The 71,333-nt window shown below is 39.9% G+C and overlaps 7 protein-coding genes across 8 annotated transcripts in view; 4 read left to right on the top strand and 3 right to left on the bottom strand.

Annotated features, from left to right (window-relative positions):
* Positions 1-2,338, bottom strand: part of p3h2 (prolyl 3-hydroxylase 2) — a 64,043-nt gene extending 61,705 nt beyond the window's left edge. Inside the window, exon 1 of the mRNA XM_046050786.1 lies at positions 1,653-2,338. Coding sequence (XP_045906742.1) covers positions 1,653-2,060 — 408 coding nt within the window. The 5' untranslated portion in view covers positions 2,061-2,338. The remainder of the gene's footprint in view (positions 1-1,652) is intronic.
* A 3,154-nt stretch (positions 2,339-5,492) lies between these two features.
* LOC123971760 (claudin-19-like) lies at positions 5,493-8,933 on the bottom strand. The gene is made up of 4 exons (XM_046050785.1): positions 8,626-8,933; positions 8,079-8,243; positions 7,238-7,316; positions 5,493-7,063 (listed from the first exon to the last, which is right to left on the bottom strand). Exons 1-4 carry the CDS (start codon positions 8,822-8,824, stop codon positions 6,898-6,900), a joined length of 609 nt encoding a protein of 202 aa, XP_045906741.1. The 5' UTR covers positions 8,825-8,933; the 3' UTR covers positions 5,493-6,897.
* An 11,431-nt stretch (positions 8,934-20,364) lies between these two features.
* Positions 20,365-41,827, bottom strand: ccdc50a (coiled-coil domain containing 50a). Of its 2 annotated transcripts, none has more exons than XM_046049678.1 (12): positions 41,528-41,827; positions 37,834-37,896; positions 34,256-34,385; positions 32,200-32,290; positions 31,461-31,563; positions 26,938-27,792; positions 26,026-26,204; positions 25,720-25,764; positions 25,148-25,294; positions 24,920-25,002; positions 24,709-24,818; positions 20,365-22,554 (listed from the first exon to the last, which is right to left on the bottom strand). In XM_046049678.1, exons 1-12 carry the CDS (start codon positions 41,580-41,582, stop codon positions 22,535-22,537), a joined length of 1,881 nt encoding a protein of 626 aa, XP_045905634.1. In that variant the 5' UTR covers positions 41,583-41,827; the 3' UTR covers positions 20,365-22,534. The 2 variants fall into 2 exon arrangements, with proteins under 2 accessions (XP_045905634.1, XP_045905636.1); XM_046049680.1 differs by having other exon boundaries at positions 26,047-26,204.
* A 3,683-nt stretch (positions 41,828-45,510) lies between these two features.
* uts2d (urotensin 2 domain containing) lies at positions 45,511-47,016 on the top strand. Its single transcript, XM_046049681.1, has 5 exons — positions 45,511-45,734; positions 45,962-46,066; positions 46,147-46,184; positions 46,428-46,518; positions 46,658-47,016. Exons 1-5 carry the CDS (start codon positions 45,626-45,628, stop codon positions 46,681-46,683), a joined length of 369 nt encoding a protein of 122 aa, XP_045905637.1. The 5' UTR covers positions 45,511-45,625; the 3' UTR covers positions 46,684-47,016.
* A 3,884-nt stretch (positions 47,017-50,900) lies between these two features.
* On the top strand, positions 50,901-53,693 carry LOC123971289 (platelet glycoprotein V). The gene is made up of 2 exons (XM_046050007.1): positions 50,901-52,855; positions 53,582-53,693. The coding sequence occupies exon 1, from the start codon at positions 50,901-50,903 to the stop codon at positions 52,815-52,817; it is 1,917 nt and encodes a 638-aa protein (XP_045905963.1). The 3' UTR covers positions 52,818-52,855; positions 53,582-53,693.
* Positions 53,694-57,397: 3,704 nt separating this feature from the next.
* Positions 57,398-62,014, top strand: lrrc15 (leucine rich repeat containing 15). Its single transcript, XM_046050793.1, has 2 exons — positions 57,398-57,532; positions 59,705-62,014. Exon 2 carries the CDS (start codon positions 59,712-59,714, stop codon positions 61,413-61,415), a length of 1,704 nt encoding a protein of 567 aa, XP_045906749.1. The 5' UTR covers positions 57,398-57,532; positions 59,705-59,711; the 3' UTR covers positions 61,416-62,014.
* Positions 62,015-63,269: 1,255 nt separating this feature from the next.
* LOC123971288 (carboxypeptidase N subunit 2) lies at positions 63,270-65,829 on the top strand. The gene is made up of 2 exons (XM_046050006.1): positions 63,270-63,299; positions 63,523-65,829. Exon 2 carries the CDS (start codon positions 63,532-63,534, stop codon positions 65,827-65,829), a length of 2,298 nt encoding a protein of 765 aa, XP_045905962.1. The 5' UTR covers positions 63,270-63,299; positions 63,523-63,531.
* Positions 65,830-71,333: the final 5,504 nt, after the last annotated feature.

The following is a 71,333-nucleotide window of genomic DNA, read 5'->3' as shown; positions in this document are numbered from 1 at the left end:
CCTGCATGTTGACTGAAGTGTTTGTAAAGCTCAAGTTCCACTCTTTTCATCTGTTGAAAGTCCAAAATAACAGTGAGCAGAAAAGGAGGTTCATTTAGGATTTTCCTGTTACAGTTTTTCTTTCAAACAAAACATGCAAACAAAAACCTGCAGTAATACTATTGAATAGATCAGTGCATGACAAGAAGGGTCTAAACAAGGAAGCTTGAATAAAAATATCCATCAAAAAGGATTGGTTGTGATACTGCACATAAAAAACTGATGGCAAACATTATATAAATATATCAAACTTATTTTTTCCTGGGGGAAAAACGCTGCACACAGAGTCACGCAGAGTCTGAATAAGCACTTTGTTCCCAGCTCTCCTGTTTTATCTGTCTCTTGGATTGTTCCCACGCCAAGTGATCAACATCATACCAGCCAAAAGATGGAACTCATGGGAAATGCATGTTCTGGAACTTTCTATTTGCGCTCTACTCTAGCACATGTATCACTGCCGCTGTGGATGTGGAATATAGCAGTAGAAGAGAAAGCAAACGTTGGAGCCGCCAAAACAGAAGAACCCCCCCCCCCCCCCCCCCCCCCCCCGAAACATTTGTTCAAAAATAACTCAGCACACAGAGGAGCCATAAAAACAATGTGTGGTTGTAAACAAAGGAGTGAAGCAAGTGCAGAGACATCTGTAGAGTCAACCCGCTGTGATTGGGCTGCTGAGTCTTGATTAAACTGTAAATCTAACATCATCAACCTAGTAGTCTTTGTCAACCTAGTAGTCTTTGACATGTGTGTGGACACAGACCCATGTAGCGCATGTTAAATCACAGTTGCATAATTCTGCTGTCGGGACTAAAAACTTCACAGTTCCATATTATTAACTTTCAAAGAACTAAGATTTACAGTGTTAGCTTGACAACAGTGTCTTATTTAGTTTTCTGCATAGAGTTCGACCAATGTTATCAGCAGGTCTGTATTATCATCCAGTATTGGCCTATCACACATATCAGTATCAGCACATTTTGATTATTTATTGTACACTTATTTATGTTCTATATATGGTTTTATGTATTCTTTACAGAACATGTAATTCCAGTTAGGTTTACAGGTCAACATGTTTAACTATTATTCTCAAAACTTTGCTAATAGAATTTATTGTTCAATTGTAAAACATCCTGCTAAACAACTGCCGAACTAGAGTTTGCTTTACATTATGCTATTGCAAAAAGCAAATACAATACTGTATATGCATTTAGCAATATCAAGATCTAAAAAAATCTGTTAGCCTCTACTTCTGTAGTGAAGTTATATTTTCATGAATATGTTCACACAGCAAGTCAACTGCTGATTGCTGTATAATTGGTGCACTTTTCAGAGGTCTATCAACATGTTTTAATGTGGTTATACTGCACAGGAGTGAGGTACTGGTACATGTGTAGGCTACATGCCCATGTTGGTAACTACTTAAGTTTACTACTAAAGTGGAAATTGAATCCCCAGACCTGTCCAGCCTACACAGCACTCCTCTTATCACTCTGCATCACGTTGTGCAGCAGCAACAGCTGCTGAAGACTGTGGTAGGTAATGTGGAGCAAAGCAGCCACATAAACCAGCAATAGTTTACCCTGATCCACATGCAGACCCCCTCCCCCCCGTACCTTCTGATAAGCCAGCTGAAGATAGTTGTAGGGGATCCTCCGGTGGAAGTCCTGCACTACATCCTCGCTGACTTTATGCACCGACTGCGAGCCAAGTATCTCCTCGATGCATTTGTTCATACACGCTGCTCTCCGGAAGACTGCGTCGAAGAAGCGCAGGTCTGAGAAGGCTTCATCAAACGGATGCTGGTCCTGGCACCTCAGTCGGCACCGGACTCTGGTGCGACGGACTTCTGCGTAGCAGCTGAGCGCTCCCTCCATGTAGCGCACCACATTTATATAGTCGCTGCTGTAAAACGCTTGCACCGCATTGTCATATAAAAAGTCGTAAGGCTCCAGAAAGGCTGTTGAGGATGACAAAACGACGGTTAGCAGTAAGATAGCAGCCGGGGGAAAGCTTGCATCCATCCTCTGCGTCGGTTCAGACAGTGAAGAGCGGCAGGCGGTGAGCAGAGGGTGCTGCGCTCGGTCACAACAACAACCAGTTCGGACTCGTTTCAGAGTCCATTTAAATGCTCCTCGCAGGGATTCTCAGGACGGCACCGGATCAGGGCGGAAATAATGTTGCTTTTAGTCGGGGACACACATTTTGTTATGACCCCTCTGGCTCCGCTAACTCCTCCCCTCCAACAAATGAATGGGCTGAATACAATCACAGGTCGCGCTCCTTAGCGAGCGGGGAGCCACAGGGGTCCTTCAGGGAGTCCAGTGGGTCGCCACAAACACGAACAACAATACTTTAGTGATTTCACCACGCGAACATACTCGTTTGAACCGTCGACAACAGTTGTCCTTTTTCTGAAAGAGCAACTTGAGTTGAGTTGTTAAATCTTCAAAAGATCCGCTGTAGATCTGAAAAAACTTTCAAAAGAAAAAGTGGGGGTTTCTTCCAGATGGATACCGTGACTGCAAAAATGCCTGAAAAAGGAACACGTCTCTGTTTTTTTTTTTTGTCCAAGACAATGGCACAAGGATATTAAGTCAATAAGTTTGTCATTTTAATCATTTATACTTTCATTCTTTCTGTCTATTCTTCCTTTTTAGGATTACTTTGTAACATCTGTCCAGAGACTTCAGATGAATAGCCTCTTGGTTTTTTATGTGCAATGTCCCTGCTAAATAAACCAATAAATAAGTGAACAGATATTTGAATTTTTGAGTTGCCTCATATACATTAAATGATTTAGTACACTTACAAACTGTTGTCTTTTTCTCCCATAATCCATTATGGTTGATAGGCAGGCCTATCTATACCTGCTGCTCGAAGTTTCTTTGGTTAGTGGGACGACACAGCCAGCCACTGAAACTTAAAGGAGTCTGTCTCCCTCTGTAGGCATTTTCTCTTCTAAGCAGTTTATTCACTGGACTGTGGTAAAACTACCTATTGGATCTCTCAGCTTTTTAATCACGACAAAAACAAACGTGTGACTCTTATTGCACTTACATACACTGTAGATAGTGTACTTAATCTTCTGTTTTACCTGAGCTGTAAGTGTAGACACGTTATGTGGCTACAATCCACGTTTGTTATCTTTTTATTATCTTTGTAAAGTTTAGTCTGAGGCCAAGGTTTTATTATCTTGACTGAAATGTGTTTGTGTGGTTGTTTTAATTATTATTTCAAGCAAACATTTTTTCAAATGTAATCTAAAGACAAAACGTAAAAGCCACGTTTAAAATATACCACTGGGGGGCTGTAATTACAGTGTCTGTGAAGCAAGTAAATACAGCATCCTTATTTGAAATTTCAGTAACATACAATTGCTGGGAAACCCTTACAATACACTTTACTGGTATCCTGAATAGGCAGTTAACATTTTAACCAATTGTGCAATCTAAAGAATAAACTGAGTGAGTAGGCAAGTGAATGTGTGGGAGAATGTTGCAGAATCAACAAAATACTCCCTGTTGAAAAAAGGTTTTTGATACTTCTCATATGCTGAGATGTTTCTCTGTTACAGATGTGCCAAACTCTTAATGGTAAGGGTGAATGTATTAACTTCTAGGTAAAGACAGTACTTATGTCTGTATGTGGATGTAGTAAATGTTTTAAGTATGAAAAAGTATTCTGGTAGCAAAGTACAATACTGACCAGAAACATGATGCTACTTCAGAATAAAATATGGACAATGTGTTTGTTAGGAGGCAGCTGTATTTGTCCTGGTATGATCCAGGGGGGAAAGTATAAACACTTATAACACTATTGTGCTGTTGTACTTGATTTTTATTAGCTTCTGTTTATTTTTCTGTTCAGGTGTTTCGCATGTAGGAATAGCGAATAAACTGTTGCTGTACAAGAAAGATAGACCCACCCATGTTTGTTCAGTCTACTGTCTGTTTGCCTAGAATGTTTCAATATTGCTCGGACTTTGTTTTTATATATGATAGGCCAAAATTATCTGTATGTACCATAAATAATATTGTGAAAAGATGTAGGTCCATCACTTTCACGCTCTGTTTAATTTTGTGGTTGCAATCAGTGGTGCATGGTGAAAGCTGACTGGGGAACTTGTAAGTGCTCTTTAATTTTTGTTGTGTTTTTTTTGTTAAGATTAATGAATCCCGGTGTAATAAACTTCTGACAAGTACAAAAACTATAATGCAGGGCACTTTTGTCGGGGAGGCACTTGAAAGATAAATGCGTAGAGCAGTATGTCAAAACTCAGTCATCAAAAGAAAATTTAAGGATATGTTATCTTGATGCCAAACAACAAAAAGAAGAACAAATGTCATTTAGCATTCACTATAAAAAAGACAAACGAAGAGGAATTAGCATGTCAAGGGGGTAAATATCAACGTGTTCTTCCATTGTTGCAAAACATCCATCTTGCAGGTTGTATTTTGTTTTCACTTCTTCTCATTGAGTTCAGGAAGTGTTGGCAGCAGTCTGGGCAGCAGTGTGTCAGTCCCATGTGAGATTCCTAAGTTAGTATACATCCGCTGAGGACACAACACAGTGTCCTGCTATTTATTGTGTTTCAACTGAAGAATGAGGTAATTTCTTCCAACAGTTTAACTCTGTCAGGTATAAATTAATTTTTGTCTGGCTGCTATGGTGGTCACAAAAACACGACCATAGCAGCCACATATATATTAAAATCTTCTGCAATTAATACCTTTAAAGAATCAAGTAATTCTGTCAAACATGGTGTTAATTCCCTTCCACACACTTTTAAGACTTAGTTTCATGGTATGAGATAGGAGCAAACTGTAGTTGTAATGTGTTCAAAGCTTAAGACTCTGGTGATGGGATTTTTATTGGCACAGTCTTTTTTTGGGGAGTCGAGTCAGGAAACACAGAGAGGCTAATTTTATTTATTGATGCTTATACGTGTTCAGGCTTGATATATTTATTTTAAATGCATCTTTCCATTTGTATAGTGATCTCCTGTCTTTGTATCCTTCTTGACAAAATGTGAAAAGTTTATCAGTCGAGTTCTAGGAACTGGTGTCGCTTATCCAAAATGGTTTTAATACACTTATAATTTTTCAGCAGAATTTCTCTCCCTTATCTACCCAGTGTGATGTAATACCCTGTTTCCCTACGGCAGAGCTCATTAACACTGACTCTTAGCTGTGTTTATACAGTTATACAACTCTTTCACCACTCTGAGTTCACCATGGTAGCAGCTGTAGATGCCAGTGAACAGTCTTTAGAGGGTAAACTGACAGTTGGTATGAAAGGCAGGAAACTCTTTCCGTGTCAGGAAATTACTGGAGCGCTGTCGCTGGAGCTTTTCAAGGTAACAGGATCTGCTTTGTCACGTCAAAGGCAACAATCAAATTCAATGTGGGTTGAATGTAATATATATGATAATGTGTTGATGAAATTGAATCAAACCATTTATTATTATTTATTTATATTAGTTACAGAATTCAGAGAAGTTAATATTACACTGCCTGCTTCATTACATCACACAGACTATTTCACTGAAGTTGCTTCTTGTCATATGGATTTACCTTTGATTCTGCACTTGAAACAGAGACTGAGGCCTCAGGGGTGCCATACACAGTCTCTACCATGGCCAGTGGTGGAGAATAACAAAGTCCATTAAGTCAAGTACTGTACTTTAGTACATATTTCAGATAATTTTACTGTACTTGAGTAATTCCAAGTATATAAGTATATTCTGATACTAATATTTATGTAGTTTTACTTCCGGTGGCACATGCAGAAGTTAACAGAGAAAATGTCACGTATTTTGGCTAAAACCTTCACTTGATAGGTGCCTTCCTGAAAGGAAGCAACCTTCAGTGGAGTGAAGCCCAAATATTCATGCCTTGCGTGTTTCAAATAGGGACTGATTAAACTGATATGACTGAAATTAATATTACAGTATTTTTAACATTTTCTTCTCTTATGTGTTTTTTTAAATCACAATATGCAACTGTATGCTAAATCCCATGCAGTAATAAATAACCAAAATCATTTCAAATGCAATGAACATTTTTCTACTGTTTCACTGTTTCTACTGTAACCTCAAAATTTCAGTCAATCAAACAATTATGCTATGATTATATCAACACAAGCTATAAGAATTTACCACATCAGCATGTTTAATACTGTATGTAATATGACAAAATGTAAACCAGAGTGAAATAAACCAAATACTTTTTAAAATTTGTTCTTTCAAACTGCCATATAACAATATCACACAAGTACATGAAAATATGAGAATAAAATATAACACTTAATCATACAATTATCAACTTTCATCTATAACACCAGCGTGAAATTGAAGAGGTGAAGGGAATGATGTGAATGGCAAAGTACACCATTAAAGTACAGAAGCGTCAAAACTATGTCTACGCTTTAAACTGCTGAGGGTTCTTCATTGCTAGTTGTGAAGAGTTACTTCATGTCATCAGACAAAGGCTGACAAAGTTCATTGTGTGTAAAAATTGAGGTAATAATTGAATGCTTATATTTCACTCTGAATGGGGGAAAAACAGCTGACAACAGCAGAACTACTGCAGTGACTGATGGCACCAAAGTAACAAAGTGTTGTATTGAAACAGAAACAAACAAACAAGCTTAAAAAATGGGACATTGGGTCATTACACGCAGCCTGATCTCGTGTGTAATCCCAATCCTGGCTGCTGCCTTGATGTTCTATAGGTAGTATTTATAATCCTGCAGAGGGACATTTCTTCATGGTAGGAACACAACCGACTCCAGTTTAGAAATTCTCCTCTGGACTGACTGTTTCAAGGCCTCTCCTGGCCCCTCCCTCAAACTCCTCTACTAGACGTAGTTGGACTTCGAGTGGGTGGTAGGGAGGTGTGGGTTTGCGTGTACTGACTCGGTCGATTGGGACCGCGAGCATCTCCGGCAGCTCAGGAAAGCTCCACCAGCCATAGTGAGGAAGCCACCAGCCCAGCTGACAAACACTGCGTGGCCAAACTCAAAGCTGCAGAGGAAAACACAAACATTTAGATGCACGTGTGTACAGAACCCCACTGTATTTGTATATATACAGTATGTGTGTGTGTGTGTGTGTGTGTGTGTGTGTGTGTGTATGTGTGCGTGCGTGTGAGTGTGTGACTGTGTGTGTGTGTGTGTGTGTGTGTGTGTGTGTGTGTACCTTAGCAGTCGATGGGATTGACCGAAGATCTGAACAATCATTTTGACGTACACGGAAGTTATGATGATGGTCAATAACCCTGAACAAAGGAAAAACATCATATTGTTCATCACAGAAATACTCATTTAAATTCTGCTAATCTTTATCACTACCACTTTACAACTGTACCACTATGTTTTACTATGTTATTGTGCTGTTTGCTTAGTGTTTTAGGGATTTGTTTAATGACCGCGGAGAGTTCAGATGGAGGATGAACAGAGGTTAAATGAATGACGATGAATTTTTGCTTTATAGAATAGGAGGTTTAAATTATGGAAAGATTAAGGCAATATATTTAGACTAACCTAATATAGGAACAATTTCTTTCCTCCACTAATGTTAATATTTCTGCTCATATTGCTGTGGGAACTGTGTGCTGACTCTTCTGGCTGATGATGTCTTGCCATATTTTGACATTTTGATGTGTTCGTCTCATTAAGTTCTTGTTTTGAATTGATCCTAGTGATTTTTATGGTTTCAGGCAGCTTGGTTTTAGGATGACATCTTTTACATGATTGTATTAGACATGTTAGTCATGATTTTAGAATTTTGTTTCCGTTCAATTCTGGTTTTGTGTGTCATTCTAATGTTGTTTGTCTGTATTCATTGTTACTGCTGTCCTGTCTTTGCCAGGGGAAAGAAAAGAAAAAGAGATTTCAAATCTCAATAAGACTTTAAATAAAGGTTCAATTGAAAAAAAATCAAAGATGACAAATGGGAACATTGTTAGCATATATAATAACATATAATCCAGTCTGAGTGCCTGTGAAAGCCTTTCAGGTTCTGCGGCCAAAGAACACACCTGCAACCATGAACATAAGTCCTCCAATCATAGCTGCTGTGGATTTAGTCTGAGTCTTGCTGTCCATGAAGTGGGTGCACTTCATTCCTACCGTGGAGACAAGTAGTGCCACAGTGGAGATGAAGATGCTGAGCAGCAACACGGCCCTGGTTGCCTGGACCTCAGCTAGAAGAGCAGAAGTGGTAATGTTTGTTACACATATACAGTCAGCCTTTATAAAAACTGTGATTGTTGGACATGTCTCTCTGTCTAAGAGATTGTATATTACTCATGCTTTGTCTTAACTTTGTCAACATCACAAAATAATAACAAATAAACCTAAAGTAAAAACTATTATTCTACAAAATAGAACATTGGCTAAATTCCACAAGATTAAAACAAATCCCTATATGGCTCAATATGAATATCAGACAATGCCATAAAGTCAGATGAGGTCAATGCAAAGAAACACACTTCTGGCTAATTATAGTAACTTATTGTGAGTGGAAGATATCTCAACAAGCAGTGTCTGGTTTTTAGAGCAGGTGCAGGTGTGATAAAAACTTACTTGGCAGCTTCAACATGGTCTGGTGAATTTCACAGATTGTTCTCTCAGTGCCACTGCAGGTCATCCACAATCCCTCATAGATGCGGTGCTTGCCCTGGGACTGCTTCTTCCATTCAACCATGAAAGTAGCGGCAACAGTGGCAGCGAGACCGAGCAGTGAGAGGAAGAAACCGAGGAGCTGCTGTGCCGAGCTGGCCATCGTATCCAGATAGCGGTAGAGTTCAATGAATTAAAAAAAAGTCCGAGAAGAAATCAAAACGCGATCAGAAGTCGTTGAAGCCAACAGTCAGTGATGTAAAGTGATCTTCCTTTAAGTTCCTCTTCGCAGACCGTTATTCCCGCAACTTCGCTGCAGCCTCTATATATATAGTCCAATGCGCATGACGCATGCGAGGTCTCTACTCCACCTGCGGTTGACGGGAAGATTTTCTTAGGAAGTCTTATCAGAAGCAAGTACTAAATTGCGGTAAAGACAGACCATTCTAAAGAAAGAAATGTAGGGGAGAACATGTATGGTTGTAACGCGAGGAGAGCCGTAACAACAGAGATAAGATATGAGTTAGGTTATAATTTCCCTATATACCTTCTTCGTCCCGATCAGGCATGGTGGTTATCAAGTTTGGAAATAGGCACCTTCAGAATATACAGAGAAAATAATGATTTTAAGATGAGAAAGTCTTTGTCATATTACCATCAATACAATGTGTATAATGTATAAAAATAATTACACACAAATTTACACTTCCAGTTTTCTCATAATCCATAATTTAAGATATAAAGAAATATTGGGCTTACTGCAGCCTATAAGCAACTACTGCAAGGAAAAGAAATGTTAATCCTCACAATTGTATTACAACTGAAGAAAGGAGCTTCCCCACAATCACAAATGCTCTTATTGTTAGATCAGCAGTTCTCAACAGCCCCAGTTAAGAAAGCAACATTACAAATACCACAGAACTAAATATTTTGTCAGGTATGAAAAAGTGAAAATTACCTGTCTGTTACCACATGGAGTGAGCATGAATTGCAAGGCAAATTTAAGTAGAAAATTAAAGATCACTGCTGACATGGGCCCCATTTGCAGCTTCCCCAGCCACTACTAGTTTGTTTCATTACATGCTGCCCACATACACCTGGGGCATATGTAGCTGACACATTGTATAAAAAGAGACCCAGCTGCCAATCACGATCACATATAGAAACAGCATGCTGACAATACATATTTGCCTGAATAGTTCCAGTACAGCTTCAGGGACCTTCATAGTTCCCCAACAAAATCATAAATCGTTCATTTGCATTTTATAGTACTACAAAAATTTACATTATAAATATTCCATCCACATTGTTCTTAATGATAAAATGTACTATGGTAAGTCATCTGCAATGTGACTTTGCAGTGAGTGGGGAAAACATGCAGAATCAGTATGTACTTTAATCATCACAGTTTCAGGGCAGTTCTCTGAAAAACAGATTATTTGATCCCCTTTTATCTGCAGAGTTGACATGATTTGAAACGTTTGTGTACCTAATATCACGCTTCAATTTATTAATGAACAACATGCTAAACAAAACACACTCCCCTTGAAATTATTGATACATTCATAAAAAAGTTATCACACATCATTATTGATTAATATCAGCATCTGTCATATCTACTAGAATGTAATAATGTTTCATTTGAACCTTGCACGTGTACAGTATTTTGTATGTCATATCACCCACTGTAGGACAGAGCTTGATGCAAGTGTCTAGCATTACATATCGATGTCAGTAACAACAACAACAACAACAACAACAGTGTCCACCATTTCCTGCAATAAGTCTCCAGCCATATTTTTTGTGGCAGTTAAAGTCTCCTTTACAAACATTTAATTTTTTTTATTTAATTATTTCACACCCATTGTTTTATTACTGTAAAGGTCTGCCCAGGTCAAACTGTATTTCCAGAGAATTCCTGTTGTATGTTTACAGGCTGCACAATATTGGCACAACCAGATGGTTAGTCACAATATCAGGAAGACTAATTCCCCTGTGGTTTTGTACTCCTGGTTCTTGTACGGCAAAAAACATCAATCAAGTATTGGCTAAAATGCACAGTAAAAAAGTTAAGAAACCATATGTCCTTTTACAGTGCGCTCCTCTATAGTAGGCATATACATCTCTTTTCCCGGCAGTCTGTCCTCCCACATATGGTGTTCAGCTGACAGCTATAACCTCGCCTATATGTGTAATTACTGAGTCACATCCTATGCGGCTTTAGTAACTGTGATTAACTGTTGGTCTAACTTTACTAATTTTTCCTCTTTTTAGTTCAGTCTTGTGGAGTTGATGTGTATGTTTACTAGATTTATTAGTGTTTTGTATAGTCCTATGGGGACTTAATGCTGATCTTTCACTTGGGACATTTTGAATCTTCCTGGCATGAAGGACAGTTAAACTAATTTGATAGCAAATCTATGCTTTTGTTTGTGTATTGATTGACCAGTAGCCTAACTCTAACATTGAACCTGTTGTCTGTTTCACAGCTTTACACTTGTTTCCAGAAAAATTCAAAGGCCAGATCCTGTCAGTTCAATTCAGCTTTATTGGCATGAATGTCAAACAACAATATTGCCAAAGCTTAACAAATAATGCAAAAGAACAATTCATTATATACAGTTAATGAAATAAAAATGAATACAACAGAAGTGTGTGTGTGTGTGTGTGTGTGTGTGTGTGTGTCTGTCTTAGTTGTCTGTCTGTCTGTCTTAGTTGTCTGTCTGTCTTCAAGTTTTATTATAAATGTGTTGAGCTTGTTGCATTTTGCCTTTATTTGATAGTTTTGGTACAGATACATACAGGAAATCCAGAGAGAGGGAAGGCAGTGAAATGCAACAAAGGTCACCTGCTGAAGGTGAACCAGGGTCATCGTGGTATGTCTTAATGATTTGGCCACTGGACACCCCATGTTGTTCTCTTTCACAAAGAACATGGAAGAGGCCAAGACCAAAAATGTAATTCTTAATCTTTTATCCATGTTAAAGTTCTGCTGCACAGCCCCAGCGGCAGTTTGTCTTTATTTCATGATTGATGTTTTATTTATTTACAGTATTATCTGTTCCTGTAGTGGCTGGACGCTGTCCTAGCTCACACTGGGAAAGGATACCACCTCGAAAATCTGTCACAGGGCTTAAATATATAGACAAACTATAATTTACACTCAAACCTACAGGCAATTTAGAGAGCAATTCACCTAACTTGCATGTATCTGGACTCAACACTCCAATTTTAATTCCTTATTCTGTTTGTGTGCTTGCTTGCATGCATCTACATCCTACTGAATCTCGCAATTTTTAATCAATGAAACAACCTGATTTCACCACAAAGACTAATGTTGTTATGTTGATGTTTGTTGCAGCCCTTCCTCATTCATGCATCGTGGTGAACAGGGCCAGTTGATAACCAGCTTTGCGAGAACACTTCAGGGATATTAGTCTTGGTGAAGCTGTATAAATCAAAGAAAGTCAAACTCTGCTTTGTGATAAAGCCACTGGGACATCCAAACAACTGCAAACATCTGTGTAATGCTAATATAATAATACAATTCCTTGATCATCATGACAGGCACTCTGAATAATCTTGAACCATCATGTCGTGGGCATAAAAAGTTTCGCAATTTGCAACCAAACTTAAATTAAGCCTTCACGCTTCCCTTTTAGCTGCCAAAGGAAGCTGGTCTTAAGAATAGAAATCATGTGTTGTCAAAAGAGGAAGAGTTAAGAGAATGTGTGTGGATGTACAAATGTAACATTAAGTAAGCTGCTTGACACGGTGTGATTCAAAACAGACGAAGAGGTCACTGTGCAACAGCTCAGACAAGTTGGGCTGCATGACTATGATTCTGATGCCTGATCAGCAGATATAGTTACCCTCCCTATAGACATTTATGTGTCTATCTGCCTGAGATGAAGACATCTGGGAAAGAATCCAATGTGACGCCCACACACCAAGGACCTTAGATATAATAAATAAAGTGTCATCGTCCACTTTTAATAGCAAATCCGATTTTAAGAGTTATATGAAACATAAAAGTAAAATGCAGTACATAGAAAGAGCACTTAGAAAACATGGATAATGCTTAACCAGTAATCAGACAACATGTTAGTCGTATGATACAAATCTAAATGTCTTTCCTCTGCACCCCATAAACTGTTTACAGTAATGAACACAGCAAATCCATTTCAACTGGCGTACAGTTGGGAAAAAAATAAATTCAAATTTTTAGGGATGGAAATGTCAGTCGGTCGATCCACCACTTTGATCTGGACTGAAATATCACAACAACTATTATATGATTGCCAAATTTGGCACAAATGGTCATGTTCCCCTCAGGATGAACTGTAGCCTAGTAATTTTAGTGAGCACCTAACTTTTAGCGCCATCATCTGGTCAAATGTTTCATTTGTTTGATACTTTGCTTTAAGACTAAATAACCAATGTCATTCCTGTCAGCCTCAGCCGAACGTTATGTTTAGTGCTAATTATTAAAGGTTAGCAAGCTAAACTAAGATGGTGATCATGGTAAACATTGCTCCACAGGAGCACTTTCAGCAGCAGACTGTTATCGTCAGGATGCAACACAGCTTCCTGTGGCAACTCTACAACTCATCTACCTCACACAGAGGTATACACCAGGGGTGGGGTGCTGAGGTGGCACTAACCTCCATTTCAGTTATTTTTGTGTTCTACTCTGTTTGTTTAAATGTCTCTCTTTCTTTCTGAGCTACTGTCTCTTCATGGGGTACTGTCATAACAACTCTCACAATACAGTGACACTATGGGTCTAAATATCATGAAATTTCATGGCGTGATCAGTGAACACAACGATATGCATGTAGTCAGATTTGGAATTGTACATAGGCCTACATACATAGCTATATGACAATTCTGACACATACCTGTGATCCTTACTGTAAACCTGTTTATATTTTGATGTTGTATATATATATTGTGTATATGGATATGCACTTTACCGCTCACCTGTTGATTCTGATGACCACCACGGTTATCCATTTACATTTTTGGCATTGTAATATTTTGAAATTGCACGTTAACGTTAATCAGTTTATATATTTATGATACTTACCATTAATCTGTTTACATATCTGGCACTGTGCTAGATATGCACCTTAATGATAATCAGTTATTCTCAGAATTTGTTTATATTTGCACTCTTTCCTACTTTGTACTGCAACTGCTGCAAAACAATGTCCCACTGGATAAATAAACTTATCTTGTCTTATCTTATCAGCATGTTAGCATGTTAGCATAGCCATTGTGAGCATGTTAGCATTTTGCTCAATGCACAGCTGCGTCTAAGTACAGCCTCACAGAGATGCTAGCATGGCTGTTAATTATAAATATGTTATTACTAAGAGAGAATGGCACTTTCACACGCACAAATACATTCCCTGAATTTACCCTCCAAACAAAGAAGTTATTCCAGTCTTTATCAAAAATCTGCAGATTGAGATTGTTTCCTCCAACAAATAAATGTCTGGGTGTTTATGTGGATATAAAATATGAAATGGTTAGAAAGTGGTGACAAGTGGTGTTTAAAAAACAAGTTCTTTTGTCAGAAAATTAGTCCTTTGAGATCAGTTGTAAACTCTTAATTGTTTTCTTTTAAATCTGTGTGGATAGTGGCTTGTTTTATGCTATGTTGGGATAACAGCATTACTTGCAATAAAACTGGAGCGTGATTGTTAACCTACACTGTTTTTATGCACTGATTTGTGAAACGCTTTGATTTTCTGTAATCTGTGTGATTTGTTTTTGAAGTCTTGGATCCATCCTGCAAAGTTGACCTTGTGAGAACTAGAGCATGACTTTCAACACATCAATTCACAACTTTCAGTTATAGGTGAAGCACTCCCGTGATCCCGATCAAACTGTTTACGGAAAACTGATTTGATCATAGATGAACTGCATGGCGACAAGAACAGTGGGTACAAAATGCCAAGAGAACGACTTTGGCTAAGATCTGGACAAAGCATTATATAACATTTGTTGAGCCCTTTTGAAGAGTTCAGTGGGTACACAGTAAAGTCGTCACTAGTTTAACTGAATTACTATGGAATTCAGGTTTAAATCATAGAACATATAAGTTGTCATCATAGTTCTCTGTTGAAATGGCTTCCTGGCACAGGACCTTTATCTTCCACATGGGAAAAGCATAAAGGTCCTGTCCTTCTTACTTCCGGACTTCCCAGGATTTCTGTAAGCAGTTGTCTATCATAGCTTCCTGCAAGTGCTACCTAATACGTTCCATCATCACACAAAAGGAGGAAACCAATATCAGGGAGGAGCTATACAGTGTATGTTCTGGGAATAGCAGCGAGCCACTGGAGTTAATTAAATCCAAATATTTAGTTGCTGAGTAAAGAGGAAGGAATCAAAATAATGTAAAAGTAATGTGCCTTCCTAATAACTAGTCTAAATGTCTAAATATGACAAAGGGTTGAGTTGTTTTACACTGAAATACAGTTTCTCAAACAGGACAGCAGCCAACACCTACTAATGCTACAACGAAAATAAATAAGTCAACAAGCTACTCAAATACTGACCAAGCAAACCCAACATAGGCAAAGCCCTTGCGCAGTCCCACAACTAGCAACGGGCTGGTGAAGATATGTGAGGAAGATGCCATCTAGAGGCCTCTCTGAGCAGTCAAGAGGAGGTGTCACTGAGGACACGCTGAGACACTCCTGATGCTGACTTCAGTGTCTCTGTAGTAGTGGTTTATAGTTTAGTTTCACCTCAGGTACTTTACACCTAATCCAAATGTGGCTGCACAGGAAGCACTCAGTAAAGTTTTTATGAAACTGCCATTCTTAGTTCAAATATTTGTATTTGTGTATTTGTATTTTATTTCATTCTCATAATCCTCAGTGGTAACAGGGGAGGACAGCACAGTAAGCCTTTCTCATGTAAGGAAGGTTTGACTTGTCAAACACTGGCGTAACTGATAACATTAATTAGGTGTTTTAATGTTTTAAAGCTCTGGGAGTGTACATACAGTACATCCGTGTTTTTCCTGTCAAGAGGAAGGTTTGTACGAGTGTCTCTGGTTTGCGCAAATATAACAAGGCAAGTGGAGTTAGTGTGTTTTTGACTTTTTGTAATAGTTTTGATTTAGAGTACTTTTCAGTAAGTTAGTCAATACAACTGAAGTTGGCCTTCCCTCATTCTCTCCGATTTGTGTATGAGTCTTTGACATTTTATACATATTTACATGGTCTGTTTTTTATGCTTGCTGGAGAGGATTTTAGTCACTCAGGGCCGGCATTCATAAAATTTGGTATCAGAAGAATGTTGAAAACACAAACTCACCAGAGGGTAAGCAATCTTCTTAGAGACTTTTAAGGTAAAAAACAATGATGTGAGGTGCATATAAAGCACCAACAATCATCATTCATTCTGACAGAGACATGTGTTTTCCATGGAATAGCAGGTTTCCTTCTCGCCACAACTGGACTGCTACTCAGCTTCAGTTGTGTGCTCAGTGCCGCCCCTAATGGATGGAAGGTAAATAAAAAAGACCACCGTTGTAATCTGTAGTAATGCTGCAATACAGCTGGACTTTTTGGGTCCTCTGAGGTCAAGGAAACCTTAACAACAATAAACCTTAACTTAAACAATAGCGCATTTTTATAGCATGTTCACCCCACAACTCTAAACTCTCCTGAACAGAAGCATCATTATTTTTCCACATGAACAATATGGTGTTTTTCCAAGCCTTCTAAAAGTTAGTTGTGTCAAAGCTGTGAAGTGAAGGCTACATACAAGCTGCTCAGACCCAGAATGTGCTGCCTATTGTAAGGTTAGAAGCTTACTCAGGCCGATGCACCCAACAGGCCTCTCAGACATTTTGACTTGTCATTATAGGAAAGGATCTGTTACTAAAAACATTAACAATAGCTCTGTTCTAATCAACTCTCCCAGTAGGCCATGAAAGTGTGACAGTGAGCCACAATGTTTTCTGTGAAAAAGGCCTATAGTACTAGTACACCTATGCCAACTGTAGATGACTGAAAACCCTAAGATGTCTGAAATGCCGGTTGCACACCTTTACTGTGATTAAAATAAAATATTTTGTTTTAAAGGCAGTGTAACATTCCTATATTAGTGCTTCATCATCAAAATGGTTATATTGTATTTATTGTATCCAATCTCTTTATAATAATAATAATAATGGATAATATAATATAATATGGAGCACATTTCAAACCACGTTAGAAAGTGTTTTCACATGAGCAAAGACAATAAAATAAACCAGATAACAAGATACACGGTAAAAGAACGTTAAAAGAAAAATATATTAAGGAAATCAACTAAAACCAGCAAAGGCTTTCCCAAGTATGTTTTAAGAAGACACTTAAAAGAGTCCACTGACTCAGCCACCTTGATTTCCTCGGTTCCCAGAGTTTGAATCTGAATGCAACCGCACTGTCCCTTTTAGTTTTTCTTTTTTGTGGCCACTTGCTGCAACAGTGGATCAATATCCTAAAATAATTTCAGCTGTACTTCAGCAAGCTTAAACAAAGCACCCGAGGATTGCTTTGGCATGCATACTAGGGTGACTCCCTGCACAGATGAGTCTAGGTGGTGCTACAAACCAGTCAGATGTCATTCCTGCATCAGGCACAGCACAGAGCGCCTCGGGCCAAACGGCCTGCTTAATTTTTACATCTCACGATGAGAATGTTACCTTTATCCACATGCCAGCATTTACTGTAGGAGCCGTCAACTACTTCAGCTCCACTTCAACCTTTCAAATGAGACAGACAATCCTTGTACAACTGTGAGAGTGTCAATATTCACTTGAATAAAAACAAGTGAATAAATGAGATGATCGCTCACATTAGTTTTATACTAGAAGGCTACCTAATAACAAATGATCTGAATTTACTAAATATATTCTGTGCAGACTTATTTTAGAGAATGAGCTATATTCTGCAAATGCAAGGTGCATATATTTTAGTTTAGGTTTCACTTACAATGTAAGCTATTGTTACTGATTTTGGAAAACAGTGTGTAGCTGAAGGTGTGGCACAAGAGGAAATTTTGCTGATGCAACCCTGTCATTGATTAATACCTGACATACAAAGAGGTTATTAGTGTATCAGTGCTGCAGATTAAAAAGCAAAAACGGAAATGTGGTGTTTTCAAAACAATTGTTGGCTTAACTCTGGCATAACTGAGGCCAGAGCCATGGGAAGCCATGCATTAGATGGCTGTTCTTTGAATTTCCCATTTCAATGGCTGTAATGACCCCTTCTTATAAAAAGACAGAGTGTGCTTTCCTCTGTTGAGGGTTGGAATTGGATCAGTTTGAAGTAGTTCCCTGACCACCTCTACCGGTTTTTCCTGTAGATGCGCCCCAGGCTTCATCAGGCCAAAAGATAGAGAGAGAGAAAGAGAGAGAGAGAGAATCATGCAGTTCATCAGATTAAAGAGGACTGGCGCTTCTTCTTTTACAGAGACAAATCAGAGAGTTTGGCGGGAGCACGGGTTTTTAATTTTCTCTCTCGGTAAGATTTACATTTTGATAATGACCTGGACAGACAGAAACCCACTGTGTGTAGAGGGTAGCTGGTCTCTCTCTCTCTCTCTCTCTCTGTCTAATAAGTGGGTGTGTCTTCGTGTCTCAACACGGCGTGCTTCAGTTGATAGACAGCTGCACTCACCATTTTTACCTGCCAGGTGAGAAACGAAAAAACGTTTCAGACCTCAGAGTTCATTTCACGCAGTGAACACAGCAGCATGCTCATCATTCTCAGGCCGCTTGAATGACTGCGGGACACCGGCCAGGACAGGTGAGTTCAATTACCTGGAAATGCATATAGTTATGTTTTCGTCTGCGCGCTTACACAACACTGCCAACAAACAGCCTTGCAAGTAATGATTCATGTTCCCATGTTCTCGTCAGTTTTCAGTACAAACACCTGTTGTGGCTGGTCTATGGCCGTCTCGTCAATCATACTGCTAGGATGAGTCTAATTAAGAATAAGCCGACATATCAAGCGAAGTTAAGTCTAAACACGAATACATATGTGCTTGCAGGAGAGCGCTGCTGGATTATTGTGTGTATTTTGTGTGTATAGGACGAGCGTGATCAAACACGTAGGCTACTAATGAAACATTCTGCCCGCACACAACTGTAGCTATGTTGTTGATACATAAAACAATAACTCTGATTTCTCTCCACAGGACTATTTATTTTTACATAATTTCTGTTACCCGCTCAGCTGGAAACTTTGCCTGGGAATTTGTGTGCTCAAAAATTTCAGTCATTGTTTCTGGTCGTGTGTGTAATGTATGCACATTACAAGATCCAAGACCAAACAGATGCACCACAGGAGAGTTTTTGGGATGGACGTGTGGGTTTTTGTTTGTTTGTTGGTAAACTCTAGTTTTTAGGTAGAGGTTGAACTTTTTAAAAATGTCTTGAGTGAAAAACTGACAGCCAAATGGATGAAACCCTGCTGTCGTCAACTCTCCTGGAAGGCAAAGCCAAAATCTTGTAATTTGTAGCATTGGAAATTATAAGCTACAAGTCAAATGTTGGTCTCGCCCTTTCTTTGTAAATACATCAAATATCAAAGCAGGTTTTAATCTGAAGAAGAATTGAGCAGACAAAGTTGTTCACCAGATTCTAACAGGCACTAGGAGTAAAACAGGAATCCTGTCCGATTTTGAAACTTCTTAATCCACGCAACAGCAGCCACTTTACTAGTTTGGTACCGAGGGCATGGCAGTGGTGTTACCACATGCAGACGAAGCATCGGTATGTCAGGTATGTTGGTGAACCAGCTCCAATGAGCAGTTCTCAGATAGGTGTAACTGTCACTTCCTTTTCAGTGGCATGATTTATTAGAAATGCTGACAATAAAAAGATGACCCACCACTTCACACAAGGAAATGACTGCACAATTAACTCAGAGTTTAAGTCCAAGATGGAGATAAAATAATCGGTACCACAACAAAGTATTTGTATATGGTTTTTTTTGTTGTTTTTTTTTATATATAAAATCCCATGTCCAATCAGTTTATGCTTTCAGTGAATGACTGTGTTCAAACAAAATAAACTTGAGCAACAAATGCTTGTGCAACAGTTACTACTTGTCTTGTCCTAACAATCTTTTAGCTCGAGTTAGTGTAGTTCATATTTGTATGCAAACAGCTAGAGGTCCACAAACAGTTCAAACAGGTTTCTTCAAACTCTGTTACCTCTCATTTGGTGATGAGTTGCAACTTAACTTGTGCGAATAACCGCATTACTGGCAACAGGTGAGCTACACATTGAGTTACATGCAGACCAAATGTGGCATGAAGTGTGGGTATCAGCCAACACCAGCACGTTGTAAAACGATAAGTCTTTGTTACTTTTGCTATGCAGATTTTCTTTGGGGTTTGAAGTTTCAACAGTTCAGTGGCCGGAGTGAGTATGGATCTATAGCTAACTTGGTTATTCTTGGCTGCTGGGGGCAGTTTGTCTTTCTTGGTAAGCTTAAAACCTGTACTTCAGGTCCACAGTGTGTCATCACTGTGGTTAGGTGACATTCTGGCAACTGTACCAAGTGTGGTACAGAAATGACTTACAGAAACCTTAAACGTCATTTGAGGACTGAATGTCTCCATTGCACTGAGCAAGGTCACATTTTAGCTTTAACCGACTTAATGAATGAGTCGTATTCATTAAGAGTGGAAATGCTGATAGTTTATTACATTTTGAGATTCTATAGGTACAAGCAACATGTTATTTAATTTTACTTAAAAAAAGGTTCTGTTACAAGTGCCAACACATGTTGCTTCATGATTGGTAAGATTGCATACAAGCCCTGGATAAAACAAAATGAAAACAAATGTAACACTTCATGTTTTGATGTAGACAGCACTTGATTCCAAAGTAATGTCTGATGGCAACATCCACAAATACAAAGAGGCATCCTGATCGGATTCATTTTATACATTTCTTTTTTCAATTGTCAACATGTCCAGAAGGGGGTGCTCTCACAAAATAATACCACCTTGGTTGGTGGGTGTGGTAGCTCTGCTACAACCACAACAACTTTAACCTTTTTCCATTCCAAGTCCCTGGGAAAAAAAAAATTACAAACATAGCACAAATTTCATTCGGTCAACAGCAATTAGCACATAATTGAATAACACCTGCATATGTGTGCTCAGCAATAGAAAGACCTTGCACTTCCTCTGAACAAGGAGGGAATCATTTTGGAAGCCTATTTATAATTTCAGCATCAAACATTTATTACAACACGAGAACCTGAAAGCAGCGCTAAACGTTCAAAGATTGAATCACTTCATGGCCATCAAACATTTCAGTAAACTCAAAACCTTGAATGTGCTTTTTCACTTTCCTTGTCATCCTTATTCAATATGAACAGAAAATGAATGTCTCTTTGTGCAGTGATAATATATTTTATGTCAATTTCTCCAGCTGATCCTGTTACTGATTTGCCTCTATCCAGATGCACTTCTGTTGGGGGAATGTTTGCTTTTTCCTGCAGACAGGAAGTGACGACAGGAAAGCTTGGGAGACTGGAAATCGAGGGAACAATCTAAGGAAAGACCAACAAAATATTGTATAAAAATAAAATATAAGGCTCCCTTTCTAACTAGTGGGACAAGGGATAACAGGACCGAAGAATCTTGTATTTTCCACAATGATTTGGTTGCACAAGTACATTTAAATTAAAGAAGAACAAATATTCAATCGCACAGCATCTGTGCCGTAAGCATGAAGCTTGACTTCAGGTTTGACACATAGATAAGCAATGTACATGCATTCCATTTTGGTACTGGTTCTTATATGGGCCAGTTTTAGTTTGTAAATGACCTGCAGATATGAAATGGTGGCAGAAAAGGGATATTGTACTGCGGTATATGAGCGAACACTATTGGAACATTATTGGCTTTTTGTGGCTTTAGCCCTTTCTGACAATAAAGGAGCCAGAATATTGGATACAGAGCTGAAATGCATGTACATAGTTGTTCACTTTCAGTAAGCATGCACATAGAAACAGTGAGTCTTACAGAGAACCATCCATCCACTTTCAGTTTAAGGAGGACGGGGTTAAAAAGTGTCCCTCACAAGCAGAAAAAAACAAAACACAAAACACACAGCCTACAGCCAACTAAATGTCCATGAATCATCACCATCCTCTGCACTGGAACAAGGTGGTAAACATATCAAAAGCCAAAACTACCAGCATCTTGATAAAGGCTTATTTTTTGTTTGAATACAGCAACAGGAACGCGTCCCTCCAGAGTCGTTCGCTGTGTGGCACATGGACAGGGCCTGTGAAGCCTCGTTGCACAGCATGGAAAGAGAACAGAACTGCAGCATTGGTGTACAAAGCAGCTGCCATGTTGGTATCTAAGACACTGTAGCAGTCATGTTGGACCCGACAGGCAAGAGTCATGAGGAAATGTGCGCGGTTATATCCAGCAGAGGCCTTGAGCCCTTGTGATGGCATGGTCCACAGATGGGACGAACATCAGCACATGATGACCACAGCAGGTGAGGAGACGGGGAGTTTGTCACAAGGCTGATATTTTGGCTTGTCTTGATTTTGAGTCAGTTAAAAGAAATAATATTAATCACAATGTACAAATAAAAAAAGGAAAACATGAGTGTAGTTCCAGCACTTACAGACCCATTTTCCTAACTCTGGGCCAACTTTGGAGGGTAATTAAAAAATAAAATAAAATCCCACTGCCAACTCATCATATTGTCCCAAGGCTTTTGGTCAACAGAGTGCGAATGGTTGAAAACAAAAAGATAAATAAAAGAAGAGGACGAAGGAGGACTGACAGCATGTCTGGACATGGTAGAGAGCCTGAGTCACCGCTTGTTATAGGCACCTAGAGAAAATATGGAAGAGAGAAATTTAGTAGCACCATCACACTGCAATTTAAGTTGGACTGCAGATGTTGTGTTTATGCACTGCAAGTTTCAGAGATAGTTTTTTCTTCTTCAAGATCTGGATTTTTTTTCTGCTGATAATGCTACCTGCTTTTCTAGTTGTGTGAAACTAGCACTGTTTATCCTTCAATAAAAAGCGCAGACCATCTGCTGCAACATCTGCAGTTTGTTCTCAGTTTCTGTCCCGCCATTTCCTGTTATCCCTCACACTGTCAACTCACTAATAAGGTTAAAAAAAAGTCCCCAAACTACCAAGAACCTTCTGAGTGCCTATGGTCTTTTCTCTGGGAAACTACCTGGTTTGCTGTTTATTTTTCTGTCATATTAGACTGTAAAGAAATATGTTTGGGTTTTTGGACTGATGGTCACACCAAATGACCTATTTTTGGGTCACGCTGAGGCACAATGAGCTCTGAGAAACTGGTGGACTTATGGTCAGTTTTAAAAATGTTTTGACATTTTATAGACTAAATACTCAAGCAATTTGAGAAAATAATCAGCAGATGAAATGATCATGAACATAATTGTTTGTGGCACCCCCTAGTTTTTCAGAGGAATGAGGACTTAACAGCAGCATCCTAAATAATGCCATTATCTGAAAGCCACAATTCACTAACCGAGATAGTATTGTCAAGTTATTTCCGGACTGATACATTATTGAAAGCGTGTGTGAGCAGAGAAAAAAAATGCTAACTTCTAGCTTCTAGCAAATTTAAAAGCAACACTTCCTTTCCAGAACATGTGCAGTCAGGACAGTCCCTCCCTCGACACACACAGCTATGAGTACCCAGTGAAAAGAATCATGTTAAGCTATAAAAAAAAAAATCGGGCTGGACCAAAGAACAAACATCTGCTATAGAAAGATAGTAAGCAGTAATGTTAACAATATGCAATTTGATGTGAATATGCAATCATTAAAAAAAACAACAACACACCAGTGTAGTCCTTATATACAAGGTACATCCTTATTTATTTGGATAGTACTTAATAGCCACGTTTCCACCAAAAGTACCTGGTACTTTTTAGTCCCCGGATCTCTTTTCAAGGAACTAAAAAGGTTCCTTCAGCCCATTGTTGTGTGCATTTCCACCGTGGTCTAAAGACCTGCAAACCAGCTGACATATATGTCGTACAAAGCGACGGACTGACATCATTATTTGTAACCACTATCCATGAGCAAAATTTGTAAATGAACTTCAGATTTGATTGGAATATGATGAAAAACTTTGCTTTACCATTAGAAACAGCTTTTTTGTGTGGGAGAATAATGAAGAGACACATGATAAAAATCGTTTCAAATTTAATAAACTGGATAAAGCCATCACGTTCATAAAATAACTCCAGTACAGAGAAAAAAACTCCCACAAACATAAAAACGCGACAGTTTGGAAGGTCATTAAAACATTTCCTGCTGAAAAGAGCTCCTAATCAGCTGCAGCACTCACGTCTGTGTCCGCCTGAGCGTCGGGGGAACGTGATTTTTAACAACCTTTATTACCGGCTGTAATCAGCTGTTCCGTTTGTTTTGGAGAGGAGGAGACCAACTTCGGCTCAGTGTAGAAACCTCCTGACTGACGAAAACTTAAAACAAAAGCTCCGGACCCAACTCCATCAGCTCTTAGCTGTAAACACACCGCTGCACACTGGCTGCTGTTTCCAAGCATTACAATAGATGCCGACATACGATCTCAGGCGGACATCACCGAGACTTGTGTGCTTTCTGACTGTTGATTGTGATTTATTGGTTTGCAAACAACGGTGGAAAAGAGAGGAGCAGTAGGCCTAGTAGAAATACAGCTGACATGCTCGATTTAAAGCCAGTAGCCTCTATTCACCCATTCTCTGCAAGGCAAGCCCCACCCACCCAAAGTACCAGTACTTTCAGAAAGTACTGCCCCTCCCCCCGAGCAGGGATTTTTTGGGGGGTTAAAAAAAAAAAGACCCTAGAACTAAATTTGGACCCTGGTCCCTGCGGTGGAAACGCAGTGAGTTCCTCCAAAGGTTCCTAGTTCCATGGTATAGCTCATTTGGTGGAAACGCGGCTTATGTTAGTGCTTAGTAAATACAGCCAGTCAGTCACATGGACATCATACCTTTGTAAGCAGCTTCAGGTCTGGTGGAAGGACGAGGGGGAGCGGGGTTGTCAAAGTAGCCATAGCCAGAGCTCACATTCTCATAGTCATGTACACGAGGCTGAGGGGGCCTAAGACAGACAAAGGGAGAACAGGAGTGAAATTTCTGAGCTTTCTACTTCTTTACTGACTGGAAATGTTTGGTCTTCCTAAACAGTAATGGGTCTTGTACCTGGCAGGCTTGTTGTTGTTCCTCTGCCTCTGGTGTTCATACTCATCTCGTGTTCTGGGCCGGACAACTTCCTCCGAATTTGGCTGGGGAAAAGAAAAATTGTTCCTAAAATTATGGTTCTAGTCCCACAGTGAAAATGCACTTTCTATATAAAAAAAGTCACATGTTGCAAAAATATTTCACCCCAAAAGCACATGTTTGAAAATGAGCATGGTTATAGAAAATTACCCTGTGGTCTCCCTCTAGCCGCCTCCTTTCTATTGCCATCCGCTCCCTCTCTCGTTCCTTCTCTTTCTCCCGCTCTCTCTCATTCTCGCGCTCTCGCTTCTTCCTGTACTCCTTTTTCTCTTGTTCCATTATCAGTCGAGCGATTTCCTGCCAGAGCGAGACATCAGACGCATCAACAGAAAAACCTTCACAATCCTACGTGATTCGATGTGCGGGCAACACGTCGGCTGTGTTTCATGTCACTACAAATTTATTACACACACACACACACACACACACACACACACACACACACACACACACCATTTTATTTGTCATGAGATCTGTATTCTGAAAAAAACCCAAGTTCACTGCCATGTGTGTATTTAAAAGACTATACTGTCACTTGTACAGTAGTAGATTAAGTCTTCTACATAACCTTGGGTCAGAAAGAGTCTGGTTTAGACATGGCTCTATATACTCAGGGTTATATGACAATAAAGCAGATTCAAATGGCTGAGCTCAGGAAATGGAACGATATAAAAAGAGGACAGACAGCATAAGAAAAGTTTCCAGACTTCGTGCCCACTCACCTCGTCCTGCGCCACTTGGGCTGCACGCACATGCATCTTGCTTGCCTGAAACCAGAAAATAATCAAAACATCACATTTTGCCCAGAGTGGAACATATTGTTCCAACATTTTATAACATGGGACATTTCAGAGATTGAGGTATTTCAGTTGGGTTTTTTTGGACACTGAAGCTTTTCCACACAGAGGTTAAGAGTATACTGCTTCATCACATCGTGCTATTCCAGTCCTTCTTTCACAGTTTTTAATTTTAATCTCATGCATAAAACAGTTCACCTTTTATTTGGAGAAATAAACAAATGCTAATACTTCTCTGGGGTCCTTCCTCACTTTGATTTCCTCCTCTTGGAGTTTCCTTGCCACCTCCATGTCCTTCAGCTCCTGCTCGCGGAGATCAAGCTTTGTCAGTCCTTTGGTGGCCGCGCTCAGTCCAAACTCTACACTATTTTCTGCTACGACTGCTCCACTCCCTCGGTGCACAATACGACCTGTGGATGTCAGAACATTCAATTATTAGATTAGGGTTGCAACTAAATTATCATTTTCATTATCGGATAATTAATAAAAAAATAAAAAATCAATCTTTGTCTTTAAGACATCTTCAAATTGTTTATTTGACTGTTGTTTTGGCATTTTTCTTGAGAAATGGCAAAATTAATCATTAAAATAATTTTTAAACAAAATTCTAACTGATCGCATAATCGACTAATGATGTCAGCACTACAAATAGATACAACTGTAGTTGTCGGAATGGACATAGAAGAGCTGTAGTGCATCTCCACTGGTGTTTATCACGTTTTGTTTAATGCATTTAACGGCTTTGGGATAAGATAAAACAACCAGCTCACCAGCCCAGAAGCCCTTTGTGAATGCCAAATTTCAACTAGTCAAAACCACAAGCCGATTCTACTATAAAACCACAGCACAAATTTCAGTCTCAGCACAGTAATTGTTTCTTTACTCAGATCAACCCAGCAGACAATGGAAGGACAAGCGCACCACACAACACACAACAAATACAATCACTTCAAACCATCATAATCTGAATCATGTTAATAATCATCGGCGTCCTCGTGAGAACAGAGAAAATGAGTGTCTTCATTAGTGATTGCAATGTTAGATCAACCCACCACCTATGATTGTCACAGCAAAAAAGCAATGCCAGCACACCACACAAACAACCCCGCAGAGCCCAGAGGGTGGGGGGGCTCAGGGTGGTACCTGTCTCTCCGTTGGGGTGAGTGTGAATGCTTTCCCTGCCAGGACCCTCCGCTTTTCGGAGGTCCCGGAAGTCCCCTCTCCCTTCGCTCCTGAGGTCATCAAACACCTCTTCGGGGTTGGAGTGGACACGCTGCCGGCCCCTGGCCTTCCTCTCTGTTTCACCATCATCCCCTTCGTCCTCCCAAGAAGCCCTGCCTTCCCTTTGCCTGTCCCAGCTGTGCCCCGGCTCCTCTTCAAGCGCTCTCTCCGCGCTGCTCGCTCTCGCTCGCTGTCTGTCTTTCTGTCTCTGCCTATCTCTCTCTTTGTGTCTATCCCCACTCTGTCCTCTATCTCTGGTTCTTTCCAACCTGAGGTCCTGCTCTCTCCTCTGGTCTTTTCCCATGGGTCTCTCTCTTTCCAGGTCTCTGTCCCTGTCTCGGTCACGTTGCCTGTCCCTTTCTTTGTCCCAGACCTTGTCTCTATCTATGAGGATCTGTGGTAGAGTTGGTCTGGTTGGTCTCTCTTTTCTCCTCACCCCTGTCTCTGTGTCCTCCCGCCCTGGGCCCCTGGCTCTGCCAGTCTCTGTGGGCTCATAGTCTGGATACCTGTCCCCATGCTTGCCTCTGGGGGACAGCAGGTGCTCTGGGTTTGGATCTGCATGCCTGCTTCGCCCTCCTTCTGCCACTAGGTAGTGCTCAGGGAATCTGGAGCGGCTATGGGGTGCTGCTGGGTCCTGCCTTGGGTATCTGCTCCTTTTGGGTTCTGTTGAGCTATAATCTGGGGAGAAATCCCTTACTGGAGCATAAGCATCATATCGGCCTAGGGAAGAGGATTTGTAACGGGTGTCTTTATCCAAGTCAAGGGGTTTTCTTGAAGCTGAACAGGACAGAGGAGAAGGAGCGAGGGTGGGAGGAGTCCAGCATGGAGAGAATGATGATGACAATGGTGAGAACATGGAAACGTGAAAAATGACAGACAGGAATTATATGCGCTAAGATGATTAGTAAAAATGGAGTTAGACACAGCACCTGTGAAGAGAGTGATGGACAAAAGACAAAGTACATGCTATAGATGTAAAGAGTGCAGGTATCAGCAGCACCCAAAATGTCCACAGGTGTGGTTATTACTGTGGGAAGATTCAGATCAGGTAAATAAAGCCTAAATAAAGATGGTAATATTTATGCACAAAAGTCTTAAAGAATGGAAAAGCTCTAAAACACTTCAGACTTAATGTGAAATAGTGGGACAAACAATATGAGCTTTAACACCCTTGAATACTGTGTGTTGTTTGATGGACACAGATGAAAATGAATGTGGCACACATCATGGCCGACTTAAAAATGGGAAAAACCTGAACTTGAAAACAAAATGTTCTTCTTTAAGAAAACCATCCTGCTGGGAGTTGGCTTGTGACTGGCAAAAGTTTGAATAAAAACAAACGAGAGAAAAAGCTCATTGAGGAAGCACACAGCAGTAGGCAGCACAGAGAGTCAGCACAATGGAATTCCAGTTATCTAACCAGCTGCTTAACATCTAATCGACAGGAGCTGGTTGACGTTAAAACTTCTTGGAGGCAGGTACAAAGACAGCCTGACAGTTACCTGCTCACAGTGACTGAGGTTGAGTGTTTGCGCTCTATCCCATCTCAATTTTAAATACACTTACTCTCTTCCTCCCAATTTTTCCCCAGTTGTGTGTCTGTCAAGTGGCCTCACGATGGTTTGTGCGCAACTGTAAACCCCTGGATTAAGACAAACAGCAGCCCCTCATTTCCTGTGAGGAGTAGCCAACTGCATGGCCTGGTGAAAAGAAACATGATTTTACAGACATGTCAATATGTGTGTGTTTACATGTGAGGATATAAAAACTAGTTGGATGGGGCTTTAAAATGCAACACTACACTATGAAGTACATCCGCATTTTTTGAGTCCCAAAACTAAACAGCTTTGTGCACAGCGACAATCTTGTAACCTGCACAAAATGTATCTGGTTACTCACTGTGAAGTCAGTCCCTTACAGCAGGGTTTTTGTGTGTCAGACTGTGGGCCTGTCCTTCGACAAAGCTTAGAAAAATGTGCCCGCCTTTAGCTTAGATCAATACCTGCATGTCTATGGGATCATGCAGCAGCTACTTTAAAATAGCCCAATACTGGAGTCCAACACAATTTAAAACTGTAATTCTCCAGAAAAAAAGTTTACAAGAAATCTTCATAAACATTGTTTTCACCTCAAGTCTCTGAGCCTCTCCTGAAACTGTTTGCTGCTCCCCAGGGGAGCCCCGCCTCCAACTTTTAAAACACATGCCCTACAGCATTACATGCAGGGTAAACAAAGGAGTTGAATGTTTGTTCTACTGTGTGTACATTCACACTGCCACAGTTGTATGTGCACACACACACACACACACACACACACACACACACACACACTCCAGGGACATTATAAGTGAATGGTTATGTAACCTGCAAGGCAATACTGCAAACAGAGAGCGCCTGTTGGTGGCACAAATATTCTAGTGTAAGAGGGAGCAGGGCAGAGTGGCTCAGTCAGCAAAGACGTACTGCAGCTTCATAACGAACGCCTGCCTTGTGTGACATCAAAAGAGGTAATGCACCGGGACAGCTGGTGATCCATACAGCCCAAACAGGACAGGTAGACTGACGGGTAGAGACACTTGCTCAGTCCTGTTTGTGTCAAAAAAGTGTAGACACATACACTGTACTCTCTAAAACCCGCCTACATAGCAGGTACTCTCTGGACTCTTTTCCCTCTCTGCTCACCATCGAAAAATGACGTGAGTGCGGTGGTGTATGCTAAATGTCACCCTCAGCAGAAGACAAAATCCAAATCCAATCAATCAGAGTCAGTCTGCCAGATTAGGATCAGCAGGCTGAGAAAGCTGGGAAGAAAAGGGCTGTGCTTTTACGAGTCGGGAAGGAACTTTAAAAAGAGCTGTGTGAAACCTGCTTCCCTCCCACGGTCACAACAACTATGGCTAAAGAACTGTCTGTGCATTCAGACCGAGCCACAGTACTGTCGGATAGCTGCTACATTTCTCATGCTGGCAAACTAATAGCCCGTCACTGTAAAAGGACCTGCGTTAAACCTGCTCCACCTGATCTTGAGTTGAATCGCGTACACAGGGCAACAATTCACACAGAAGTCAATTCAAATGAGCCACCATTATTCTTTGGGTAGAAAATGAACGGACCTCTATTGGAATGACTCATACGGTGGGGTGATGTGTGTATGAGAAGACACAAAATGGATTCTTGCCAATGCTTACCAATAGGGCTGAAACGATTCATCAATTAATCCGATTACTAAAATGCTAAAGAATTTGCATCGACGCTTCGTTTAATCCATATAACTATATAGCACGCTGTTTCGCACGGATATTTTTTACTGTCGCACTTCACACTTACGCTGTGTGAACACGACGTGATTAAGATGGCGCTGTTTGCAAAGTGGAGGAAGAGAGAAAATAGCGAGGGACAAAGAAGAAAGTGTCCAAAGTATGGGATTATTTTAAGCTAAAAGAAAACATCTGTCATGTTACATTCCGTCCACCGTAAAAACGAAAGTTATGTCGCCTCGGCAACAGCACAATGGCACCTGATCAGAAAGCACCCGGTGTTCTGCCAGCGGACCACAGACAAGGTAACAGCAACTTTAGCGTTTAACTGAAATCATGATTTATTGTTGAGTTGAAGGCTAGCCAAAGTAAGCCACTATTCTCAGCTGAAAATGTACACACGTGCGTTTGTTGTTCTCCTGGTTGGGCCGTGAGTTTGGGTTGTAACGTCATAGTCATGAGTTAACTGGGTCTCGGGGAGCTGCACCTTAGTATAGCTATATCATTCGGGTGATATTTGTGTTGGTGAAGCAGTTGTCTTTTTGTTGGTCTGTTGATCTGATGTTTGCTGTATGACACGCTGTGAATTTCCGAAAGGACTAATAAATATCTATCACCTATCTACTTGCTGCAGCCGCCAAGCAAAACTACTACTTAAACGATGCATCGATGAAATACAAGCTATGTTAAAGGTATATATATGTAGCCTAGCAATTACATATTTATGGATGATTATGTTTTAGCTGGGTATGTGACAGCAGTTAGTAAATCTAAATGTTCTTAATGCATTCATTTACCACCAACTAGAGATTCTAGTCTATCACAGCACATTTCAGCTGCAACTTAAAACTGGAGCTCTGTTTAACCCATTCACAACGGTGTTTGCTCTTGAATGGGGGGGGGGGGGGGGGGGGATGACAAATTATTTGTCTGTAGGAACATGTAAGCCTCTCCCTTCAAGGTTAATTATGTGCTTAGAAATGCATTCCAAAATCTTTGCCTCGAGTCAGAAACAATCTCCAGCTCTGTGCAGCATCAAAAGCACACACATCCTCCTCATGCATCGCAGTCCACAGCAAAGAGGAGGAAACATATCTTCTCTCCTTTCACAAAGAAGCTCATACAGCCAACAAAAACGTATGAATAGACACACACACACACACACACACGCCAGTGGTGCTCTCCCCACCTCCGTGATCCTCAAAGTACTCCTCCTCAAAGTTTGCTTCCAGCTGCTTCTGTCTCCTCCTTTCCTCTTTCATCTCCTTCTCCTGCAGCTTACGAGCAATGGCCTACAAACAAACATGGGCCACAGTAAACATGTCATCCTACATGAATGTGACAAAAAATATTCTGTAACAAACATGTCACTTTTCAAACATATCATATTACTGTGGTGAGATGTACTAAACCCTGATGTTTCAAGCAAGTATGAAAGCGTTATAGGGCCCTACTCAGACCTGTAAGTGCAGTTTTTCATAGAACTACGGAGCAATGAGACCCATCACTCCCTCAAATTAGAGAGCAAAAAATATTCAGTGGCATCAAGGGATATTTTGAAAGATTTAGTAAAATTTTTAAGAGAAGTTGAAGCACAACCTTTAGAGCAATTTATTCAATCATGATGGATGAACCAAAACTGAACCATAGGCCTTGGAGAACACAGAAAGTACTACTATTTAATATATTACAATATACTAATTATTATAATAATTATTCTTGATTTACAAAAACATCCTGATACTGTAGCATCACAATATACTTAAATCTCTGCTCTTTAAGTACCGTAGAGCATAAATCACGGTGATTAAAAATACAGGTCAGGTCACTATGGCCGTCATTCCATTCTTACAATGGGGAGGAACAAACAAGGTGGTGATTCAAGTGCAACGACCTGCCCATGGGCAGTCTGTATGTGTGTTTCTTACCGCATCCTTCTCCTCCTGCTGACGCTGTTGTTCTGCCTGTCGGACCAGTTCTTCCTGAATCTCGTGGGCTATCTCAATATCCTTGCGCTCACTGTTGCGATAGGTTGATGTGTGTTCATGTGTACATGGGGAGGCGTAGAGAACATTAAAACATTTATAAATAAAACCCAAACATATTTACAACTGTTTATAGCTTCAGAATTGTACAACAAACAGTATTTAATCTGTAATGTTTGTAATCATACAAGTAAGGGTGTAGATGACGGACAAGATAGGAAGATTATATTTATCTGTCTCTTACCATAAACCAGTGATTAGACTGCTTTAAATTTCTCTTATTCTTATCTCTCAGTCATCAACTTGCCACAAGATTGAAAGTCACTCTAGTCTTAATCCAGACTGGCTGAATATAGCAGAGACTTTCATAGAAAATGAAAGCACTTCTACGCTGCCAAACTTCATGTATTGTGTAAGTGTCAAGTATTAATCAAGAAAATATAAACTCACAATGTATTTATACATGAACAAATGATCATGTTACAAAAGAGAAAGCGTGTACACAGGAATATCCCCGGCAGGTGATGTTGATCTCAACGGCTCGCTTTGGCACACTCACAACTTTAATTTGACAACAACAACACCATCTGCGTGGAGGGCCGGTATGCAAAGATGATTGCTATCTTTGCGTGAGTGTAATACTTTACTTAAAAGCAACAGCTTAACTAGCTTGCACTGCACCAGTATTTGACCTGAGCAGCAGAGAGCTCTGTCACTTAAGCTGGCAAAAGTTGACAGACTGTAGCGCCTTGGTGTGCCTTCTTCAGTACAAACTAAGAAACAAGTGATGCTGCATTCCTGTGCAAATGTGTGTGTTTGTTCAGATCTGAGAGTGGGTGTATATGAAGTGGCACTGGCAAGTGCAAGGTGGATTGCAGTGTGAGCTCGCAGCATGACAAGCAGCACTGGCCTGCCTGGGTCGATGGTGGAGCATCTGGCCACTCCCCAGGGGTGCGATCCCACATATACATACATATGTATGCGTATGTGTTTGAAACAGTGATCTAACTAAAACTGTGAGTCACCATTTTTATTTTAATAAAAACTACACAACAGAGAGGGGGGATTTTTACTCCAAGTGCCTTTAGCGGGCTTCTGCTGCGGCTGCTGGACTGAACTGAAGCAGAGGCAACAGGACACTTCGCTATGTCTAGAAGCTGTCACTGTGCACTTTGTGGGGAAGCTGCATAGCTTTGGGCACGCAGCTTGAGCTGACCCAAACCCCCTTAAAAATATAATTATATATCACGGCTATGGAGATACCACACATAGACCACAAAAACTATGAATGGTCTGCCTGCTCTTTATCACAAAGAGAGTGTAGAAAAGTAGGTATTACTGTCCTAGCTAAGCAACAAAGCAATTCCCAAACCTGCTCATCACTGCTCTCTCTGAGAACGAAAGAGCATTCACAAGATTATTCCTGGCAATGAACGTAATGACAACAAAGGAGTTACATCGGACGATAAATCAATTTGCAGTCATCTGTAGCGGGAGAGCCAGATCACTTCGCTGATGAAGCATAAATCTGTCTTATGTATAGCATTTGGGAGTAATTACACTGATCTGAAACAGATGCTTTCCACATATTAACACATACTGTACCGCGGGTATAATTGCAAAGTATTCTGATGACGTCATGAAGTCTCTGAGGGGCAACGGGCACTTCAGAAGTTAGACGAAACAAATACAAAGTCATAATTCTGAGAATTAGAAGTATGGTTACAGCTTCACCTAGACGAATATCTAAATATAAAATTATAACCACATAACAGCTTTCAAGTAAACTTTCAATCTCATTGCTATTTTAACCAGGTAATCAGCCATTATAGACTTGTCCAAGTATTTCTCCTCCTTATAGGTTGCCTTCCCTAGGCCTAACAACTGTTGTGTGTGGTTTTATCGTCCATTTCTCCCAGTGGAATTTTGCATTGATATAGATATGTATTAAATGGAGGGTGTGTGAGTGAGTGAGTGAGTGAGCGAGCGAGTCACCCACATGTCAACGTGCTGTTTCTGGCTCTGGACCATGGCCCGCTGATCCTCCTCCTCCTGCAGCTTCTTGGCCACCTGCAGGTCCTTCTGCACAAGACGGCTCTTATTGACGTTGGACGCCAAGTGGCTCTCAACTGTAGAAACAAACACATAAGCACTGCTCTTGAAACTGTGTACACACAAAAGGGAGCAGGTCGACTGGCTGGACCGCACTAATAATGAGGAATTAGATGAATGCTGAGTAAGTTTATTTATAGAGCAACACTTTCTTGAGTTTTTTCCCTCTCTGAGGAGCAGTAGTATTGTTTAGATGGTCTGCAGAGAACAAGATTAACGTCGAGGACAGAGACGCTCTGGTAATAAACAGAGAGCACTCTTAGTCACTGAGAAATGAATGTTTGTGGCCGAGGTGCCGTTCCAAGGTTGGGTGATGGCACGTTGTGGCCCATAACAGATGATAAATCCTGCTTGCTGACGCACTCACAGCACTTGGTAAGCACGGAGAGCATCACTCACTCACTGAGCTCTGTTTCACCTGGCTATCAATCTGTTCCCAGCTTTCATGTGAAAAAGGACCAAATTACGTTTGGCAATTTAGCCGTGAGAGCTTCCATAAAGTTTCTGCTTTCTGACTGGTGGGATTGAAAGAGGAAACTGTTAGTCACAGATGTGGCAAGTTGATAAAAAGTCAAGGGGTTTACATTGATTTTTTTTTTTGGATGACATCTTACAAAAAAAAAAGATTTGAAGGCAAAACTGATGTCACAGCCCAAGATAAGGCTATCATTCATCCACTGCCATTTATTTTTATTGATTCATCTTTCAAGTCAAGCAAAAAAAAAAAAAATCAAAAAACAAAAACAAAACATGACCGGGCATTGTGACATTTTTTCATTTAACAAACTAGGGCTGAACGATTTTTTAAACCAATTTTGCGATTTCGTATGCAAATAATTTTTAAGCTCTTTACCTTCTTTTTTTCCCCAAAATGGACAAGCAGTTAATCAGTGTATAGTAAGACCAACACAATATTAGATAGATTAAACATATGCTGTTCTTTCTTTCTTGTAGGCCAGAGTTGTGTTATGATAAAATTAGGTGATGTATGAATTGCATGAATTATTCTTATGTGAAACGGTGGAGAAGAAGTATCAAATTTTAATAATATGAGAAAGATAATTTGAGTCAAGTCATGGCATTAAATAATATAACACCTTCAGGTAGGCCTACCTACACATGACAAGAAAAACAAAGTTGCCCACAGTGTGTTATACTCTCAATTCAAAACCAACAGTTCAACCACCAATTAATGAGTCTATCTCAAAAAATACTCAGTTTGAGGTTCAATTCAGAAGTTGGCCACCGAAAAATAAAGCCAAGTGACAATCTCAACCACTACTACAACCACGTTACCCGCTGGTGGCGGGTATTACTTTCATTCCCTATGTGACACTAAATTTCTGTAGTGTCAGCTTCTGTCAAGCTTAATATCGCAATTGCAATGAATCGTTCTGCCCTAAACTCAACCTTGAAGAGCTCTCATGTCATTCAGAAAAAGGAGAGCTGGGGTGAGAGAGCTGGACTATCTGAACCTCAGACATATTAGTGGGGAGCTTCAGACTAAAAGACATACCAAAAACACATACCAGAAAACAAAGACGCCAAGTGCTGACACTGCCATAAAGAAATGTTTTCCATGCGACATTTGGATGCTTTGGTGTGTTGTAAGTTCAACATTTTGAATGGGAATAAAAGCCAGCTGTTAACTCCACACTAACTTAAAGAGAATGTGCTAAAAAGCCCCTTTTGTGATGGCCATCTGTTGATATGATCCGGTGGGGCCGGGGGGGGGCACTGCATTTAGAAGACTGTCAAGCTAGGTCAGCCAACATTTTGCTCAGTGACCTTCAGGGTCAAAAGGTGAAACAAACATTATTCCAGCTCAAACCAGATCAGTGATTGTGGCAACAAAAGGGAGCAAAGAAAGATGAGTCTTGGTTATGGATCACTATTGCTTTAAAAGGGTTAATGAGAACACAAGGACAGGCCAACCAAAACCATATAAATCACAGCTAAAACAGAGCCTAATCTGCACTTAGGGTATGGCTGGGTGACATCTGGCCATCTTTCTCGTAGAGCTCTTTGCATAATTTACCCTTTTATGGGGATACAGAGGGACATATTCATGGAAACAGAAAAACAAACTATTGTCCAGAGAAGTAAAAAGCTGTTATGTCCTTTTTCTATACTGTAAATGTGTCCATCCCTTTAAAACAAAACCTAACCATCCATCACCTATAACCGCCATAGCAGGGTCGCAGGGGGCTGGAGCCTAGCTGATGTTGGGTGAGAGGTGGGGTACGCCCTGGACAGGCCGCTGGTTTATCACAGGGTTGACACATACAAATAAACATTCATACTCACATTCACACCTATGGGAAATATCACAATTACCAGTCACCAATTAACTTGCATGTTTTGTGTACTGTGGGAGGAAGCCTGAACACCCCGAGGAAACCCAAGCAGACGCGGGGAGGAGCAACAAATTTCCTGCACAATCTAAAAGCAGTAGTCATTTGTGTCTGATGAAAGGAAGGCCTTGTTATGTCTGGGTCTGTCTGTGTCACTGCCTCTTGGTAGAAAATGTCCTTTCAACCTAACTCAGCAGGAGATGAGGCATGCAGGGACAAACACGAAGCTAACAAAACAAAAAAACATACAAGTCTAAAGATGCACAACAGAAGAGTTTGGGAGAGTGTGCACATGACATGTACACACAAAATCTTCATATGCACACACACACAGAGTTAGAGACAATAGTATCTTCCAGTGTGCTCCATATAAAACCTCTGCTAAACTGACTGTGCCGTCTAACTTCAGATCCAGAATCAGGGCTTCCCTGTGCACCACACACAGATTAATGGGATCCAGTCAAATAACATGCAACAGTCCACTGTAGTCTGCCACAGCCCTGCCCTAATACAGTATGGTTGTGGCATCCTGCACCATTCACACAGTTAACTGTGTGGCTGCAGCAGGGTTTATGTAGGCTTAATCAGGCTGCAGCCACTGACGCTGCAGTTTCCACTGTCAATACCTTTTGCAGAAGGCAAAAAAGAAGCATGGTGGACTCACTGCTTTCATTTTTCTACAGCTTTGCTTTGAAATTATATTTCATAGTTTGTTCTTTTTGCAAAGTAAGCATTAAGTGAAATACTGAAGGAACGCAGCAGGGTAGTTTGACAGAAACAGTCCAAAGTGATGTAACGAGTCTGATGCAGAAAACATTACAAAAATAAAAGGCTTAAGTGTTTAAACAGACTGCATGGTAAAAGGGAATGGACATATTTGTGTGAACTCTCTGAATCATTTCATCTTAATAAAGAAAAAAACCCATGTGAGGCAGCCGAGTTTTTCTTCAACTGAAGTTGACTACAGGTCAGTGATGTATTCAGGAACATTACAGCACAAAAGCAGGACAGCAGATGGCACGAGTTTGAGATAAGGAGGAGTTACCTTCTCTATGGTGAAAACGTGGGGGCTGGGGAAAACAAACATGACTAATATGTAGTAGTTTCTTACTTTCTTGTTCCTGGAGGTTGTAGGCCAGGCAGTGGTCCTCCAGCACGGCAAAGTCTCGGCACACTGAAAGAAAAAAGAAAAGTGAAATTTACAAATAATACTGATACAGATTTTTAAGACAGTTAAGATCTCCATCTGACATTCACGGTATCAGATGTTTAACATCCGGCTCATCTGCCAACACACAAGCTTAAATAGGAACACTGTTTAAAAACTGACTCACATCAAAGCACAGGAAGCCAAGTTTAATGTGTTAATTAAAACTCAATATGTTAGCAATGAAATATAGCAAAGATTACATTTGCAAAGTTACAAGTATGCTGACAAGTACTCTATAGCAAAATTAATGAAAAACAGCAACACGCTCAGCATTCAGAAACGCTATTCTCAATTCACAATGTGACGTTAGGGTTTGCCTTGTGAGCCTCATTACTGCAAGATGATACTGAAGCAAAATCTAAAGATCTGTTACACTTAATGCCCAAATTATTTATGGACTAGTTCCGACACCATATAGGAAATATAAAAATTGTACGTCCGGATCTTTCGCAAATTAAAACCAGCCTGATAAAGAGTCAGGGCCCATGTTGACTTGTGGTTTGGTTATTTTTTGTGTCCAAAGACATGAAGTGAAACTGCGAAAGAGGAACCATCATTTGCCTCGGACTGTAAAAGCCTAAATAAAGACAGATGTTGAAGGAGCTCTTCTTCTTAAACCTGCGTCTCACTTCTTAAGTTCCCTCTCGCCTCTAAATAACCTCTGACAAGCTGCCAGTTTAAATCCCTGTATTGGCTGAGAAAATGCCACGAGCACGCCAAGTACAGTACATGGTTGAACCTCTCCCTCTAAGAAAAGCAATTTGTGTAGATCAGCGAGGCACAGACACACCTGTAACTACTTTTGTTGGATGATATATTGTCCCAGAAATAACTGCAATAAGCAATATTATTGTCATTGTAAGACCATTTTATACCACTTATATAATGATAATATAAATAGATTTATATGTATTTTAATATGGAGATATATCATAAATGCTGATGTCATTATAATGTTATTCAGCCACAAGAGTTAAATGATCTTATCAAGCTCTAACATAACACAAAGAGATCTGAAAATCTGCTTATCTTCTGAACAAACCTATTTTCCAGTGAGTCATATTTACTGTAGCTGGGTTTTTGACAGCGCCTTATCATTTTTATTCGGCGTATTGTCTTCTCAGCTCTAACCTCAAGGACTAAAACCGAACACGCAAGGCTAAAAATTATTATCTCACCTGTATACATGGTATGATTTGACATGACATTTTTTTAGCCACCAAAAACTGTATTTTACTGCAAGTTTTTCCATCTTACACGGACATCTTCACAACAAATCTAAACCACAGCAGGCTTTTCCATTTATGGTTTCAATATTATTCTGCCAAAATGCTGTGAATAGTCATTGTGCAAACTGTTGTGGGAGGGAAGTTCAGTTCTAAGGATGAAAGATTTTCTTCATTTGAATATTCGGGATCCACCAGTCTTCAAATGCTGTCGAGTTTCCTGTGTAGGAAACAGTAGAAGCTAAGGGGAGGGGGGCATTGAAGACCTTTCTCATACCCTCTGCTAATTATGGATGTGGACTTTATATAGCATAGGATGTAAGGCTCGTATAGTATTTGCCTTTACGGTCCGGTGAACATGGATTTAACTACCCTCTGTTTAGCATCCATCTTGAAGGACTGCAGTAGGAAACTTTTCTTTAGCTGAAAAACTTGTGTAAAGATCACCGCATTAAAAATATAGAAGAATTACAATGAAGCCATGATCTCATCTTGCAGGAAGCCACTCACCACTCTGCAGTCGACAGTGGGTCTATTCAGTGACGACCAAAATAAATAATGTAACTTACTCAAGAGTGTTTCTATTATCTACTCTTGTTTAAAGATGAGACTTATTCCTATCATACATCTTATATATTCAGTCGTATCAATCCTTTCTTTGACACTAATCTTGTATTTAAAGCTCTCCTCCTTCCAGCTTTTAATACCGAGCATAGCGCCACTCAATAACCTCACACTGCCAGGCTCACAGCCCATCATCTGCTCTCACAAAGATGACTTCATCCACATAAAAAATGAATAGCCAGCAAGAGTCTAGGACTATGTGTTGGCGTGCATTAGAGAGAGCTCTGGGTAAACAAATTATTTGCCAATATTATTGACAAACACAGAAATGCCTGGGACTCACAAACAAATCTCAGAGGAGAGATTGGATAGATGGGGGGGGTGACTGGGCGAATGGTTGGGTTTGAACAGATGCTGTGAAGAGGAGGGCGAGACCTCCCCCCCACTGCCTGACAGCAGTATTGGATTTGATTAACAGACCATTTTTCAACCATATGCTTAATCTTCTTAGCCAAGAAACTTCTATAGCCCTATACACGGATCACTTTAACTACTGTAACAGTGTGGGTTTTTGCGACAGTTCCTTGAAAATTGCTTTTTGCTAACTGCCGTATTTAAATGGGTGTATCTTTCACAGCATCACCAAGCAACAAGTGCCGGAAGGATTACAGCCACGAGCAATGGTTTAGTTTTTCACACAATCATTTGATAAACCTAACATGACACCTCGATGCACAGAGACCACAAGAGACGAGCCTTTTGTTCATGCTTCATGTGCAGTGGGAAATGGCGAAATACTTCATCTGCAAGTTACAGTACAATGCCACTTGACAGGCTCACAACATTTTGTGTTTTCCTAACACACAAGGGATGAAAGTTGAAACTTTTCCAGCAGCTTTCTCAGTCTCTCCCACTGCAGACGGGCCAATCAGTGGAAATGCTCACTCCTTCTCTCTCTGACCAGAATAACAAGCATCCTGCTGAGCAGCTGCTTCACACTAACAGGACACGGTCCTTCACACCAGCACAGCATCCCATCCAAACTCTGCTTCCGTGTAAAAGCCCCACTCTCCACCTGCTTTTCACCTTCACGTCAGTAGCAACAGTAGACAAAGGGGGCATGTATATGAAAGTGATGAGGGGGCTTTTTTGTTGTCGTTTTTTAAAGGTCTTTCTTGGTGGTTACTAAGGTTTTTAAGATAATGTTTCAAAGCAGTACAGTAAGTGTAACCGAATATGTCAGATACTCGACACTTTCAGTCCACTGTCCATGCAGCTTTCATCACAAAAAAACTTAAACACATCCTGTCCTTGGCGCTCTGGCTGAACCACATACCTTACAACTAGACAAGCACGTCCACGTGATCACTACACATCCACTGACTCCTATACTGTATGTAACGTTACCCACGCTGGTGTCGTGCCAGATTGTGTATATCCAATGCTTTGCCCACAGAGCTTTTCACCATAATCCAAACACAATCTGCCAAGCTCTTTTCTCCTGCTAAATCAATGCTTCTAACCTTGATGTAGGCAGATTTGGACTGGGCTACAAAATCTGGCACGACGCTTACACACAGGCTAAGAAGACTAATCAGTGCTTGCTACCTGACTCTAGCCTTACGTCTACTGACCTATAATATATATATAAAACCGTGGTGTAGGAGCTCAAAGAGAAAACACCTGTGTTCACTCGATTAACATTTAGCCTTGCTTGTGTCTCCTAGCTGAATAACGTTACGTGTGATGCTACTAAACAGCTAGCTTAATTCACATTTAGCCGGCAAATATGTTACGGACGTTACCCTCTTTCACTCCAGGTAGTTTATTCTTGTCGATGCTAATGTTACATTCAGCCATGTTGTCACCGATAATAAGTCACAAAAAAAGCCCGTTGACGTTGAATTACACTTCCGCGTTTCTTCCGAAGGTTAACCGCAGGATGATTGATCGCCTTTACTCATAAACCCGATTGATGGTTCAGGTGCTGGACGGCCCTTCTGATTAGTTTCGGTAGCCACCCTCCCTCGATACGTCGCTGCTGTAATTGCCTGGCAGCTACTCTGCTGAAGCTAGCGTGTCAGGTTTTCTTACGAGCGTCCCTCCCCGATCCTTCCTACAACCCGCCCGCCAGGTCAGAGCCAGTGAACGCACCATTTCCGCCTAGACGTGTCAAAATAAAAGACTTTGAATCCCTGAAAACTCTATAACATCAAATGCTCAATATCAAATAAGCGGCAAAGAAAAAACAAAGCAAACTCATATCAATAATTATATGTTAAGATTTTATGTCAATTCAAGTCAAGTCACTTTATTCATATAGCACATTTAAAAAAAATAGGAGTTAACCCAAAGTGCTTCCCAAATACACAATAAACCCAAATACAAGTATCCACGAATAAAAAGTATAAAGAGTAGGTTTTATACCATTGGGTGTCAAGATTAACACAATAAATACAACACTGCAAAGTAACTCAAATGAAATACATAAGAACAATGTCAGATTAAAATGCTGTGAGAGAACATTAACACAATTAAAAGTGGGCTTGACAAAAACCCTTGAGTCAGAATGAGGTAAAAGCCAGAGAAAAAAGTAGGTCTTTAAATTAGATTTGAAGTTGTCAAAGGTGGAAGAATATTCCAAAGCCTAGGGGCAGCAACAGAAAAGGCCCGGCCACATTTAATTGTTTACACTCAAAAACTCAGCTAGTCTACCTCATCAGGACATGGTGGGTGATTGATAGTGACTGAACTGTCATCAGAGGTAATGTTGCTAAATCCTGATTGGTGGATTGTAAGAAGTAAGGTGCATCACATGTTTCCAACTGAGGACTGCAACTCTTCAAAACAGTGAGAAGATCACAGAAAAATAAACACACAGAAATCTCTCATGTGAAATAACCACACATCTTATAACTTTGGCAGAGAATAGTCTGTTTATTCAGGATCCCATTGCTCATAGGAACAGTGACTCATCCAAATCTTTTTTACATTCAAGCATCTCGTGATTTTAAATTCCTACATTTTAAATTGTTGAAATAATTGACAGACATTCTGCAGCCTACATAATTCACATGAAGACAGCAGACCAAAGACCAAAGAAAAAAATCCCTTAAAATATTGTTTATTTAGTAATAATAATATTAATAATAACAACACACTTATTTATAGAGTGCTTTTATGGTACTCAAAAACACTTCACAAAATAAAAATAACGTGGTTAAAATAAAGTGGTTAAAAGGTCATAGAAACACATTTAAAAAAAATGTACCATTCACACAATCCAAAATAACAAAAGTGTAGAAGAATAATTCACAAGTCATACAATACCTGCAATAACATTTATTACACAACTATACAATCCAGTGGTACTTATTAAAGATTTAGAAGCCTATCAGCAGCCACGCCTTCGGGTCGATTTAATTTTGAAGACGGTGATTGATTATACTTCCGGTACCATTCTAGATACATCTGGTTAACTTGACGCAGCAGCCTCAGGCTTCGTGACAGTAGACATGCTGCAGCTACATTAAGTCTTCATCACGAAGCGAAAGGGAACCCACCTCCCTGGGCCAAATCTATGGTCCAAATGAATAATGATGCCTCAAGGCAATGTATGTCGGTTAAAAGACTTAAAACAAAGTAGAGTGACCACACTCTTGACCACACACACACACACACACACACACACACACACACACACACACACACACACACACGTGATCTGACTGCAGCTGGTATTCTGATCGTGTTAATGTGATTGCTCCCTCTAGTGTTCAGCATTTCAACTTGCAGGTGTCTGCCGCACCTGTCCCCGCATGCCTCCAAGTCATTTTCTTTACGGACTGCGAGCACGTCAATTATAATGAACTGGTAGGCTATTAGTGGTCCATCTTCTGGTCAATCAATGACACCATTCGTAGACGCCCACGGCCTGTGTAAATATCTAATGCTGAATCAGTCTTACTGTTTATTTTTCAATGACATAAAAGGTCAATATGGCCCTGACCTCCTTCATTAGCAGTGCTGGGCAAGTTACTCAGAAATTTTAATATATTACTAGTTACTAGGCATAGGCTACTCATTACTGTGGGAATCAATGCTTTCACTACCACCTCCTTCACCCCCAAACACAGGAGTCTCTCCCGACTTTTTAACTAATATCATATTCATAACAGCAGCAAGCAGTGTGTTTTTTTACAAAACATATAGGCCTGTTTATTTACGCCACCGGCTGAAAAAAAATAAAGCAAGCAAATCCCAACTTTTGAACAGCTGTTTTTCAGCACATGTAGCATTTATAAAAGCAGTAGGTTACGTTGACGCCACTCTCTCCCGACGGGTCCAAGCATCAGAGACAATAGCGGCCGGAGTTTCTTTCGCGGTTGAAAGCTATTTGCTGGTCGAGTTTACAATAGACGACAATGTTCTTTGAATCTTAGACTTTGACACAATATGGCAGTAGCTACTTACAGCTGTGGAAAGAACGCGTCTCTCCCTTGTTCTCCTTTCTTCCTTTAGTTTTTGACATGACATAAGGTCCGGTACCGCTGTGTACAGTCGCGCATTCACGTCAAGACGGTACGTTCAGTAACGCAGTAATGCAGCGTTACTTGGATTAGTAGCCTACCTGTAATAATATTACTGTTTTAGAAAAGTAATTAGTTGCACTAGTTACTGGGAAAAGTAATAATGTTACTGCCCAACACTGTTCATTAGTGATGAAGTGGACTGGTTGGGAGCAGATACAGGATTGATGACTGCATGGCTTTGGCTCATCTATTAATTGAAACTACATTAGAAATAGAATAGAAATAGAAACTTAGGACTGTTCGATTGTTTGCAAAAGCTTTGAACTACTGTATATTGATATGTCATTTAGAGAAAAAGTAAGGCCTTGGTGCATGCACTTGATATTTACTTGATATGAACAACCCCCTGTTATTTGTTTCCCTTGCTGAGTATGTTGAGTTTGTGTGTATTTGTGACATAGGTGCTTCTGGTGTCTTATCAAAACATTTAATTTTACTTTATGACTGAAACTACAAGTTGATGATGTGATCCCCCAACAGACACTTTCCTAACTCTTTCAGGTTGCTCCACATTGCTAGTTTTAGTGTTCATCAAGTCATTGAGCTGCGGTGTATTCAAAAGCTGAATGACAAAAGTGATGGATTCACGAAAGGTTCTTGGATGTGAGACACTAGACGTCAGCAGGCTCCTAAGTCAGCCTGAAGTCATGCAAAGCAGTCTGGAGCTTTTACGAGACCCTTGTGAGCCAAATTCATTCAGGGCCAGCCAGCTCATTTCCCTAAAGCTTGACAAGCACAATGCTTGCTCCTCTGGCAGAGGTATGAGATGTGATTTCCTTGATGCACAAAGCAGACCACAGTGACTTAGGAGGTGTTGGGTAGTTGGCTTGGCCGCAGTGATGGATGTTCTTTCATCTCCAAATTAGGTCCAAGGCCAAGATTGAGGTTCTCATCTCTGGCTATAATGCACTCAGAGACACACTCCCGTGTATCTATTTAAAGAAGCAATTAATGTAAAAGAAAAATACTTGCAAGTGCCAAAAAACATCTGGTCTCTCATATCCAACAGGCTGATTGATAACATCCTCTCTCTGTTTGATTTGCCCATGTCAGAGTGATGTAGGGTTACTGGCCTCGCCTACAACATCAGATCACCGTATTTCACTCAGACACTCCATGGTCCCTGTGGAAAGGTGGCCTATTGATGAAATCCACAATGACTAGCTATTGATTTAGTACGCAAGGGACGGACTGGCCCCTCCTCCTGGCCCCTGAAAGGATAAATATATTGACAGGATGGACCCATGGCAGTGGATCTCTTGCCTTGCTTGAGGGAGTGCTCAGTGTGCCGCATTAGTTTGGGACCAAACAATGAATACTATGGATAGGGTTACAGTTGTGAACTACTGCTTAGGACTCCTGGGTTTGCTACTACTGCAGGGAGTGCTAGATGTGGAGGGAAGGAGCATATTTAACCCAGGTAGGTGTGCAAAAAGTGTATGTTTTAGATCTTTATACAATGAAAATGCTGCTGAGGACGCAACTACTGCACCCCTTAAATTGGAGCCACTGTTAGTCTAATGGTTCAGTTGGTCAAGAGATGATGCCTGACTATGACGTGAGATGGATGTAAGTTCACTTTCTGTTTCTGTTTTGTTATATTCATGGTGCTTAAAGTTGCGTTTTTGATTTATTTTGCATATGCAGGAAACCATGTTTTTAATCCAAAAGAAGACACAGATGCCCAGAGCAAGATTCTGGCACTGTTACTACACAAGAGCTTAGTTCCTGTGGAAAAGGATGATCCTCTAGGTGAGACATAAAATGGTGAAACTAATATAACTCACTCAATCGCATTCTTGCTGTGACGGTGACGGTTTTCCCATCTGCAGGTCTTGAGCTGGCCAATAAACTGGCTGAATTAGAGGAGGTAAGGATATTTACAGATTCACCTTGAAGCAACTTTGGGGGAAATGTGTGTTAGGCAGAAAATCATGATTTATTACAGGTGAAATATATGGCGGAATGTAGGCATCTTATTGCAATTTATTAAAACAAATGTGAATCAACTGTAAGTAGATAGGAGGTTCTGAATGAAAACAGATGGTGTACTGATACTGAGATGACAGCTACCTGTCTTGGTGTGTTTAATAAGTCTGATCTCTGTTTGTAGCTTCAGGCGCTGAAGGAGGACCTGGAGCTGGAGAGGGAGATCACAGCCAATTTGGCAGAAGGCAAATCCATAACTAGGAAGAGGGGTGAACGTAAGTTAAATTCAGTACTTCTGATTTAATGTGTATCTTACAAACTGGATAATGTTTGTATTTAATTACAAGCATTAAAGTATTAATATTCTGCATGAACAATGTAATTCTACAAGTCTTTATCTCTTTCCATCTGCAGCTTGCTTCTGGAAGTACTGTGTCTGACATGGATGCAAGAGGGGGAGGACCGCTGTGAAATCTTGCTGCAAAGCCCAACATAGCCTTAAGACTCAAAACACCAGTAATATAATTACACTGTATTTATCCTAGCAATATAGTGTTGTACCATAAACCACAAAGTCACCAATAAATCTTTGATTTCCAATGCACCCAGGTGCTCTCATGAGAGATCTAAGGAATGCGGCTGTACATCTTTAATCTGTAAATAAGCAGCTACTCACTGGAAATACTTGAGGGTCAGACATGACGAAATGTACTTGACTGCAAAGATATATCATTCTTTTAGCAGGGATTTTATTTGCCTACTGCTTGTGTTTATGTCGCTCTCTTGTGGCAGAATTGGGCATAACATTTTTTTGTTCAACTGCCAAATAACATTTCATCTGTCACCGCTTTTAGGAATGCACTTCTGTTCATTTTACAAAATAAATAAAATAATAATGTGAATATGTCCTTTTTTAGAGGTTTGAATTTTTTTTGCATTACTTTTCTGTTACTTTACTGCATAGAAGTTTCCAAGTGAAAGAATGTGGCACATGGTGCTGATCTGCGGTGACAGGTGAATTACTGCACAGTGAAGTTTGTTTGGATCTTTTGGAGGAGGGTGACACAGCTGAGTTACAGTCTTGGTCTAAATAATGGGAGAGGTGTTGTGAATATATCTGACTCATGCAGAGCACGGTGAACACATGAGGTTTCAGGGAAACCAGTCTGAGCGTGACGCTGAGCTGCCCATCACAGCATCAAAGAAAGTGTCGACTCTCACTTAGATTCTTTTGGGTGAGTCATTTGCATTTCAAATGTCCAAACTTTTCTTTTTTTATATAAAAAATTTAAGGGAAAGAAGCAAATAACTAATTCCATGGCGCAATAGATTGTTCTGTGGTGGTAACTTTTCTGTTACCACTTTGTATTTTTCAATCATTCAGTATTATTAATAATTTTTTCATGAACACTTATAGTTTATTTGTTTTGGCACTGTATCTGCTCTTATGGTCTAAGATAATTCAATTCAATTCAATTCCATTCAATTTTATTTATATAGTGCTAAATCACAACAACAGCTATCTCACAGCGCTTTTCATAAAAGAGCAGGTCTAGACCATACTCTGTGATGCTATTTACAGAAGCCCAACAATTCCCACCAAGAGCAAGCACTAGACGACAGAGGCAAGGAAAAACTTCATTTTAAGAGGCAGAAACCTCGAGCAGAACCATGGCTCAGGGTAGGCGGCCATCTGCCTCGACCGGTTGGGGGTGAAGGAGAGAGATAGAGAGAGAGAGGAAGAGGGAGGGAGGGACAGAGAGGGCTGGCAGGAGAGAGAGAGAGAGAGAGACAGAGAGAGAGAGGAGGGAGAGACAGAGAGACAGAGACAGAGAGAGAGAGAGGAGGGAGGCAGCCTACACAATATACACACAGAGGTACAGACAGTAAAGGTGATGTTGCTATAGACTAAATAAAAAATGGTATAGATATTTATAGTAGTGTTAATGATAATAATCGTAATGTTAATGTTTATAATAACAATAATAACAATAGGACTAGTAACAATAGTTGTTGTAGCAGAGGGTGTCGAGCAGGAACACAGGGGCAGCAGGTGACTCGCAACCACAGATCCAGACTCCACAGCTCCAGAGCCAGAAACACCTGCAGGAAGTGATAGGAGGAGAGAGGAGAGAGACGAGAAAGCACATGACTACCGACCGGAAAGGGGAGAAGTTGTGTTAGTAACATGCAATAATGGGATGAGGTTGCATACAGAGGGAGAGAAAGTATAGGAGAGAGGACCTCAGTGCATCATGGGAAGTCCCCCGGCAGTCTAGGCCTATAGCAGCATAACTAAGGGATGGTTCAGGACTCACCTGAGCCAGCCCTAACTATAAGCTTTATCAAAGAGGAAAGTCTTAAGCCTACTCTTAAATGTGGAGATGGTGTCTACCTCCTGAACCCAAACTGGAACCTGGTTCCACTGGAGAGGAGCTTGATAGCTGAGCGCTCTGGCTCCCAAGTAACCCTGCATTCTGGGAGCGCAGTGCTCTGGTCGGGTAGTAAGGTACTATGAGCTCTTTAAGATAAGATGGTGCCTGACCATTAAGAGCTTTGTATGTGAGAAGAATGATTTTAATTATTTTATTATTATTATTCTATTCTGGATTTTACTGGAAGCCAATGCAGAGAAGCTAAGACAGGAGAAATGTGATCTATTTTCCTGGCAAGTGAAGAGACAGAAAACTTAAAAAGACAAAAACTTAATAAAATGAACCAGCAATCACTTGTAATTTACTCCAATTTAAGTTAAAAATTCAGTTTTGTTTTGCACATTGCTGACATTACTTTATCCCTAAATCCAAGGGGTTGCAAGCTGACTCAACATGCATCATGCATCTACAATGTTTGGACAAACATCATGACTAGGCTTTTTTGTAAAGCTGGAGTAACAAAGCAGCACGTCATCACTGTCTGGTATTCAGTTTAACTATGACTGTTAGTGAGAGGCCAATTGAATCACAAAGTAGAACAGTTTCTTTCTCTCTCTGTCTTACAGTCATGCAATGTTGAGAGGCGAGGAAGTGCTAGTTGTCAAATCTATTCAAATCTGAAACAAAGTGTCATCTTTAGGAGTTTCATTTCTTTACCCCTATGTTGTTTTGTCACAACACAGGCATCAGACACAAAATACCCAAACTGACTTGATACAGAAATTAATGTTATCTGTTTCCTTTCAGTCCAAAAACTGGAGTGCAGGATGGGGTCAGACCATCCTGTCAAGATAAGTCACCAGGAAATGAACCAGCATCCTCTGTATTACTCATATGATAGTAGTAAAACATATAGCATTGTGTCAAGTAGAGTTTTTATTATGTCAAAGGCAGCCGGAGATGAGAAATAAAAACTCCCAACTCCAAAAAAGGAAAATAAAACAGAAGAAACCACGTGAAAAGAAATCCAAAGATGTTAGTAAAAGCACACACAAGAAAAAAAAGGGATAATAATCCTATAATAAGATTACAATGGGTCCGCTATCAATTTAGAAATTTCAACATTAAAACATCCAGTAAAATAAGTCCAACGAATGGGCCCAGCAGAAGAGTAAGCCTAATGAAATAAGTAATTCCAGTATCAACATATTTGGAAGACCACAGTAGGTGAGATCGGGGGTTGGGGCAATGTGTGGGAAACATGAAGGCTGTGTAGTGTGCAGTGGTGGAATGTACATGTACTGTAAATTTAAGGTACTTGAAAATGCATCGCCACAAAGCTGAAAACAGGGCTGTTTTCTGAGCTCATGAAAAGTTAACTTTTTAGAGATGGCTGGTTCTCACAGGACAGCAACGCTACAAACATCTGATGTCACAGAATATGATGCACTGCTGTAGATTAATAAGTTACCCAATAAAACCCAATAGTATACTGTATAAGGTAGTTGAAGTTAGCACAGCCTTAAGCATCTACAGCAGTAAAATGCAACATACACATTAATGCAGCAGTAATATTAATCCAAAAACATCATGTAAAATAGTAAAACAGGGACTATTATTTTCTGCAGAATGAGTACCTTTACTTTTCAAACTTTAATTTTGTTAATAATACTAACTTTTACTTAAGTAAGGTTTTGAAATTGAAAGTAGAACTTTTTCTTGTTGTGGAGACTTTTGACATTGTGGAATTAATAGCTTTACTTATGTAAAGGATCTGAATATAAATTCTACCACTGGTAGTGTAAGAGATGACTTTTGGGCGGGCATTTTGGTGGAGCAGAGAGCAGGATATATTGATAGAGACAGTGCCCAGCTCTTCAAGATAGCTCTCGAGAGAAAAGAAGAACAGAGCACAGAGCACAGCAACATAATCATGACAATGATGGATTCATACTTCAGAGGTTGGTAGAATGTTTAACTTGTTTTGTTTTTTTTTCAAGTCAGGTTTGGTCTATTTATTGTAAATTATTTATTTTCTGTTAAGAAAGCATATATATTTAATTATTCTTTAAGAACTATGTCAAGAACCGAATTCAAGATTTGCATTAAAAACTGACTTCAATAATTCAAGTGGCCTTTTGGATAAACAGTGATCACACTGTTATTTGGGGTGATATTAATGAGAGGTATTTAGATTTAATCTCATGTGTCTTTATTTTATATGTGCAGGCACTTTGTGGATGATACTCTTCCTCTTCACATTGCCACACCTCACCTACAACATGTCCTGCCCAGGCAACTGCGTGTGTACTTCTAAGGGTGCTGTCATGTGTGTCGGCCACACCATCACAGATATACCAAAGCCACTGCCTGTTCATACGTACCAGCTGCAGTTGAATGATACAAACATGAACGTCATAAACGAGCAGAGCTTGGCAAACTTGGACCTCCTGTTGCGTGTCAGCCTGACACACAGCCATCTACACACCATCCATCCCAGGGCCTTCCACATTGCTCCCCAGCTCAAGTCTGTAAAACTGTCATCCAATGATCTCTCTACCCTTCCTGCTCGGGTTTTCAGTCCACTGACCACTCTGGAGGAGCTGCATTTAAATGGGAACCAGTTGGAGACCATAGGTTTGGATATGTTTAAAGGGCTTGTCGAGTTGCTGATTCTGGACCTGAGCTGGAACAAACTGAGTAGTCCTGCTTCAGATGTTTTCAATGGACTGACCAACCTCAACTTTCTGAACCTTGGCAGGAACTCCATAAAGAAGCTTCCATCTACCATCTTTCGCTCTTTGACTAAACTTCGCCAACTCTTGATGTATAACAACGAGCTAGAGGTGCTAGAAGCTGGGATTTTTGATGGACTTGTAAACCTTGAGGAGCTAAAAATACACCATAACCAGATTAAGAGCCTTCCACCTCAGGTGTTCTGGTCACTGAGGAACCTGAAGATCCTCACCCTGTCCTCCAACCGACTTCAGGCTATCCCAGAAAAGAGCTTCTACCACATGCCCAAGCTGACCAAGCTTACTATTTACAACAACCCGCTGTTATCTCTACCGGACCAGCTAATGGGTCAAATGCCTGACATGAGAGAATTGTATCTTTATGGCACTAACCTCACCACTGTGCCTGGAAATTTGTTCGCTAACATGTCTGGACTCCTGAGTCTTAACTTCCATTTAAATGACAAGCTGAATGAGTTGCCTTCAGACCTCTTCTGCTGCCTTCCCAACCTTGAGAAGCTCTCCTTGAAATTCAATGACCTCCGTTATCTACACCCTCAGTTGTTCTCCAAACTAACCACACTGACCATATTGATTCTTAATAACAATAAGCTTGAGAGCCTAGCAGAAAACATCTTTCAGGGCCTTGGAGAGCTTTTCTCAATTGATTTGAAGAATAACCACCTCAAGAATCTCCCAGGAGATAGTTTCTTGTCAAATACACGTTTGAGGTCTCTTACTCTGAGTGGCAACCCCTGGGACTGTACTTGTAGTATCACAGGTATTGCAAAATGGATACGATACAATGAGCATGTGGTTCTTGACAGAGATGATGCGCTATGTCATAGTCCAAAGTACCAACTGCTCCGTACCATTGGCTCATTGCGTGAAGAGGAGTTCAACTTTTGTGATGCTACAACGGTCAACAGTTATTTTCCTACACAGAGTGACTTGCATGCGTCAGCGAAGCCATTCCACACTATTTCAACCAGCGGACAAACATCGGTTGTAGCTTCAACAACCATACCACCCACAGCAACATCAACCACCACTCAAGGAGCTACCCAACAAGTCATCATCCTAACAACCACTCCAACTACAAAACCACCTGCCTTACACACCAAGATCCTATCAACATCTCTCCAAACTCTCACCACCACCCCACCTGACGAAGAGTTCCTTCTCGCTACTGAGACTCCCTCAACATTATACATGTCACCTCCATTCTATGACAAATTGGTGATTGAACAGGGGCCCGAGTTTGTTCACCACAACCTTCACAGGGGCTGGGTGTATGTGTGGTTTCTGCCCTCGGACACGACCTTGGCTGGGCTCCTCATGTTTAGCCACATCCTCCTAGTGGCTGCAGGCTTGTTCCTTATTGTTGCTGCCATGTATAGCATGTATCGCCTCAGCAAGACCATGGATGAGCTAAAGGCTGAGCATGCGCATAATACAGGATAACAAAACGTGTCATCAGGCCTGGTGCACAAGATGCCAAGGTAAACTGTCCATTTCTCGAGGTTGCAGTTTATAAACGATCATCTTCAAGTGTTACTTTAGGACAGTCAGATAGATTTAAAATACTGTGGCAACATTAAAGTAGAATGTATTTTAAGATAGCAAAAGGTTACTGTAAGCTAGTAGTATTTTAGATTATATAAGTACAGTACATAATAACAGCATGTAAGCTTAAAAAACAGAGCTATGCTGATGTCAGTCAAAAAATATTATCAATTCATGACATTATATAATGTATGCAGGACTGTAAGAATTGGTTGATTATTCAGTTAGTCAGTTGGGGGGAAACAATAAATCAGCAACCATTTTGAGAACTGAACAGCAAAAATGCCAAATATTTACTTGCTCCAGCTTTCTTTCTTCTTATACAGCAGTGAATCTTTGGATTTTGGAGTTTTTAACTACTTATTCATTTTTTATGGACCAAACAATTATTCTGTTGATCAGGAAATCATTGAGCAGATTGATCAATTCGGAAAATAATAATTTTTAAGTAAACCTAGGAAATAAAACTTCTGTCTCTGCTATCTCGTTGTCTTCTGGTTGCATTCCAAATGTTATTCACAGTAATGTCTAACAGTATGTGTAAGAATTTTTATTTTTCTGTTCTTCCGTCATGACAGCAAAGCCTACAGAGTTAAGCTGTCTGAAGCAAAACCAAGCAACAGCAGAACAATAGTAATCACAAGTGATCTGTTTCTCTCTAGTGGTGAAAGATTCAAACTGCATGAAGAGGCGACATCACAGCTTAAAAACATTGTTTACTCTGTATCTTTTGAGTTATCAGTCAATTGATTTCTGAATAAATTGTATTATGTGTGAATGCCTTTTTTCCTTTTTCCTCCCAGATATGAAATGCTTGTTTGTAGTTTCATGCAGCTGAGACATGTAAAATGTCATGTCATGATGATGTTTTTCCTGCCTCTCCCACTAGTAATTAGGCGTGTTGTTTTTTTTTTCTTTTTACATCTGTTATCTGTTTGCATCTGACATGTTACAGTGTAATAATGAGAACCAAGACCTATAGTATCACAATCATGATGAAGATGGTTAATGGGTCATACAGTCAGGAATATCTAAATCTGTTTGTCTTATTCTTTACTTCTCTCTACGTCCACATTATCTTCAAACCAGTAATATTAAAAGTTATTAAAGTATATTTAAGAAATCGTACTTTTATTTAGCTTGGTCCAGCACTGTAGTGTATTTTCTGGCCTACTCCTATGGTCACACTGAAAATACACACTAATAAACCCATGTCTACACATATTGTGAGGTGTTGTTCCACAAAGCAGTGCCAGGGCACCAATCATATTTGGGACAAGTGCTTCTGTAAATATCTCTTTTCTTAGGTTCTTAAGTGGATTTCACCTCACCCTTAAATGGGAATGAGGGAGAAATGTGCTTTCCCAAAATGAATCACATCTTGGATACTGGGAAAATTCCGCCATAATCTCCCAACAGCAGTCAAAACAGGAAACTCCAGCCCAGTCATTGTACAGACTTCTTTTGGTCAGACAGCAAAATGCTGGTTGAGATGACTCTTTTTTTTGCAAAACACTGCCCCTGTAATTTCACAAGACATTATGAAACAAAACCAACATACACAGTGTTTCTATTCCTGTTTTTGAAGTGGTCCAAGATCACTTGCAACATAACTTACAATATAGTCTCAAAAATATGGTAGCTCTTTAATTTTATCCTAGAATTTTTATACAACTGTTTTAGCACAAGAACTTTTTATCAATAAAGCTCAAACAACTAAAGTTACATGTTTAACCAGTTGTGTTGATAATTACACACTGGACTAATGATGCCATTTAACGTTGTTGTGGAGGCAAAATAACAGAGAATGTTCAATTCAAAGCTTTTAAACCTTCACAAAATGACAGCGGATGCCACAAATTCCACGAGAAGTGATTGGACTTTTAAAATGAACAGCAAACAAAAGAGGATGAATTGGTGAACAGCACCCAAGTTCATTACTATGGCAACGGGTGATTAGGCCCTTCCAGTACGCTGAGCTCACACAACAGTGAGCATACACACTCCACCCCCCCCCCCCCCCCCCACACACACACACACACACAGACGATGAGAGAAAGGGTGAGCATGGGGAGAGGAAATCCTAATGCAGGCGTCACAAGGAATATTCAACCACAGTGGAAAACATCACTCTTATCCAACCTCCAACTTGTTTGCAGGATGAAGCGATAATCCTCTTAAATCTAATAATTTACTGTAGACAGCATTTTGACATTAACAAAGTTTTGGCCAAACATTTTGCCCAAGACAGCTACATCATTGTAATAGGATTGGTCTGCAATTGGTCTAACTAAATGGGGCTGTTTTGTCATAAAGCTGAGTTATGAGTTTAGCCATGCCTGATTTAGCTATGTAATTATACAAATCTTTAGGGGGAAATATACATTTAGTTTAACATATAAAATATAAATTTAATATATAAATATACATTTAATTACTTAGTTTGAGGCAGTAACTGTTACTCACACTTTTGTTTTTATAAGCCCATCAATGTAGTGCCATTACAGCCTTCAATCTGTGACTATTGTCTATCTAATTTTAACACACCAAGAGCAAATTTGGTCATTTTTATCTATTCAAAAGCTACTCAAATGTAAAGAATGTATAAGTACATACGAATTATGAGAGCGGAGACTCTAAACTCTAAAAAGTTCTTATGTACTAGATAAGGAAAAAGTAGTATCCACCAGGGTCATTTGTCAATTTATTTTTAGTGAAACTGGGGAAATAAAGTAATGTATATACTGGAAACTACTGTCTTCATCTCTATCTGCTCACTCCTGACCTTTTGACCTCACTCGAATGCAATATGAACTATTTTTTATTATTATTCTTAGTAAGAAGACTGTGAGACATACCTGATTTTACTTACAATTAATTAGCAAAATGTTCACAGGCTAATGTGTTCACAAGCTCCCGCTCCTCAGACTAGCAGGAACAACTATTTCAACAACTATACACATACATGTCATGAGTCATAGGTAGCTGTACATGACTGATATCCTTAACTCTCTAACTGTCTAATAAAACGTCTGACGTGCTCACAACCCAACAGTAACTCTGAAATTACCTAGTCTGTTAAAGTATGTGCAGTTCATCAGTGGTGTTATGGCCCAGTGTGGACAAATAACTAACAAATAAACATTATGGGATAGAGGGGGGAAATGTTTGCTTGCAATACAGTGAATAATGTGTGAAAACTGAAAGATAAAATAGACTTCATGATGGTTTTGACAGTTGACTGTGGCTGTTGGCAGTCAGTTGCAAAACACTGGTATGACCAGAAACATTACTTTATCTTTTATACATAATCTAGTCTATTTTACAGATCAGATATTCAATATCATAAAAACACCATGTTTCCAGTGTGAGTTTTGTGAGCTGCAGCAACAGACTATACGTTAACTCCACCCTCACTATCTGTTTTCTGTGGTGAAGAGGGAGTTTGCCATATAACAAAACAGATGGATTTACTTACAGTAAGGCAGGAATGTTAAAATCTGCACAATGCTTGCTGCTCACGCTTTTTTCACTTAATAAAGAACATACCACATTTTAGCATCAAAGCTAAATTACACTGACTTTGCATGATAAAAACTGAACACTCAAACTCAAACAAAGAACAATTGTAATGCAATGGTTTATTATTATATATTATACTACTTGAATACGTACATTAGTTGGGACACAATCTGGATATTTATGATTCAGTCCATCTCATACATACATGTACCTTACATGCACAGAAACAGAACCTCTCTGCAACAGTAGGGAAAGCCTCATCACATAATTCCATCCAGAATCAAACAATTCTAAAAGACAAATGTACAAAAGATGCCTGCACAGGTGTTTATAATGGCATTAAGCTTACTGAGTAGAACATTTCTGCAACACTGAACAGATGTTTGCAGGTTGTTTGGTTGTTTTTTGGACCATCTGCCAATCAGTAATCAGTCATGAATGTCTAAGACTGCCAAGTGCCCAAACCATCGGCTCACAAGCATGCCGCGGATGTCATGCCAAAGATATGTACAGCTGATACTTAAATGTTCACACCCAAACAAGAAGGCACATACTCACAATACAATGTCACAAACAAAAACACAAAACCAACTCCATTGTCTTTAACCAAACCAAATTCCACTCCAACACAAATATACTTCTTTTTCTTGGGACGAAGATAAAAAAAGAAGACATGTTTGTTGAAAACAGACGGAACCCCTAAGATGAAGCTCACGCATCCCCTTACGTGCATTCAAACAAGCACAAACACTAATCAGCAGAGGGCTTGATCCCCCACCACCACATTTAGCAAAACAATGTGAGTGTGTGAGAGGAACAGAGGGGGCAGGGAGACAGCTGGGTCGCTGAACAACGCCACTGAAGCCTCATAAAAAGCTACAGATTTCATGAGCTCAGGGGAAAGGAAAAAAAACTGATTGGGAAAGGGAATCGAGTGATGACTAAGAGCAGGAAAATGTGATGGTGTGAGAGTTCAGACAGTGCTGGAAACTTTCAGCAGAGGATTTGTAAAGCCGAGGAGGAAGGGAGGACGTACATAAAAGATAACCACACCAATTCTGTGTTCACTCCATCACCAGCTACTACGGGAGGTAAGTTTTGCTGTCCTGGATAACAGAGCGATGGCTGACGGCTTACTTGTGATATACTTGTCAAGGATATACGCAGGATGATTGAATAATGGAATTAATCAGAACCAAAATAAAATAATGATAATGATCAATACACTATAACAGCAATAGGAATGTGTAGGGTACTTAATTCTTAAAAATACAACCTTCTGTACATAATTCAACCCTTGATTTTGATCAAAGCAATTAATGATGAAATGGAAATGCTTTAGCCATTATACTGTACTGCAAACCATTCCAGGATGTCCCAGTCGAGAGCAGACGGTGGTTTTGGTAGGACTGCAATGATATAATATGCACCAGAGAGGAAACGTGGTTTTATTCAAACAGGGACATTATTAAATTCATACTTGTGAGGAGTCACAAAAGTTCTCATATAATTTGTGTCAAGAAGCAGTGATGCCTGCTGCTTGAATCCATTTTTGCTGACAGTGTTTTTAATGTAGTAATGTTTTCCACTACAACACATACAGGGGAAGGGGAACTATTTTCAGATAATATATTACTCAATGTATATCTGACCATTAGTTGTCTTGTGTACTCAGAAACACACCCCTGAAAGCAGAAAAAGTGACAAAAGTGGTTGTTGCCCCGCAAAACCTAGTTCGCAAAAATAGGAAGAAAAAGTAATGCGTTTTGAAATAGCACAGTAATAGTGTTTTATTAACAATGGAAACATTACTTTTCCTCTCAGAGCAGGGACCTAGCACCCCATGCCTTCAAAGCACAAGTGAATGAGAACGAAATGTGCTCATGTCAGAAATGGGAACAGCTGTGATGTCCTTGGATGTATTTTATGACGTTTTATCTTTGATGTGTAAAAGACAAGAAAGAAAGAAAGAAAGAAAGAAAGAAAGAAAGAAAGAAAGAATGAATGAAAGAATGAACGAAAGAAAGAAACTGTGGCAGAGCTCATTTGAGGACATACTGGTCTCTTTACAAACTTACTTCCTCCAGAAAGACTCTTTCTGCACCCTAATACACCTCGGCCACTGTGAAACAACTCACACTTGCCAACCTTAAGTTGCAGAACTTTAAATGGATTTGTATGGAGAAGCAGGTCATTATGTTGGCACAGCTATGTGTTTGGAGCCTCCAGTGCCATTACAAATAGTGAGCACAGTCTGCACCACAGCCTCAAACATGTGCATCTGTCATGTTGAGATGTACTGTAGACACAACACAGAAATCATTTTGTGAGAACAAACCAAACACCATGTCTATATTCAACAAGGACATGCTTTACTTCTAAAAACATTCTACAGCAAACTTCTGAAGCATATGTGAGCTCCAACGTTATGCCAAAAGGCTGCTAAGCATGGTGATTTATCAGCCAATCCTGTTGACAATGCTTACGGGCAACAGACAACACTGGATCAATTTATGCAAATGTATTCTTTTTGGTTAAAATAAGAATGCTGAGGCTGCAACATGTAGGGATTGTTACTAATTACAGTGGCCTTCAGTATAACTGCCTTATTACGCTGGTGATTTTGAGTGCAGAGAATTGCCTTAGTGGCTGTTCTTTCAGTGAGAGGAGAAAAACCAGACCACAGTCTGGAGAGAGAGAGAGAGAGCAAAAATGCTCCCTGTGGTTTTAATTAATATTTACAGTGTAGCAGTTAGGTTTTCCTTCATGTGCAAAAAAAGTCAGCAATAATTTAAAAAAGGAATTACTTTTTAGAGCTAAAAACATCTATGTTTTGTGATAAAGTTGAGTGTTTTATCGCTATTTCTTTGTGCTCTTGACACCTTCGTGGTATTTTTGGTGAGTCCTATGGGCAGTCAGCTTTTAGACAGAGGTAGGCATCAACCTATGCAAAGCTCAGCACTGACCTAAAGGGTTACTCTAGTGATTTAGTATTGCATATCCATGAAACTGGCGGACTTCACACCCAAAATTACTCAAGTAATGAAATTTGAGTGTTGACCTGACTCCAGTCCTCCAGAGCCACAGAGGATGTTAAAAAAAACTTTCACTCACGCTTAGTGAAAGCACTCCCAGTAGGAGTGTCCTATAAAATACAAATAAAATTTATTATGTAATGCATGGCATGTTCAGAAACCACTTAGTCATTCATGTAAATCCAAGATTCCTAACTAATGCTGACTGTAACATTTTTTCTGTTCTAGTGCAATAATGGACCTGCACCTCACCCTTCATGTGCTCCTACTTCTCTTTTCTCTCAATGCTGTTGTTTGGGCGTGTCCCGATGGATGCAAATGTCAAGAAACCAGAATCTTCTGCAGTGGCCTCTCAGACTTCCCCACAACTGTGCCCTCATCTACCACCGCACTATACTTCTCCAATTGTAGTATCAGCTTTCTAAAACCAGAGGACCTGACCAATTTCTCTAATGCCCTTGGCATCTTTGTGATTAAAGACACTGATCTGAGGGAAGTGCGCACTGGCACACTTGATTCCACTCCAAACATAGGTGCCTTAGGGTTTGCTGGCACCAAACTGCAAGATCTCCCTGAGACCTTGTTCCAAAATCTTCAGAAGCTTGAGTCTCTGAATCTGAAGAGCAACAATCTCCTGGTACTCCGCCCTAACTGGTTTTCCCGGTTGACAGATCTCAAACTCCTTGATCTTAGTAAGAATCTTTTCACTTCTGTACCTGTGGAAACTTTTCACGCTCTTGCTGAACTGCAGTACCTTTTCCTTTCTGGAAACAATATCAGTAAATTACCTAGAGAGACATTCAAAGGTCTTTCCAAGCTGAAAACCTTACGGCTTAACAAAAACTCATTACAGGAACTCCCCATTGGCAGTTTGGATGACCTTGTAAACCTGGAGGAACTATCCCTACATGATAATCTAATCACTCATCTCCACCATGACTTGTTCTCCAAGACTTTAAAACTCCAAAAGCTGTTCCTCTCCCACAACAGACTCACATCTCTTCCACAAGGGGTCTTCTTAAACCTGCCCCTCCTTTCCCAGATCTCCCTGTATGAAAATCAGCTGGAGAGTCTGCGACCAGGGGTGTTTGGGCCCATGGCATTGCAGGAGTTGTGGCTGTATGACAACAAGCTGAGCCACCTGGAGGATGACACATTCAGGAACCTGACTCAATTGCATCTCCTGGTGCTCAGTCGCAACCAGATCAACTATGTATCCTCTGGGGCCTTTAGAGGGTTGGAACAGCTGGGAGAGATATCACTTCACACCAATCTGCTCAAAACACTGCAAGCTGGGACTTTCCAAGGTTTGCCCAGTCTGGTCAACATTTCCTTGGAACACAACTTCATCAGCTCTCTCCCTTTGGGCTTTGTCCAGGGCCTAAGACACTTGGGACAAATAGACCTGCAAAATAACTCCTTTACCAACCTGCCACAGGAGACTCTAGATGACCTCACTGCAGCAAAGGAAGTACTCCTGCAGCAGAACCCCTGGAGGTGTGACAAGGATATTCTGCCACTTAGGGACTGGCTGAAACAGCATCCATCCAAGGCCAACCAAACTCTTGTGGTCTGTGAAACACCACTGAACGGTGAGGTAATTGCTCTGCTGACAGATGAGAACTTGATGCCTCTCAGCTCTACTGAGGAGCCTGTGTTGACCTCAACAGTAAAGAGGAGGAAACCCCATACCCCTCCAACAAGACGAAGCACATCCTCACCTGCTGTGAAGACAACCCTCACCTCAGAGCAGGACGAGATCAACGGCGGACAAGAGGAGAATGGAACGGTTTCTAATAATACTTCGATCATCCTCATTGCCATTGCAGTAGTGTCCACTGTCATCATCAGCACTGTCATCATCAGCTTCGGGTGCTGGAGGAAGAACAGGAGAGGCAGCGGAAATATAGGCGTCCGAAATAAAAACTCTGTGCTGTAGACTAGACCATCCAACATCGCAACCCAAAAACTTTTAAACCCAAGGGAAACTGCTCACTGTGGTTTACTCGGAAAACGTGGAGTCTAGAGTTGATTTTAGAACCTCAAAGGCAACAGAAATAACCACTTCATCTTTATTCAGATGTACAAGCTAGAACAAACAAGCCAACTTCTTCATTGGCGTTTAACTTTTCATGATCAAATGTACCAGTCGGCATTCCTTTCCTGTGGCATGTGAAAAAGAACGGCCATTTTATGTACTAACTGTAAAAAACACCCACCTTGCCATCTTGTGGGAAACCTGGACATTTTGTTGGCTGTACCTCAGATGCACTGAAGAAGTGTACTTCTTTTAGTAAACTCAAGACTGCATTCAGTATTTACTTCAAACTATTACCATTTTTCAGTACTAATAATTGCAGTTTGACAATGGTTTTCTGTACTAATAACAGTTTGACCTTTTTGCTAAATGGCTGTGTTAAATTAAACATGTCACTTTGACTCCACTGTAACACAATTCATTTTATAGTTTCCACACTTACAACGCAAAATGCTACTATAAATTAAATAAATGCACTTCTTTAAGTGGGAGCTATCTTACATTGTGTTAATCATTTACAGAACTAAGTGGTATTACATGCAAGCTTCTCTTCCTTGAATTTATCCTTTATCTACACACACAGGAGTGTAGAGGAGGATAAAACTCCACTTAAATGCTTGTGAGAAGGAAATTACTCAAATAAATAAATAAATGTTAAGTTATGAAAATAGTAAGTACACTAAGACACTGTATTGTACCTTAGACGAAAAGGAAAAAAGTGCATTAACACACAAAAGTATTGACATTGTTTTATTTAAACAAGCAGTGATTTCTAGACATTTATATGGGCAGGATGATGAACATACTGTGATTACTAAATAGTCAACAGATAACAGGATTTTTAATCACTAGTGTGTTGTGTGATTATGTTGACTGTGCCAACTCAGTTTGTGGAATGTCCAGAAGAACAAAACAAAGTCCAGACTGAGTACATTTAAAAGTGGTCATGGTGAAGGGAAGGAGGCACAGCATGATATTGTGATACATGATTACTGAATAATGTTTGAAACCTCTAGCTAAAATCCAACAAGTCCCTCTGCTTGCAATTACAGATACCAGACAAAACAAATGTTCACGTATGCTGGAATGTATGTCTAACTGTTGCCTGACAATAACAATGTTCTAGTAAGGAAGTTAAACAAAACATAATCAACAAACTAGAGATGAATGCATTTGAAATGGAGGAAAATTGTGCACTTTAAAAATGTTTACTTTTTACTGCTTTTCCTGATGTGGAAACATACATATTTTCACAATGACAACATGTTTACATACCCTAGAGTATGTTAACATATGTGCATGAATGATGCATTCAAGCTTATAAAAACATCTGTTACTGTACTAGGTGAATAACCTAATATACGTAGTACATCGCATGTACTGCTTAGAGTCATCATCTATCAAATTTAAAACAAATTTTGTATGCTGTAAAGGCAGAAGACAATGTCTTGAAAACAACTTTAATTTAGAATATTCTGAACACTGAAAACAGAAAGTTTGTAAATTATGTCAAAATGATTACAAGCATAGGAGAAAAACATATTCATTTTGTAATCATGAAGCCAAGCTGCAGAGCAGTGCAGTAAATGGCGGAAACATAAAAGTTCAGTCCTTGCTCTTATCTCAAGTTGCAGAAGTGTGTTACACCACCCCTCACATGACCTGCAACACACTCAGGGGGGAGCTGGCAAACATCGATACAGAAGATAAGTAATGAGACTGAGCTTGTTTGTGTGTCCTCACTGCTGTAACAACCTGTTTTATCCCAGGACGGAAAATTATCAGGTAGGGAAATATTTCGGCATTTCGGCACAGCACACAGATTTAGTGAGAACTTGACACTGTAAAACTTTTTATAATGTTCCTGACACTTGAGCATTTATGTATTATCACAAGAAAGAGAAGAAAAATCATATATTAAACTATACCTGTTAACTGTATACAAAGTCTAAATTGAATCTACTCAATTTGAAGTTATTCATTATCCAATTTGTTTTACTTTTTATAGTGAATAAGCATGTCAAGAGGAGAAATCATCATTTTGTTTCTGTCTTTGTTGATTGAGTCTTCACTGACTCAAAGAAATCCATGTGAAAGGGAGGCAGACTGCCCCAAAGACAACCAGGAAGTTTTTAGTACATCTACGACAGAAATCCCACGCGTCCTGAGAACAGGTGTGACAGAGGTTTTCTTTGTGGACAGCCAGATCAAAACAATCCCCAAAGAAGCCTTTGTTGAAAACCCCCAGCTTGAAAAGGTGGAGTTCATGAACACTAATACGACGTCTATTGAGCCTGGAGCTTTTGAAGGTTTGATACACCTCAAGCATATTGAGATCTCCAGCACTCCATTAACGTCAATCCCAGTGGGAGCCTTTAAAGACCTCGGCAACCTGGAGTTTATTGTACTAAAGCTAAACAAGCTCCATAGTCTGGAGAAGGGCTTGTTTGACGGCCTTAAAAAAGTAAAATATCTCAAGTTACATGACAACGAGATTGAATCGATTGAAGACGGGACCTTTGATGGTCTAGAGGAACTTGAATTGCTCCATTTAGCTAAAAATAATCTCTCTGCTGTATCTGCCGACTGGTTCTCAGACCTAAAGAAACTGCAGATTCTCCGGCTTTATGAGAATCAGCTGACCAGTGTTCCTGAGGAGATTTTTCAGAATTTGACAGAATTGAAGGAAATTGGGTTGCAGAGAAACAAAATAACAGAATTATCACAGAATCTCTTTCCACATAAAATCAAACTAAATAAGCTGTATTTGGATAGTAATCTCCTGACTGGTCTACCGCCAGATTTTTTCATTGGCTTCCCTCAGCTTAAAACACTGACCCTGTTTAATAATCAACTGACTAGTCTACCACCAGTGCTTTTTGGAGAAATGCCAAAATTCACTGACTTAGGCCTCGGTCAAAATAATCTCAGCTCTCTTCCTAAAGGAATATTAGGCCCTCTGAAGAAACTCAGGAAGCTTGATCTGTCTAAAAATCACTTTGTCACCTTGAATGCTGAGTATTTTGTAGGCCCTGATAAGCTTTTGGAGCTGAATCTACAGCACAACAAGATACATTTGCTGGATGAAGGTGTGTTTGAAAAGCTACAGTCACTGACAACACTCAAGCTAGCCCACAATGACCTCCAAATGCTTCCTGAGGATATTTTTCAGCCTTTAACAAAACTCAAAAAACTTTACCTCAATGGCAACCCTTGGAACTGTGACTGTAACCTGGTACATCTTTACCTCTGGATGAAGGCGAACTCTGACAAGATTGCGTCTACTGTGGTCTGTGAGTATCCAGAACATCTAAAAGATCAGGAAATCCAATCACTAACAATGGATCAACTTATTTGCCCCACCCTTCCCCCCACAACCACTCTCTTGATCACCACATCTACCACAACGATCCCAACGACAGAACCAGCAACGACCACCCTTACTACAACAACACCTCTTCCTACAACACCAACCACCACTTTTCCACTCCCTACAATGCCTCCCACAATGACCACGCTCACCACTATACTCCCAACCACAGAACCAATCACCACCATCCTCACAACCACAACTCCAACAACCTCTTTGCCAACTACAACTATATCAACCACTACTGTCTCCACCACGGCACTAGCCACAACAACCACAACAACACCAACAACCACGGCTCTGCCAACAACCACACCCACAACCACTATGAGCACAGCTATAGACACCACAGTCATGACCACAATATTAACAACTGCACCCACAACCACAATAATAACAACTGCACCAACAACCACAATAACAACTGCACCAACAACCATGACCATGACAACAACAACTGCACCAACAACCACAACCATGATAATAACAACCGCACCCACAACCACAACCATGATAATAACAACCGCACCAACAACCACAACCATGATAATAACAACCGCACCAACAACCACAACCATGATTACAACAACTGCACCCACAACCACAATAACAACACCCACAACTACTTTAACAACAACTATGCCAACAACCACTACCCAAACACCTCCTCCACAAACCACTCCAGTCATTCAGGAGCCATCACCTTCCTTCATGTATCAGTACAGAAACAAAGTTCAGCGGTGCAAATCTCAGTTGATGACCTACATCGCACTGCTGGTGGTGGAGATCACCTGCACACTGGCACTGGCTAAGTTCACCCTGTCTCTTTACCGCCTGCTGCAGGGCAGGGAGAGGATGCACTACACAGTCAAACTCACCCGCTTCTCTTACAGGAGAGAGGTCCTCCTCAAGCCTCTACGAGAGGCAGAGACTCACAGACATTAAACAACAACGCCTCACTTGTTGGATGCCAGTGATGGAAAATGGGCAGATTAGCAGCCATGTGACCTATCAAAGCACCCGTGAGTAAGATGTCAAAACCCTATTTGCTAATATAATGACTATCATGTGATATTTAATATTTAAAGCAACTATATCAATATTCAAACTCAAATGTTCAAAGTCAGTATTAAAGGGGTTACTCATGGCGATGAACCTACAGAAAATTATCACCTGAATATGCAGTTCCCTTCATCTTTATGGGCCTTCACAGTGAGTTGGAGTTTAATGTTTAGCTGTCCAACAGGAATCCATTCTTATGTGGAATACTTGAAATTTTGATGGCGCTATGCAGTTGCTATAGAACTTCTCAAATGTGAATTAACTGTGAACACAACATTGACATATAAAGTTCATACGAAGTTGTTTGCAAACAGTTGCTTAGTCATGCATCCAGCGAATACAGAGCAACTTTAGCATTCATTTGGAGGCATGTTTCTGTCCACCTGTCCAATATTTACTCTCCTTGTAGTTCTGTTTTTGGTCTCTTCCAACTCCTGAGGGAAACATCTGGCTCTTTAGCTGCTTAATGCTCCACTATGTTCACCAGATAGTTGCTAACTTTCTCTGCCTGCTGCAGCTGAAAGCAACACTGAGAGCAATGGGAGTGAACCAAAACAGTAAAGTTGAGGCCTGTGAAACAAAACACGCTTTAATGCACCGTAGAGTTGGGGGGAACTGCAGAGTTGGGTGATAATTCTCTGTGTCATTCACATACAAGTGGAAATGAAAATAAAAATACTGAAAACAACTTTGAATAAAATATTAATACACATAATGGTTTACATTTCTAATATTATCAAGTTGCTGATATAACAGGTTATAAACACCTTGTAGAAATATCTCCTCTGGAATGTTTGATTTTTTTGCAGTTAAGTATTTCTGAAAATTATATATTTTGATAAGCATAATAATGTACTAAAAACATAATGCATTGTGCAATGATTAAAAAACTTTCTCCTAGAAATCTGTTTTGTTATTACTGAAATCCAGCAGCTGTCAGCAGTAGACAGACTTTTACAGCATGGGGAAGTCCAGAGATCCAAGAGACTTCATTCTCTGTCTCATTCACAGAAAACATGGCTTAGGGAACTTTACCTACCACAGTTTGTATGTCTGCAATTTAGATGATGTCCTAGGATGATGTCCTTCTTCATCAGAGGTTTTCTATTAAAGTAGCAATCTTAGGAATGTATTTACCGAAAACTGAAGGAAAAGTGGATATTTAAAGCACAACAAAAGAGTCCCTCAGGTCATAAATTTCATGAAGTGGCAGAGTGGAAAACACTGAACATGGATCTGGGACTGGGATTGGGATTTACGTTTTTTTTTCTCCCTGATAAGTAAAGGTTAAATACATTAATTAGCTCTTTTCTTAGACTGTAGCACAGGAACAGAACAGTAGTGCAGATCCATTAACCCAGTCTGACTCAGTACCTGTGTGAGAAAGAAATAAAAACACTAATCTTTATCTTAGTAGAAACTGTTTGCCTGCTGTCTGCCCTTAATGACTATGGCACTGATCAGTAACTCCGATGTTACATGTAAGTACCAAATTTAAGATTGGAATTTTTTACATATACATCCGGTGAACTTTGTAAAATTGTGGTCCTTTACATATAATGGGAGCTGTGATAGCTCAGTGAATAAGATCCATACCTTTGGTGTGAGAGACTTGGGTTCAATACCCCACTTTGACACATCCACCAATGTGTCCCTGAGCAAGACACTTAACCCCTAGTTGCAACCTCTAACATATATAGCAATTGTAAGTCGCTTTGGACTAGACATTTCTGAGGTGATATTTCTTATCACTTATCTGTCATGTTTATGAGAGTACATGTAATACAGTAATTTAATACTGTATAATATACTATACTATATTCCCCCTTTCTATCTTAGCACATAGGACATTTCAACTTTACAAATATAACTGTCTGGGAACCATCAGGGAATGTTCCTTAAAGGTTATCTTAAGGTTTTTCAAGAATAACCTTCAGAAAACCTTTAGGGAACATTAAGTAAAGTCCTCTGATGTTATGTGTCCTATGTGTTATGTCTGGCTATGTGTGCTGTAGCTGTGTACATATAAATGAGGGAATAACTTATGTAGGATTGTGTCCATCCCTGGAACAGAGTTCCACAGACTTGGAAAGGAGCACTGAAGCTGTTCGTGCTCCATGTGAATCCTTCACATGCTATGAAAGATAGAAAGATAGAAAGGGGGAATTACTGTCCGTTGTATAGTATACTATGCAGTATTAAATTACTGTATTACATGTGCTTTCATAAGCATGACAGATATGAAATCACCTCAGAAATGTCCAGTCCAAAGCGTCTTTTTCAAATTTTACTAAACGGCTAAATATATATATATATATGTAATAATCTTCAGTGTACATTTAGTTTGTTTCTAATCTGTGCCTTTTACTAATTTTTGTTGTTTGTTAGAAATCACCTCTTTTTCGCTCTTGTCATGCAAAGAACAAAGTCAGCAATGTGTAGATGAAGAGATATGATCCCTCCCACTAGAGGGCACTTTTGTATTGGATAAAACAGCACCTTAGAAGCACAAAGACCACAGAAAAATATTTATTTAACGGTTTCACTTCTTATAATGTTCCCAGTGAGGCTTCTTCCTTCTGTCAAACTGTTGTATTGTATTATAGAGTAGGTTCCCATTGAAATCAAGTGACACAGACAAAAGAATCTAGTTTCAAGTAAAATAAAAAATGTCTTCATATTAGATCATATTCCCTTTGGAGGAGTCTTCTGTGTAGGATTTTTTTTTATGAAGCTGTGCCAGACAGGAGGAAAAGTGAATGAAGAGACTGAATGAGGGTAACATAACTTTGCTTTATCAGTTTTACCTCTGGGATATATGGACAAACACACACACACACACACACACACACATAAGTAATCTTGATCAATCACAGGAAGTACAAAATCAAAGTTGCCCTAAATCAGCTGGTAAATATGTCTAGCCCTGATCAACGCCAACATGCTACATACCTCAAGTGAAAGATAATGAGAAACACAAAGAGTTGTGTTGCTAAATATTTTATTTCACTTTGAAATTCAGCCATGTGTAATGCACGCTTAGCTTTTGTTAAAGTCCTACCTGTGATGTTGCATCACAAAGCTATTCTTGTCTCATGAAGTAAGCAGTCTGATGTCTTTATAATTCATCCAGATGTGAGTGACTGAAGTATTTTAGTCCACTCTATATTTTCTTTCCTGTGTCTCTGTGATTACAGATAAAACAGTAGCAGCTTGGGTGACTAAAAGTAGTCAGGTCAGATTGTACACATACAGATTGTAAAGCCCATTGAGGTAAATTGGTATTTGTGACTCTGGGCTATATAAATAAAATTTACTTGACTTGACTTGACTATTACAAACAGCTGAAATTTACCTTTGCATCTGTACTCCACAAAAATATGTTTTTTTAAAAGATTTCTATAATGTTTGTTCAAAGATAATCTTTTCCATCCATGCATCCTATGTCCACAATATGCAAGCAGTTCTCACACGGTGAAGTTTCCAAACACTTTCAATGTAATAATTTAGCATCAGTTAAACACAAAGTTTTATTTAATCTCCAGTGTCAGATGCGGACTTTCTCGTCTACCCTAAACTGGTTTCGGATTTGTGTGTCTCACGTCTCAGGTTCACGATCTCTTGGGATCAGTTCTCAGTTTCATTATCTTCATTTTCCAGTTGGTCATGTTATTAAGAATGGGATTTTATTGTATCACTATAATGCCCAGACTCAGCTGCACATAATACTGCTTATTCCTTCTCTGTTGCTTTATTATTATATTTTAAAGTGCGCCTTGACATTCGGGTTAGATTAGTGCAACAGAAACAATGCCAAATGGACTGTAAAGCAGTGGTTTCCAAACTAATGTAGGAGTCAGGATACTACAAGGTGTCCCAAGATATATATGAGGCAAAAAGCATATATTTCTATTAAAAACATGTTTTTCTTTTCTGACTTCTTTATTTATCGTCTTGTCTTCTTTACTACTATTGAAATACTGAATATTTTCATTGGGCCCTAAAATCTGAATAGGAAGACATGCTCTTTGCTTGAACTGCTCACATCTCATGTCCACAGTAAGGCAGGACCTGTGATGAGGGTCATAAGTTGACATTGCTTCATTTTATGGGGTCATAAGCCAAAACGTCTGGGATCCGCAGACATGTAGGGATGCCGTCCAAGTCTTCAGAGCTTTTGGTATATCCTTAACAGCTGTAAAAATACATCACATCATCATGAGGCTTTGTGAAAAGTTCAATAAGAAAGATCTTTTCTTTCACTTTATTTTTACTATTTTTAATCTTCTCTGTCACTCCACATTGCCACATTGTCCCAACATTCACAATTCTGACATCACCATATCCGAGCAAGGATTTTTCTTCCTCAAGCCAATTAGTCTCTGGAAGCTATTCATGCAACTCTGTCAATAACCTCAGTAAATATCATTAATCTCTCCTTATTGAACTGAATTTAATGTACTGGTAGCTCTACTTGTGCACTCACAATTGCCATCCATCGAAAATATCCTACTTTAAAACAACCATTCATATCCTCCGGTCAAACAACATCCTGGTCATCCAAGCCCCCAGGACAAAGCTCCAACTCTGTGTACTTTGAAAAGATTTCTTCAAAGAATGCCATATGACTGCTGGCAATTTTGCATTTGATGTTAAATTTACTGTTTCATTCACTTTTAATTAAAACATTTCCTGGAGCACCTTCTCATAATGATACAAGATACAACTTATTATAAAAATCTTAGACCTCCTAGTGTAGATGTCCAAGTGTACCTGAGACTCCAAATCAATACAATAAACTTGTAAACAAGAACTGACATCAGAAGGTCAGTTGTATCTAACAAGGTAACATCTGACAATGACTGGATGGATATGTTCACTGACTATGAAGTTATATGTCCTGCTCTGAAGGTTATCTAGGTTTACATTTGTCCAATGCAGTACAAGCAAGGCAGTGGGGCTTCTTTTATCCACAGTAACATACAATGAGGTAGAGGGCACAGGACTAGATACTTTCTCATAAACAACTTGAAGGTTGCATGGTTGTTGAGGGAACAAACCTATACCCAGGGTAGACACAGGTGATTAAGAAGAATATGGAGGAATCTGCAGCTGAAGTCCTTAGTGTTAATACAAATCAGTGTCTGTATCCAAAGCGATGAAACTATAAGTTAATATAATAACTTCAGCTACCATTTATCTTCCCTCAGTGACCCTTTCTGTTGCCACACAGCTCCGCCATAAGAAAACATGTGATCTAAATGATCCTCTTCCACAAGCAGAAGAACTTGTCATATCCCTCAAAGCCTCTGCTTTTAGGGAAGGATAAGCCTGCAAGTCTTGCTAATGAGCCTGAAATGGAGCTGAGGAGGTAATTGTGTGTGAGA

The sequence above is a fragment of the Micropterus dolomieu genome, linkage group LG05, assembly GCF_021292245.1.
Source record: "Micropterus dolomieu isolate WLL.071019.BEF.003 ecotype Adirondacks linkage group LG05, ASM2129224v1, whole genome shotgun sequence".
Classification (NCBI taxonomy): Eukaryota; Metazoa; Chordata; class Actinopteri; order Centrarchiformes; family Centrarchidae; genus Micropterus; species Micropterus dolomieu.
This window is presented reverse-complemented; position numbering and strand designations above follow the sequence as displayed.

What these genes read in the sequence shown, in the direction of transcription:
- LOC123971760 (XM_046050785.1), bottom strand. Translation starts at nt 8,824, where the DNA reads ATGGCCAGCTCGGCACAGCAGCTCCTCGGTTTCTTCCTCTCACTGCTC. An exon ending in GACCATGTTGAAGCTGCCAA is followed by an intron (nt 8,244 to 8,625) that starts GTAAGTTTTTAT and finishes CTGCTCTTCTAG; the next exon opens with CTGAGGTCCAGGCAACCAGG. An exon ending in CAATCCCATCGACTGCTAAG is followed by an intron (nt 7,064 to 7,237) that starts GTACACACACAC and finishes TTTCCTCTGCAG; the next exon opens with CTTTGAGTTTGGCCACGCAG.
- uts2d (XM_046049681.1), top strand. Translation starts at nt 45,626, where the DNA reads ATGAATACTATGGATAGGGTTACAGTTGTGAACTACTGCTTAGGACTC. An exon ending in AAGGAGCATATTTAACCCAG is followed by an intron (nt 45,735 to 45,961) that starts GTAGGTGTGCAA and finishes TTGCATATGCAG; the next exon opens with GAAACCATGTTTTTAATCCA. An exon ending in AACTGGCTGAATTAGAGGAG is followed by an intron (nt 46,185 to 46,427) that starts GTAAGGATATTT and finishes CTCTGTTTGTAG; the next exon opens with CTTCAGGCGCTGAAGGAGGA.
- LOC123971289 (XM_046050007.1), top strand. Translation starts at nt 50,901, where the DNA reads ATGTCCTGCCCAGGCAACTGCGTGTGTACTTCTAAGGGTGCTGTCATG.
- lrrc15 (XM_046050793.1), top strand. Translation starts at nt 59,712, where the DNA reads ATGGACCTGCACCTCACCCTTCATGTGCTCCTACTTCTCTTTTCTCTC.
- LOC123971288 (XM_046050006.1), top strand. Translation starts at nt 63,532, where the DNA reads ATGTCAAGAGGAGAAATCATCATTTTGTTTCTGTCTTTGTTGATTGAG.
- ccdc50a (XM_046049678.1), bottom strand. Translation starts at nt 41,582, where the DNA reads ATGGCTGAATGTAACATTAGCATCGACAAGAATAAACTACCTGGAGTG. An exon ending in CAACCTCCAGGAACAAGAAA is followed by an intron (nt 34,386 to 37,833) that starts GTAAGAAACTAC and finishes TTGTTTCTACAG; the next exon opens with TTGAGAGCCACTTGGCGTCC. An exon ending in GGCTAGAGGGAGACCACAGG is followed by an intron (nt 25,003 to 25,147) that starts GTAATTTTCTAT and finishes TCTTTTCCCCAG; the next exon opens with CCAAATTCGGAGGAAGTTGT.